General features: G+C 46.0%; 3 protein-coding genes across 3 annotated transcripts in view; 1 reads left to right on the top strand and 2 right to left on the bottom strand.

Moving 5' to 3' along the window:
* Positions 1-54,174: 54,174 nt before the first annotated feature.
* Positions 54,175-56,178, bottom strand: LOC125554037 (peroxidase A2-like). Its single transcript, XM_048717661.1, has 4 exons — positions 55,820-56,178; positions 55,515-55,706; positions 54,815-54,980; positions 54,175-54,728 (listed from the first exon to the last, which is right to left on the bottom strand). Exons 1-4 carry the CDS (start codon positions 56,048-56,050, stop codon positions 54,307-54,309), a joined length of 1,011 nt encoding a protein of 336 aa, XP_048573618.1. The 5' UTR covers positions 56,051-56,178; the 3' UTR covers positions 54,175-54,306.
* A 1,934-nt stretch (positions 56,179-58,112) lies between these two features.
* Positions 58,113-59,992, bottom strand: LOC125554035 (peroxidase N-like). Its single transcript, XM_048717660.1, has 4 exons — positions 59,665-59,992; positions 59,382-59,564; positions 59,037-59,202; positions 58,113-58,937 (listed from the first exon to the last, which is right to left on the bottom strand). Exons 1-4 carry the CDS (start codon positions 59,887-59,889, stop codon positions 58,522-58,524), a joined length of 990 nt encoding a protein of 329 aa, XP_048573617.1. The 5' UTR covers positions 59,890-59,992; the 3' UTR covers positions 58,113-58,521.
* An 11,183-nt stretch (positions 59,993-71,175) lies between these two features.
* The window catches only part of LOC125552384 (F-box/LRR-repeat protein At2g43260-like), a 1,739-nt gene continuing 825 nt past the window's right edge, over positions 71,176-72,089 (top strand). Inside the window, exons 1-2 of the mRNA XM_048715916.1 lie at positions 71,176-71,336; positions 71,447-72,089. The exon at positions 71,447-72,089 is cut by the window's right edge and continues 825 nt beyond it. Coding sequence (XP_048571873.1) covers positions 71,489-72,089 — 601 coding nt within the window. The 5' untranslated portion in view covers positions 71,176-71,336; positions 71,447-71,488. The remainder of the gene's footprint in view (positions 71,337-71,446) is intronic.

The raw sequence follows: 72,089 nt of genomic DNA, 5'->3' as shown, positions 1-72,089 counted from the left end.
ACGGTTTTCGCTCGTTAGTTACACACAACGAACGCTCGTTCGTTAGCCTATTTGTCTGCTTTCTTTTATCAGATTTTTCTGCGATTATTTGTGATCGCGATTTCTGATCCGATTTTCGTTCTAGTTTTTCTTTTCGCTCGTTTGTCTGAATCAGGCGATTCAAGCGCCTAGACCTTCGTCTCGAGACCCTCTTTCTGTTTAATCAACTTGAACAAGATTTTGCTACTGTAAAATTTGACCTAGGTCAATATTAGTAAACGGATCTTCTTTCTTTCGCCGTTTGAGTTTCGTTGCTCCGTTCGATTTGATTCTTTTTTGCAAACCGGAGTTCTTAAGTTGAACTTTCTGGTTAGATCTTCTTATTTGAGTTTTACCCGTGCTTCTTTGCTTGATTGCTTATGTATGCTATTGTTTGTTTGCGATAGAATTCCTGGAGTGCGAAGCGTGTTATTTGGAGTCCCTAGGTTCCGCGGATCATCAGCAAGGCAAGTAACACTTTGATCATATTCCTTTATCACCCAGTTTTTATGCATTAGTTCCAATCCTCAAACATTGCATGGTTAGGATGTGATTAACATGTGGGTTGGGAAGTAGTTGATGAGGTAGAACCTATTGCCCTGTTATATTCAAACCTTGGGAGTTACTTCTACGTATTGCTTATATTGCTATGCTATGCTCGTAGACGTGGTTTGGGTGAGTGAAATCCATGGCAGATGTGAGATGGTTAAATAATGGTTTAACTTAAGGTGGCAACTTGAATACACATCTGGGTGGATTGAGGCACCTGGAGTATGCCTGTATTTTTTGGAAATCCCGAGGTTCCGTGTGATTTTCCTATGGACCGCCATCCAGGCTCAAAGGGAACTGAGATGATTCATGCTAGAAACTTCCGTGTGCAGCCACAAGCTATTATGGGCTCTAGCATAGTTGAGTATGTTACGTGAAGATCTTGAAGAGGTGGATCAGAAGGTAGTGGGTTGTAGGTTTGGTATGGTCTGCCCGGAGTAGAGAGTTAATGTTTCTGAAAGACTGTGTCTCGGTCATCCGTTTCTCAAACATGATGTAGTGCGAGAAATTCAACGGAGGCGATCGAGTCTTGTGGGGAAAAGTGCGCAAACCTCTGCAGAGTGTACAATCTAATCATGGTTAGCCGTGTCCCCGGTTGTGGACATCTTGAGTATCTAGTACTTGGAGTATCTTAAGTATCTCATCACTTTTAACTTAATATTGTTGGGTTGTTAATTACTTTAATTGGGATTGAGTTGGAGGAACCTTCTCAATGATGTTTCAACTACCATGATAGTTAAATTAAAATATATTACTTTGTTGTAGGGAAAAATTGGCTTTTCGCAAAAACTGTAACCAATAGAGCTTTCCACCAGCCAAATATGCATGTAGTGATAGCATATGTTCTTGCTCTACTGTGTTACTTTGCCAGCATATTCCATGTGCTGACCCGTTTTCGGGCTGCAACGTATTATGTTGCAGACTTTTCAGAAGAGGAGTAAGGTTCGTTAGGTCGTTGTCGTGCAGCTCAGCTATGTCGTTGATGTTGATGGACTCACTTTATCTTCCAAGCCTTCAGTTGTTATCATATTAGATGGCCTTAAGCCATATTTATTGTAATAAGTTCTCTTTGGAGACATTCGATGTAATAAGTGTGTGATTGCTACTCTGTTATAAATCCTCGAGTATTGTGTGTGTCAGCATTACCGATCCAGGGATGACACAGAAGCACAGAGACTTGACCGTTTGAGGTCGGGTCACTACAATATCTTTTATGTAATCTGAAACGTGCTCCCGTGAAATTTTAGGACTTTTGGAGATGTGCAGAATAGGTCTCTAATATTTGCTCCTCTTCCAGCCCAAAATTCCAGCTATCGGCATTCTCCCTCTTCATGTAAACCTTGTAAAATAAGAGAGAATAGGCATAAGTATTATGATATAAGGTGTAATAACAGTCCATAATGCAATAAATATCAATATAAAAGCATGATGCAAAATGGACGTATCAGTTCCCACATGTTCCACGATGATCTCATCGGATGAACCACGATGTCGGATGAACCACGATGTCCATCAGTATGTTACTTGTCTGAGATTCGATCATCGGTATCCCCATACCTCGTTCAATATCGTTACCAGCAAGTCTCTTTACTCGTTCCATAATGCATGATCCCGTGACCAACTCTTTAGTCACATTGAGCTCGTTATGATGATGCATTACCGAGTGGGCCCAGAGATACCTCTGCGTCATACGGAGTGACAAATCCCAGTCTCGATTCGTGTCAACCCAACAGACACTTTCGGAACCTGTAGTGCACCTTTATAGTCACCCAGTTATGTTGTGATGTTTGATCCACCCAAAGCACTCCTACGGTATACGGGAGTTGCACAATCTCATGGTCTAAGGAAACGATACTTGACATTAGAAAAGCTCTAGCAAACAAACTACACGATCTTGTGCTATGCTTAGGATTGGGTCTTGTCCATCACATCATTCTCCTAATGATGTGATCCCATTATCAACGACATCCAATGTCCATGGTTAAGAAACCACAACCATCTATTGATCAGCGAGCTAGTCAACTAGAGGCTCACTCGGGACATGTTGTGATCTATGTATTCACACATGTATTACGGTTTCCAGTTAGTACAATTATAGCATGAACAATAGACAATTATCATGAATAAAGAAATATAATAATAACCATTTTATTATTTCCTCTAGGGCATATTTCCAACAATCTCCCACTTGCACTAGAGTCAATAATCTAGTTACATTGTGATGAATCGAACACCCATAGAGTTCTGGTGTTGATCATGTTTTGCTCGTGGAAGAGGTTTAGTCAACGGATCTGCAACATTCAGATCCATGTGCACTTTACAAATATCTATGTCTCCATCTTGAATAAATTCACGAATGGAGTTGAAGCAACGCTTGATGTGTCTGGTCTTCTTGTGAAACCTGGGCTCCTTGGCAAGGGCAATAGCTCCAGTGTTGTCACAAATGAGAGTCATCGGGCCCGACGCATTGGGAATGACTCCTAGGTCGATGATGAACTCCTTCATCCAAACTGCTTCCTGCGCTGCTTCCGAGGCAGCTATGTACTCTGCTTGTCATGTAGATCGCGCCATGACGCTTTGCTTGCAACTACACCAGCTGACTGCCCCACCATTCAAAATGTACATGTATCCGGTTTGTGACTTGGAGTCATCCAGATCTGTGTCAAAGCTAGCATCGACATAACCCTTTACAATGAGCTCTTCGTCACCTCCATAAACGAGAAACATATCCTTAGTCATTTTTAGGTACTTCAGGATATTATTGACCGCTCTCCAGTGTTCCATACCGGGATCACTTTGGTACCTCCCTACCAAACTTAAGGCAAGGTTCACATCAGGTCTGGTACACAGCATGGCATACATAATAGAGCCTATGGTTGAGGCATAGGGGATGACACTCATCTTTTCTCTATCTTCTGCCGAGGTCGGGCATTGAGCCATGCTCAATCTCACACCTTGCAACACAGGCAAGAACCCCTTCTTGGACTCATCCATATTGAACTTCTTCAATATCTTGTCAAGGTATGTGCTTTGTGAAAGACCAATGAGGCGTCTCGATCTGTCTCTATAGATTTTGATGCCTAATATGTAAGCAGCTTCTCCAAGGTCCTTCATTGAAAAACACTTATCCAAGTAGGCCTTTATGCTTTCCAAAAGTTCTATATCATTTCCCATCAATAGTATGTCATCCACATATAATATGAGAAATGCTACAGAGCTCCCACTCACTTTCTTGTAAACACATGCTTCTCCATAAGTCTGCATAAACCCAAACGCTTTGATCATTTCATGAAAGCGAATGTTCCAACTCCGAGATGCTTGCACCAGCCCATAGACGGAGCGCTGGAGCTTGCACACCTTGTCAGCATTCTTAGGATTGACAAAACCTTCCGGCTGCATCATATACAATTCTTCCTTAAGGAAACCATTAAGGAATGTCGTTTTGACGTCATTTATCATATCTCATAATCATAGAATGCGGCAATTGCTAACACGATTCAGATGGACTTCTGCTTCGCTATGGGTGAGAAGGTCTCATCATAGTCAACCCCTTGAACTTGTCGATAACCCTTAGCAACAAGCTGAGCCTTATAGATGGTCACATTAATATCCGCGTCGGTCTTCTCCTTAAAGATCCATTTTTTCTGTATGGATTGCCGATCATCGGAAAGTCTGTCAAAGTCCATACTTCATTTTCATACATGGATCCTATCTCGGATTTCATGGCCTCAAGACATTTGTTGGAATCCGGGTATGCCATCGCTTCTTCATAGTTCGAAGGTTCACCGTTGTCTAACAACATGATTTCCAGGATAGGGTTGCCGTACCACTCTGGTGCGGAATGTGTCCTTGTGGACCTACGAAATTCAGTAGCAACTTGATCCGAAGTTTCATGATTATCATCATTAACTTCCTCCCACTTACTTCGTTTGAGAGAAACTCTTTCTCCAGAAAGGATCCATTCTTGGCAACAAAGATCTTGCCTTCGGATCTTAGGTAGAAAGTATACCCAATAGTTTCCTTAGGGTATCCATGAAGATGCATTTTTTCGACTTGGGTTCGAGCTTTTTAGGTTGAAGTTTCTTCACATAAGCATCGCATCCCCAAACTTTCAGAAACGGGAGCTTAGGTTTCTTCCCAAACCACAATTCATATGGTGTCGTCTCAACAGATTTCGACGGAGCCCTATTTAAAGTGAATGTGGCGGTCTCTAAAGCATGACCCAAAAATGATAGCAGTAGATCGGTAAGAGACATCATAGATCGCACCATATCCAATAGAGTGCGATTGCGACATTCAGACACACCATTATGCTGAGGTGTTCTAGGCGGCGTGAGCTGTGAAACAATTCCACATTTCCTTAAGTGCATGCCAAACTCGTGACTCAAGTATTCCCCTCCACGATCTGATTGTAAGAACTTTATTTTCCTATCACGTTGATTCTCCACCTCACTCTGAAATTCCTTGAATTTTTCAAAGGTCTCAGACTTGTGTTTCATTAAGTAGACATACCCATATCTGCTTAAGTCATCAGTGAGGATGAGAACATAACGATAGCCAACGCGAGCCTCAACGCTCATTGGACCACATACATCAGTATGTATGATTTCCAATAAGTTGGTTGCTTGCTCCATTGTTCCAGAGAATCGAGTCTTGGTCATTTTGCCCATGAGGCATGGTTCGCATGTGTCAAATGATTCATAATCAAGAGACTCCAAAAGTCCATCTGCATGGAGTTTCTTCATGCGTTTGTCACCAATGTGACCAAGGCGGCAGTGCCACAAGTATGTGGGACTGTCATTACCAACCTTACATCTTTTGGCATTCACACTATGAATATGTGTAACATCACGTTTGAGATTCAATAAAAATAAACCATTGACCAGCGGGGCATGACCATAAAACATATCTCTCATATAAATAGAACAACCATTATTCTCGGATTTAAATGAGTAGCCATCTCGCATTAAACGAGATCTAGATACAATGTTCATGCTCAAAGCTAGCACTAAATAACAATTATTGAGGTTTAAAACTAACCCCGAAGGTAGATGTAGAGGCAGCGTGCCGACGGTGATCACATCGACCTTGGAACCATTCCCGATGCGCATCGTCACCTCATCATTCGCCAGTCTCATCAATAACATGTATATCACATATACCTTTGGCGTTGCTGCCCTTCTTATCCGCTAAGTACTTGGGGAAGTTCCGTTTCCAGTGACCATTTCCCTTGCAATAAAAGCACTGAGTCTCGGGCTTGGGTCCATTCTTTGGCTTCTTCCCGACAACTGATTTACCGGGCATGGCAACTCCCTTGCTGTCCTTCTTGAAGTTCTTTTTACCCTTGCCTTTCTTGAAACTAGTGGTCTTATTCACCATCAACACTTGATGTTCCTTTTTGATTTCCACCTCCGCTGATTTCAGCATTGAATATAACTCAGGAATGGACTCCTCCATCCCTTGCATATTGTAGTTCATCACAAAGCTCTTGTAGCTAGGTGGAAGCGACTAGAGGATCTTGGTAATGACCGAGTCATCTGGAAGATTAACTCCCAGCTGAGACAAGCAGTAGTGCAACCCAGACATTTCGAGTATATGCTCGCTGACAGAACTGTTTTCCTCCATCTTACAACTGTAGAACTTGTTGGAGACTTCATATCTCTCGACCCGGGCATGAGCTTGGAAAACCATTTTCAGCTGTTGGAACATCTCATATGCTCTGTGCTGCTCAAAACGCTTTTGGAGCCCCGGTTCTAAGCTGTAAAGCATGCTGCCTTGAACCAAGGAGTAATCATCACTACACGACCGCCAGGCGTTCATAATATCTTGAGTTGCTGGGAAAATGGGTGCGTCACCTAGCGGTGCTTCAAGGACATATGCTTTCTTGGCAGCTATGAGAATGATCCTCAAGTTACGGACACAATCCATATAGTTGCTACCATCGTCTCTCAGCTTGGTTCTCTCTAGGAACGCGTTGAAGTTGAGGGCAACATTAGCATGGGCCATATGATCTACAAGACATATTGTAAAGATATTTTAGACTAAGTTCATGATAATTAAGTTCATCTAATCAAATTATTTAATGAACTCCCACTCAGACAGACATCCCTCTAGTCATCTAAGTGATACATGATCCGAATCGACTAGGCCGTGTTCGATCATCACGTGAGACGGACTAGTCATCAACGGTGAACATCTCCATGTTGATCATATCTACTATACGACTCATGTTCGACCTTTCGGTCTCTCGTGTTCCGAGGCCATGTATGTACATGCTAGGCTCGTCAAGTCAACCTAAGTGTTTCACTTGTGTAAATCAGGCTTACACCCGTTGTATGCGAATGTTAGAATATATCACACCCGATCATCACGTGGTGCTTCAAAACAATGAACCTTCGCAATGGTGCACAGTTAGGGGGAACACTTTTCTTGAAATGTTAGTGAGGGATCATCTTATTTATGCTACCGTCGTTCTAAGCAAATAAGATGTGAACATGTCAAACATCACATGCAAATCATGAAGTGACATGATATGGCCAATATCATCTTGCGCCTTTGATCTCCATCTTTGAGGCGCGGCATGATCACCTTCATCACCGGCATGACACCATGATCTCCATCATCATGATCTCCATCATCGTGTCTTCATGAAGTTGTCTCGCCAACTATTACTTCTACTACTATGGCTAACGGTTAGCAATAAAGTAAAGTAATTACATGGCGTTTTCGTTGACACGCAGGTCATACAAGAAATTAAGACAACTCCTATGGCTCCTGCCGGTTGTCATACTCATCGACATGCAAGGCGTGATTCCTATTACAAGAACATGATCAATCTCATACATCACATATATCATTCATCACATCCTTTTGGCCATATCACATCACATAGCATACCCTACAAAAACAAGTTAGACGTCATCTAATTGTTGTTGCATGTTTTACGTGGCTGCTAAGGGTTTCTAGCAAGAACGTTTCTTACCTACGCAAAAGCCACAACGGTGATATGCCAATTTCTATTTACCCTTCATAAGGACCCTCTTCATGCATCCGATCCGACTAAACTGGGAGAGACAGACACCCGCTAGCCACCTTATGCATCAAGTGCATGTCAGTCGATGGAACCAGTCTCACATAAGCATACGTGTAAGGTCGGTCCGGGCCGCTTCACCCCACAATGCCGCCGAATCAAGATAAGACTAGTAACGGTAAGCAAATTGAACAAATCATCGCCCACAACTACTTTGTGTTCTACTCGTGCATAGAATCTACGCATAGACCTAGCTCATGATGCCACTGTTGGGGAACGCAGTAATAATTTAAAATTTTCCTACGTGTCATCAAGATCAATCTAGGAGATGCTAGCAATGAGAGAGAAGGAGTGCATCTTCATACCCTTGAAGATCGCTAAGCGGAAGCGTTACAAGAACGCGATTGATGGAGTCGTACTCGCGGTGATTCAAATCACGGAAGATCCGATCAAGCACCGAACGGACGGCGCCTCCGCGTTCAACACACGTACAGCTCGGGGACGTATCCTCCTTCTTGATCCATCAAGGGGAGAGGAGAAGTTGAGGGAGAACTCCGGCAGCACAACGGTGTGGTGGTAGTGGAGCTCGTGGTTCTCCGGCAAAGCTTCGCTAAGCACTACGGAGGAGGATGAGGTGTTGGGGGAGGGAGGGGTTGCGCCAGGGAAGGGGTGCGGCTGCCCTCCCACCCACCCCCCTCTATTTATAGGGTGAAGGGGAGAGGGGTCAGCCTCCCTAGATGCATCTAGAGGGGGGCGGCGGCCAGGGGGGAAGACTTGCCCCCCAAGCAAGGTGGGAGGCGCCCCCTCCCCTTAGGGTTTCCAACCCTAGGCGCCTTGGGCCCTTGGGGGCGCACCAGCCCACCAGGGACTGATTCCCTCCCATATTCAGCCCATTAAGTCCCCCGGGGCAGATGGCCCCACCCGATGGACCCCCGGACACCTTTCGATGGTCCCAGTACAATACTGATAACCCCCAAAACTATTCCGCTGACTGAAACTGGACTTCCCATATATAAATCTTCACCTCCGGACCATTCCGGAACTCCTCGTGACATTCGAGATCTCATCCGGGACTCTGCAAAACCTTTGGTAACCACATACAATTTCCCGTAACAACTCTAGCGTCACCGAACCTTAAGTGTGTAGACCCTATGGGTTCGGGAACCATGTAGACATGACCGAGACATCTCTCCGGCCAATAACCAACAGCGGGATCTAGATACCCATGTTGGTTCCCACATGTTCCACGATGATCTCATCAGATGAACCACGATGTCGGGGATTCAATCAATCCCGTATACAATTCCCTTTGTCCAACGGTATGTTACTTGCCCGAGATTCGATCGTCGGTATCCCCATACCTCGTTCAATATCATTGCCAGCAAGTCTCTTTACTCGTCCCGTAACGATGATCCCGTGGCCAACTCTTTAGTCACATTGAGCTCGCTATGATGATGCATTACCGAGTGGTCCCAGAGATACCTCTTCGTCATACGGAGTGACAAATCCCAGTCTTGATTCGTGCCAACCCAACAGACACTTTCGGAGATACATGTAGTGCACCTTTATAGTCACTTGGTTACGTTGTGACATTTGATACACCCAAAGCACTCCTACGGTAACCGAGAGTTGCACAATCTCATGGTCTAAGGAAACGATACTTGACATTAGAAAAGCTCTAGCAAATGAACTACACTATCTTGTGCTAGCTTAGGATTGGGTCTTGTCCACCACATCATTCTCCTAATGATGTGATCCCGTTATCAACGACATCCAATGTCCATGGTTAAGAAACCACAACCATCTATTAATCAACAAGCTACTCAACTGGAGGCTCAGTGGGGACATGTTGTGATCTGTGTATTCACACATGTATTATGGTTTCCGATTAATCCAATTATAGCATGAACAATAGAAAATTATCATGAACAAGGAAATATAATAATAACCATTTTATTATTACCTCTAGGGCATATTTCCAACATTAGTACCATCCTATAGTTGACTGATGTCTTCTTCATTGTGCAAATAAAGATCTTGCTGTTATTCGTCGCAAGTTTCTTTATCCTAACAATCTTTCTAAGTTTCTTGACTTGACTGATATTCATGGACATCTCATTTCCCCATATTCAAAATGGGATGAACGGTGGGTCTAAGCCTATTACAGCAGGACCTACATGTGCAAGACCAAATTGTATGAAACCTAAATATTATAATGATTCCTGCAACTGCACAATAATGTGCTATTAGTGAAAGGACCATGCATGTGCAAACCTCGATGGTAAACCATAGTGTCTCCCATTGTTTCCCTGCAACACATATAAGGAAGATCTTGATCACGTTAACTAAGAGTTGCCATACTATCAGTAGAATATGCATTCAATACAGCCAAATTTAATTATTTCTCACATGCATAACAATACAAAATTGTACCCACAACAAATGAAAATCAAATTGCAGAATTAAACCAAACAGTTAACTGGACAGCAGACCGAATGAATCAAAATAGTTAACTGAGCACGACATTGCAGAATAGAACATATACTAGAAGATAAGACAGTTAATGAAACCAAGAATGCTTGAGAATAGTACAAAATGTAGCAATTGTTGGACCAAACTATTAACTGGACATTACATTCTAGAATATCAGATTGCATATTAACATTACAGATGACAAATCACTAGAAGTCATTGATGGTGGATTCGAGAAAACAACATGAACTATATTTTAAAGTAGACAACCGTGTGGCGGTGTCAAGGGTGGCCTCGAAAGTGAGGTGCTCCTCCAAGATCTGACGGTTGGCACGCATGGCAGCCATAGCGACCTCGTCCGCGCATGCGACCGGGATTTGTTTCTCCGCTGCCAAATGCTATTGAGCTCCACATTATACCGTGCGCAAAATGGTTGTGGGCGGCGCTTAATCTGAGGATGGGGCCAGTGATTTCGGCGGAAGGTGTCGTGCTGTCGGTCGGGGCATGTGGGATGGGGGAGGAGGAGGATGGTGTGGGTGGGTGTGGTTTACCTGACCATATCAATGAGGCCGCATAGCAAGAAGAAGGGTTCCGGCGAGGAGGCGGCGCTGCAAGAAGAAGGGTCACCGGCGAAGAGGCGGCGCTGCCAGTAAGCAGGAACGTAAGTTTGAACTTGGAAAGCAAGGAAGAACAATGGAAATGTGGCTTTTGGTGGGGGGAGATAGATCTTTCCATGGTGGCAGAAATTTTTTCACTCGGTGCCGTGAGAAACTGGCGCACGAGTGTGGTTCAAGCGCGGGCGATGGGCTGTAGACAACAAAGCTTCCTACGTAAGCCAGACAAGACGGTGCACCAAGATATCTTATATCGCATCCCACACAATTTTTGCTAGTAATCTATTTGTGGTATACCTGATTTTTTCATTCTGTTTTGGAAGACAAAATAGTGTTACAGAGGGAAAGGATGGTGTTTGAATTGCTAGAACATTTATCTACAGTGAACATGCAACTATATGAGTGTCGTCTTAAATTTGGAATTATTCTAGGTTTGTTTAGCATTTTTATACATTAATTCAGTTTCTAGGCATTTAATGAGCATAATTCAAATTTGCACTACAAGCACATGCTCCAGTGCACCAAAGTTTGTTGAAAAATCACATGTGTGTCTTTGGGTGAATTTATAGGTCCCATGCAAGAATTGGAATGAAATTCAAACATCTAGGCATGATGGCTCGCCCAAAAACATTGAGAAATTTGGTTTTTAAATTCGTGTAAATCTCAAACTCGCCTGAAAATCATGAAACTTGGCATGGTGTCATTTCATGGCACCAACATACCGTAGTAAAAAGATTGGCCGAATTGGGACAAGTTTTGGTATAAGCTTCTTGTAAAGTGGAGCTTCTCTCAAGAAGGCGTGTGGTTTCGAGAGGGAACGTGTCACCTTTGTGTGCGAAACGACATATGCTACCCCCCCTTTGATTTTTTACAGAGCAAACATAGAATTATATGGGTGTCGTGTTAAAATTTGGAATTATTCTAGGTTCGTTTGGCCCCTTTTATGCATTAATTGAGTTTCTGGGCATTTAATGTGAATAATTCAAATTTGAACTACAAGCACATACTCCAGTGCACTAAGGTTGGTTGAAAAATCACATGTGTGTCCTTGGGTGAATTTCTAGGTCCCATGCAAGAAATGGCAACGAAATTCAAACATCTAGGCGTCGTGGCTCGGCCGGTAACATTGAGAAACTTAGTTTTTTAAATTCCTATAAATTCAAAACTTGCCTAAAAATCATGAAACTTGGCATGGTGTCATTTCATGGCACCAACATACCGTGGTAAAAAAATTGGCCAAATTGGGACAAGTTTTGGTATAAGCTTCTTGCAAATCTGAGCTTCGCCCAACAAGACTCGTGGTTTCGAGAGGGAACGTGTCACCTTTGTGTGCGAAACGACATAGCTGCCTCCCGCCCCCTTGATTTTTTATAGAGGCAACATAGAACTATATGAGTACCATGTAAAAATTTGGAATTATTCTGGGTTCGTTTGGCCCTTTTATACAATAATTGAGTTTCTGAGCATTTAATGTGCATATTTCAAATTTGACCTACAAGCACATGCTCGAGTGCACCAAAGTTGGTTGAAAAATCACATGTGTGTCTTGGGTGAATTTCTAGGTCCCATGCAAGAAACGGGAATGAAATTCAAACATCTGGGCATCGTGGCTCGGCCGGAAATATGTAGAAACTTGGTTTTTTAATTCCTGTAAATCCAAAACATGCATGAAAATCATGAAACTTGGTATGGTGTCATGACGTGGCACCAACATGCTATGGTAATTTTTTTGGCTGAATTGGGACAAGCTTTGGTATAAGCTTCTTGCAAAACGGAGCTTCTCTCAAGAAGGTTTGTGGTTCTGAGAGGGAACGTGTCACCTCCATGTGTGAAAAACGACATACACTGCCTTCTCCCACCTAAATTTTTTTACACAAGCAGCTTAGACCAAATAGGAGTTCCGTGCTAAATTTTGGAATTATTCCGGGTTCATTTGGCCTTTTTTATACATTAATTGAATTTCCAGGCATTTAATGCACATAATTCAAATTTGAATGACAAGCACGCTCCAGTGCATCAAAGTTAGTTGAAAATCATTTATGTGTACTTGGGAAAATTTCAAGGTCTCATGCAAGAAATGGGAATGTAATTTAAACATCTGGGGGTCTTGGCTTGGCTAGAAACATCGAGAAAATTGGTTTTAAAATTCTCGTAAATCCAAAACTCGCATGAAAATCATGAAAGTTGGAATGGTGTCATGACATGGCACTGCTACCTCTTGAGCATGTGTTGGTTTTCCCTTGAAGAGGAAAGGGTGATGCAGCAAAGTAGCATAAGTATTTCCCTCAATTTTGAGAACCAAGGTATCAATCCAGTAGGAGACAACGCACAAGTCACCTAGTACCTGCACAAACAATCAAGAACCTTGCAACCAACGCGATAAAGGGGTTGTCAATCCCTTCACGGTCACTCGTAAAAGTGAGATCTAATAAAGATAGTAAAGTAAATATTTTTGGTATTTTGTTATATAGATTGGAAAGTAAAGATTGCAAAATAGTAAACAAGATGCGATGTAAATAAAAGAGATGCAATATAATAAGAAAGAGACACAGGGGGCATAGGTTTCACTAGTGGCTTCTCTCAAGATAGCATGTATTACGGTGGGTGAACAAATTATTGCCGAGCAATTGATAGAAAAGCGCATAGTTATGAAGATATCTAAGGCAATGATCATGAATATAGGCATCACGTCTGTGTCAAGTAGATCGAAACGATTCTGCATCTACTACTATTACTCCACACATCAACCGCTATCCAGCATGCATCTAGAGTATTAAGTTCATAAGAACAGAGTAACACATTAAGTAAGATGACATTATGTATAGAGATAAACTCAAGCAATATGATATAAACCCCATCTTTTTATCCTTGATGGCAACAATACAATACGTGTCTTGCTACCCCTACTTTCACTGGGAAAGGACACCGCAAGATTGAACCCAAAGCTAAGCACTTCTCCCATTGCAAGAAAGATCAATCTAGTAGGCCAAAATAAACCGATAATTCAAAGAGACTTGCAAATATATCAAATCATGCATATAAGAATTCAGAGAAGAACCAAATAATATGCATAGATAATCTTGTTCATAAACCCACAATTCAACGAATCTCGGGAAACACACCGCAAAAGAGTAATACATCGAATAGATCTCCAAGAACATCGAGGATAACTTTGTATTGATAATCAAAGGGAGAGAAGAAGCCATCTAGCTTATAACTATGGACCCGAAGGTCTGTGGTAAACTACTCACGCTTCATCGGAGAGGCAATGGTGTTGATGTAGAAGCCCTCCATGATCGATTCCCCCTCCAGCAGATCGCCGAAAAAGTCCCCAAGATGGGATCTCACGGGTACAGTAGGTTGTGGCGGTGGAAAAGTGGTTTCATGGCTCTCCGCGATGTTTCTAGGGTATAAGAGTATATATAGGAGAAATAAGTACGTCGGTGGAGCTACGAGGGGCCCACGAGGGTGGGGGCGCGCCTACCCCCCTGGGCGCGCGCTCCTACCTCGTGGCCGCCTTGTGGAGTTCCAGACTTCGATTCCAAATCTTATGGATTGCTTTCGGTCCAAGAAAGATCAACGCGAAGGTTTCATTCTGTTTGGTATTCCTTTTCTGCGAAACTCTAAAATAGGCAAAAAAACAGAAATTGGCACTGGGCCTCCGGTTAATAGGTTAGCCCCAAAAATAATATAAGCCCATTAAACATCCAAAACAGATAATATAATAGCATGGAACAATCAAAAATTATAGATACGTTGGATACGTATCAAGCATCCCCAAGCTTAATTCATGCTCGTCCTCGAGTAGGTAAATAATAAAAACAGAATTTTTGATGTGGAATGCTACCTATCATAATTATCAATGTAAATTTCTTTATTGTGGCATTAATGTTCAGATTCGAAAGATTCAAAACAAAATTTTAATATTGACATAAAAATAATAATACTTCAAGCATACTAATAAAGCAATCATGTCTTCTCAAAATAACATGGCCAAAGAAATCTAACCCTACAAAATCATATAGTCTGGCTATGCTCTATCTTCATCACACAAAATATTTAAATCATGCACAACCCCAATGACAAGCCAAGCAATTGTTTCATACTTTTGATGTTCTCAAACTTTTTCAATCTTCACGCAATACATGAGTGTGAGCCATGGACATAACACTATAGGTGGAATAGAACGGTGGTTGTGGAGAAGACAAAAAGGAGAAGATAGTCTCACATCAACTAGGTGTATCGATGGCTATGGAGATTCCCATCAATAGATATCAATGTGAGTGAGTAGGCATTACCATGCAACGGATGCACTAGAGCTATAAGATTATGAAAGCTCAAAAAGAAACTAAGAGGTGTGCATCCAACTCGCTTGCTCACGAAGACCTAGGGCATTTTGAGGAAGCCCATCATTGGAATATACAAGCCAAGTCCTATAATGAGATATTCCCACTAATATATGAAAGTGACAATATAGGAGACTCTCTATCATGAAGATCATGGTGCTACTTCGAAGCACGAGTGTGGAAAAAGGATAGTAGCATTGCCCCTTCTCTCTTTTTCTCTCATTTTTTTATTTGGGCCTTTCTCTTTTTTATGGCCTCTTTTTTATCCCCTTTTTTATTTTTCATCCGGAGTCTCATCCCAACTTGTGGAGGAATCATAGTCTCCATCATCCTTTCCTCACATGGGACAATGCTCTAATAATGATGACCATCACACTTTTATTTACTTACAACTCAAGAATTACAACTCGATACTTAGAAAAGATATGACTCTATGTGAATGCCTCCGGCGGTGTACCAAGATGTGAATGAATCAAGAGTGACATGTATGAAAGAATTACAAAGGTGGCTTTGCCACAAATACGATGTCAACTACATGATCATGCAAAGCAATATGACAATGATGAAGTGTGTCATAATAAATGGAACGGTGGAAAGTTGCATGGCAATATATCTTGGAACGGCTATGGAAATGCCATAATAGGTAGGTATGGTGGCTGTTTTGAGGAAGGTAAATGGTGGATTTATGGTACCGGCGAAAGTTGCGCGGTACTAGAGAGGCTAGCAACGGTGGAAGGGTGAGAGTGCGTATAATCCATGGACTCAACATTAGTCATAAAGAACTCACATACTTATTGAAAAAATCTATTAGTTATCGAAACGAAGTACTACACGCATGCTCCTAGGGGGATAGATTGGTAGGAAAAGACCATCGCTCTTTCCCGACCGCCACTCATAAGGAAGACAATCAAAAAATAAATCATGCTCCGACTTCATCACATAACGGTTCACCATACGTGCATGCTACGGGAATCACAAACTTTAACACAAGTATCTCTCAAATTCACAACTACTCAACTAGCATGACTCTAATATCACCATCTTCATATCTCAAAACAATCATAAGGGATCAAACTTCTCGTAGTATTCAATGCACTTTATATGAAAGTTTTTATTATACCCATCTTGGATGCCCATCATATTAGGACTAATTTTATAGCCAAAGCAAATTACCATGTCGTTCTAAAAGACTCTCAAAATAATATAAGTGAAGCATGAGAGTTCAATAATTTCTATAAAACCACCACCGTGCTCTAAAAAGATATAAGTGAAGCACTAGAGCAAAATTATCTAGCTCAAAAGATATAAGTGAAGCACAGAGAGTACTCTAATAAATTTCGATTCATGCGTGTCTCTCCCAAAAGGTGTGTACAGCAAGGATGATTGTGGTAAACTAAAAAGCAAAGACTCAAATCATACAAGACGCTCCAAGCAAAACACATCTCATGCGGTGAATAAAAATATAGCCTCAAGTAAAGATACCGATAGACGAAGACGAAACAGGGGATGCCTTCCGGGGCATCCCCAACCTTAGGATTTTAGTTGTCCTTGAATTTTACCTTGGGGTGCCTTGGGCATCCCCAAGCTTAGGCTCTTTCCACTCATTATTCCAAAATCCATCAAATCTTTACCCAAAAACTTGAAAACTTCACAACACAAAACTTCAACAAAAATCTCATGAGCTCCAAATAAACCACCACTTTAAGGTACTGTAATGAACTCATTCTTTATTTATATTGGTGTTAAACCTACTGTATTCCAACTTCTCTATGGTTCATACCCCCCGATACTACTCATAGATTCATCAAAATAAGCAAACAACACACGAAAAACAGAATCTGTCAAAAACAGAACAGTTTGTAGCAATCTGTAACTTTAGAATACTTCTATAACTCCAAAAATTCTGAAAAATTAGGACGGCCTGGGAAATTTGTATATTGATCTACTGCAAGTGGATTAGGTATTTTATCGCTCTCTGGTAAAAAAATGAAAATTAATTTTGTGAGTGTAAAAGTTTCTGTTTTTTACAGCAAGATCAAACAACTATCACCCAAGAAGATCCTAAAGGCTTTACTTGGCACAAACACTAATTAAAACATAAAAAACACAATCATAACAGAAGCTAGATGAATTATTCAAAGCAAAACATGACCTAAAAAGCAAGAGCAAAAATAAAATTGGGTTGCCTCCTAACAAGCGCTATTCTTTAAAGCCATTAAGCTAGGCATCTATAATTTTAATGATGCTCACATGAAAGATAGAAATTGAAACACGAAGGGAGCATCATGAAGCATATGAAAATCAAATCTAACTCTAACATACTTCCTATGCATCAGAATTATATAAGCAAACAAATTATCAAGACAAGCAAAAAACTAGCATATGCAAGGAAGGAGAAAGAAACAATAGCAATCTCAACATAACGAGAGGTAATTTAGTGACACGAAAATTTCTACAACCATATTTTCCTCTCTCATAATAATTACATGTAGGATCATAATAAAATTCAACAATATAGCTATCACATAAAATTTTCTCTTCATGATCCACATGCATGCAAAGTTGACACTCTTCCAAAATAGTGGGATTATCATAAAATAAAGTCATGACCTCTCCGTACCCACTTTTATCAAAAACTTCATAAGATTGAAAATTATCCAAATATGTGGGATCTAAAGTTAACACTCTTCCAAACCCACATTCAGTATTATTGCAAGCATTATTATCAATCTCATATTCATCATGGGGCTTAAATAAATTTTCGAGATCATAAGAAGAATCACCCCAATCATGACCATTGCAACAAGTAGTAGACATAGCAAAATTAGCATCCCCAAGCTTAGGGTTTTGCATATTATTAGCACAATTGACATTAATAGAATTTATAGTAACATCATTGCAATCATGCTTTTTATTCAAAGATCTATCATGAATCACTTTATAAAGCACTTCATTGCAATTTTCAGATTCACGAATTTCAAGCAAAACTCCATAAAGATAATCTAGTGCACTCAACTCACTAGCAATAGGTTCATCATAATTGGATCCTTTAAAAAGGTTAGCAAGTGGATGGGGATCCACAAACTCTTAGCAAGCGAAGATGCAAGCAAAAAGAAGGCACATGGTAACACAAGATCGAACGGAAGAAGGGAAAGAAAAGGGCAAATCTTTTTGAAATCCATTTTAGAAGTGGGGGAGAGGAAAATGAGAGGCGAATGGTAAATAATGTAATGCGGGGGATGAGAGTTTATGGTGGGTACTTGGTATGTCTCGGCCTGGCGTAGATCTCCCCGGCAACGGCGCCAGAAATCCTTCTTGCTACCTCTTGAGCATGCGTTGGTTTTCCCTTGAAGAGGAAAGGGTGATGCAGCAAAGTAGCGTAAGTATTTCCCTTAGTTTTGAGAACCAAGGTATCAATCCATTAGGAGACAACGCACAAGTCACCTAGTACCTGCACAAACAATCAAGAACCTTGCAACCAACGCGATAAAGGGGTTGTCAATCCCTTCACGGTCACTCGCAAAAGTGAGATCTAATAAAGATAGTAAAGTAAATATTTTTGGTATTTTTGTTATATAGATTGGAAAGTAAAGATTTCAAAATAGTAACAAGATGCGATGTAAATAAAAGAGATGCAGTATAATAAGAAAGAGACCCGGGGGTCATAGGTTTCACTAGTGGCTTCTCTCAAGATAGCATGTATTACGGTGGGTGAACAAATTACTGCCAAGCAATTGATAGAAAAGCACATAGTTATGAACATATCTAAGGCAATGATCATGAATATAGGCATCACGTCCGTGTCAAGTAGATCGAAACGATTCTGCATCTACTACTATTACTCCACACATCGACCGCTATCCAGCATGCATCTAGAGTATTAAGTTCATAAGAACAGAGTAACGCATTAAGCAAGATGACATGATGTAGAGGGATAAACTCAAACAATATGATATAAAACCCATCTTTTTATCCTCGATGGCAACAATACAATAAGTGCCTTGCTGCCCCTACTGTCACTGGGAAAGGACACCGCAAGATTGAACCCAAAGCTAAGCACTTCTCCCATTGCAAGAAAGATCAATCTAGTAGGCCAAACTAAACCGACAATTCGAAGAGACTTGCAAAGATATCAAATCATGCATATAAGAATTCAGAGAAGAACCAATTAATATGCATAGATAATCTTGTTCATAAACCCACAATTCATCGGATCTCGGCAAACACACCGCAAAAGAGTATTACATCGAATAGATCTCCAAGAACATCGAGGAGAACTTCGTATTGAGAATCAAAGAGAGAGAAGAAGCCATCTAGCTAATAACTATGGACCCGAAGGTCTGTGGTAAACCACTCACACTTCATCGGAGAGGCAATGGTGTTGATGTAGAAGCCCTCCGTGATTGATTCCCCCTCTGGCAGATCGCCGGAAAAGGCCCCAAGATGGGATTTCACGGGTATAGAAGGTTGCGGCGGTGGAAAAGTGGTTTTGTGGCTCTCTGCGATGTTTCTAGGGTATAAGAGTATATATAGGCGAAAGAAGTACGTCGGTGGAGCTACGAGGGGCCCACGAGGGTGGGGGTGCACCTACTCCCCTGGGCACGCCCTCCTGCCTCATGGTCATCTTGTGGAGTTCCAGACTTCGACTCTAAGTCTTCTGGATTGCTTTCGGTCCAAGAAAGATCATCGCGAAGGTTTCATTCCGTTTGGAGTCCATTTGGTATTCCTTTTCTGCGAAACTCTAAAATAGGCAAAAAAACAGAAATTGGCACTGGGCCTCCGGTTAATAGACTATTCCCAAAAATAATATAAAAGAGCATATTAAAGCCCATTAAACATCCAAAATAGATAATATAATAGCATAGAACAATCAAAAATTATAGATACGTTGGAGATGTATCAGGCACCAACATGCTGTAGTAAACTTTTTGTCCGATTTGCGAAGGCGCACACATTAACAATCAACAAAGTCATTTTGGAACAAGTGATGTCACGTTAAAATCGAAAACACAAGTATTATTGAAACCGTGGGCGTTCTACTTACCATTTACGTGCCGCCACACGTCCCCTTTTTTTATTGGATAGGAGGTACCGTGCGGGGTAGCTATTTGAGTATGAGAGGTGTGCGATCACACCCCTGTGCATGCTCATCGGGAGAAGAGCCCTTTGACCTTTATCCGCCGCCCACCTCTCTCCCAACGTCTCCATTAATGGCGCCCGAGCCCCTGTTTAATGTTGTGGCTATTTCTCACTCCACTGAGATTTAAGAGAGAAAAAGGAAAATCTAAAAATAAAGTTTTGCACGGATCTTGATTTAAGATCCGACGGACCTATATTGCACCGACTGCGACTTATAGCAAGACTAATGAATATAAGGATGATGACAGTGGATAATAATTGTCTTACATATTTAGGAAGATAATTAAAAAAGCCACATGTGGCAATTCCTGAAATACACAAGGGCAAAAGAAGAAGGAAGACACAGACAACGATTTGGCTCGCTAATTTCTACTTCCATGATGCGTTGCTGCAGGCCTCAGAGACTAGTTCCCGCGGCGAGCGGCGATGAGCTCTTTCGTGTCCTCAAGACGCTGCTTGAGAGCATCCACGGATTCCTTCATCAGCCTTTGGCGCTCGATGCAGAGCATGACATTCTCGTCCATAAGTTTCTTGACGATGACACCGGACCTTTTCAACAAGGCAGTGGTCTCCTCATGCTGCTTCGTCGTTCTAGCGATCTTAGCCCTCAGCAGGTCGCACTCGGTGCAGAGCTTCGCTTTGTCCTCCCCTAGTCCCCGGATGACGCTGGTAGCATTTTCAAACGAGGCATTCATCTCGTCCTGTAGCTTCATCCATTCGGAGATCCGACCCATCAGGTCATCGAGCATAGCGCACATGCGCCTATGAGAGTCCTCGCCTACCCACGAGACATTTTCCTAGGCCGCGCGGCGCGGGAGGACATCTCTGCTGCATTCGCGGCATGGCAGGACATCTCTGCTGCTTCCGCTGCGTGGCCGGACCAGTCTGCTGCATCGACAGTGCAGTGGGACCTCTCTACTGCTTTGGCGGCATGGCAGAACCTCTGTGCTGCTAGGCGGCGCGGCGGGACATGTCGACTGCTTTCGCGGTGAGGTGGGACATCTCTCGTGCTTCCGCTTCCATGCTCGCCTCTCTCTGGTAGTAATCTCTCGACCCAAACTCATGCGGACCATGGCAGACGCAAGGGGACAATGATGAATGACTTGTTTGTTTTGTGGATGAGGAGTTGAGGAGGAATGTGCAGTCATCTTTGAGTAGGTAGTATTTATAACCGAGTACTAATACGCTCCTAAGTGGGAAATCGTTTAGGTTTAACCGGTGTGAACAGGTTTGTAATTAAATATAGTGTGGTAGTAGTTTGGAATGTGACGGGACGCATGCTCAAAATTTATTGACGGTTCTATAATTTCTAAGTGCGGCACTATTCCCGGACAGCCTAACGTGGGATGCGTTCTCGGACGCATATGTGGCATTTGCACCATAGGGTGCACCGCAATCGGCAATGTCAGCACACGTCTTGTTCCATCAACCATGTGCGCTCATTATTACCATCGTGCATGCTTCTTTTAATTAGAACGTGTGTTTGTCTAGCACACACACACGTTGATCTGTCTAACTGTTTCTGTTTGTTGTGGCTAATCGCAATCAGTCTATCCATGTGAAGTGTATGTCGTCAATCGCAGATACCTTGATCTGGCTGACTGTTTCTGTTGTGTTGCCTAACCACAAACAGTTCATCCGTTTGAAGTGTATGCCCTCAATCGCACACACCTTCATCCGGCTGCCCATTTCTGTTGTTCCGCTTCATCACAAATAGTTCATTGGGGTGAACTATATGTCGTATATCGCACACATCTTGATCTGGCTACTCATTTCTGTTGTTCTATCTCATCGCAAACAGTTCGTATGGATCAACCATATGCCCCGCGTCGCACACACAACTAAAATTTAAACCGTGTTTGATTTATTCTTCATCACAAACATTTTGCATCTTTTTTGATGGTTTTTTTACATGACCGTTTGCAATTAATGCATCACACACAGTTTCGCCAAAGGGTTTCTGATCATAGTGTCGCGTTAGCAGCATCCTGCAGTAGTGCAAAAACAGGCAAAAAAACAGCAACTGGCACTTGGCACTAAGTTAATAGGTTAGTCCAAAAAATGATATAATATTGCATATAATTGCATATAAAACATCCAAGATTGACATTATAATAGCATGGAAAAATTAAAAATTATAGATACGTTGGAGATGTATCACGTAGTAGTACTTTGCTTCGAGGGCTAATAAACTTTCGCAATAAGTATGTGAGTTTTTATGACTAATGTGAGTCCATGGATTACACGCACGGTCACCTTTCCACAATTTTCTAGCCTCTTCGGTACCGTGCATTGTCCTCTCTCACCTTCAGAGTCGGTGCAAACTTCGCCGACACATCCAAACCCCATGATATGATACGCTCTATCACACATAAGCCTTCTTATATCTTCCTCAAAACAGTCACCGTACCTACCTATCATGGCATTTCCATAGCCATTTCGAGATATATTGTCATGCAACTTCCACCGTTTTGTTATTATGATATACACCTTCATTGTCATATTGATTTGCATGATCATATAGCTGACGAAGTATTTGTGGCTCAGCCACCGTTGATCATTATCGTACATGTTATGCTAGCATCATTGCACATCCTGGTACAATGCCAGAGGCATTCATATAGAGTCATATATTTTAGTTTTATCGAGTTGTAAGTAAATAGAAGTGTGATGATCATCATTATTAGAGCATTGTCCGAGTGAGGAAAAAAGAGAGGCCAAAAAGATCCCCAAAAAATGAAAAAAATAAGGGGCAATGTTACTATCTTTTTCCACACTTGTCCTTCAAAGTAGCACCATATTTTTTCATATAGAGAGTCTCCTATGTTGTCACTTTCATATACTAGTGGAATTTTTCATTATAGAACTTGGGTTGTATATTCCGATGTTGGGATCCGATGAATTGTGGGTTTGTGGTTGATAACCCACAAGTATAGGGGATCGCAATAGCTTTCGAGGGTAGAGTATTCAACCCAAATTTATTGATTCGACACAAGGGGAGCCAAAGAATATTCTCAAGTATTAGCAGCTGAGTTGTCAATTCAACCACACCTGGAAACTTAGTATCTGCAGCAAAGTGTTTAGTAGCAAAGTAATATGATAGTAGCGGTAGCGGCAACAAAAGTAAAGATAGCAAAAGTAATGTTTTTGGTATTTTGTAGTGATTGTAACAGTAGCAGCGGGAAAGTAAATAAGCGTAAACCAGTATATGGAAAACTCGTAGGCACCGGATCAGTGATGGATAATTATGTCGGATGCGGTTCATCATGTAACAGTCATAACATAGGGTGCACAGAACTAGCTCCAATTCATCAATGTAATGTAGGCATGTATTCTGTATATAGTCATACATGCTTATGGAAAAGAACTTGCATGACATCTTTTGTCCTACCCTCCCGTGGCAGCGGGGTCCTATTGGAAACTAAGGGATATTAAGGCCTCCTTTTAATAGAGAACCAGAACAAAGCATTAGCACATAGTGAATACATGAACTCCTCGAACTATGGTCATCACCGGGAGTGGTCCCAATTATTGTCACTTCGGGGTTGCCGGATCATAACACATAGTAGGTGACTATAGACTTGCAAGATAGGATCAAGAACTCACATATATTCATGAAAACATAATAGGTTCAGATCTGAAATCATGGCACTCGGGCCCTAGTGACAAGCATTAAGCATAGCAAAGTCATAGCAACATCAATCTCAGAACATAGTGGATACTAGGGATCAAACCCTAACAAAACTAACTCGATTAGATGATAAATCTCATCCAACCCATCACCGTCCAGCAAGCCTATGATGGAATTACTCACGCACGGCGGTGAGCATCATGAAATTGGTGATGGAGGATGGTTGATGATGACGACGGTGACGAATCCCCCTCTCCGGAGCCCCGAACGGACTCCAGATCAGCCCTCCCGAGAGGTTTTAGGGCTTGGCGGCGGCTCTGTATCGTAAAACGTGATGATTTCTTCTCTCTGATTTTTTTCTCTCTGAGGGAGTCCTGGATTAGGGGGTGTTCAGGTAGCCGGACTATACCTTCAGCCGGACTCCAGGACTATGAAGATACAAGATTGAAGACTTCGTCCCGTGTCCGGATGGGACTTTCCTTGGCGTGGAAGGCAAGCTTGGCGATGCGGATATTCAAGATCTCCTACCATTGTAACCGACTCTGTGTAACCCTAACCCTATCCGGTGTCTATATAAACCGGAGGGTTGTAGTCCGTAGGACATCAACTCCATATACAACAATCATACCATAGGCTAGCTTCGAGGGTTTAGCCTCCTTGATCTCGTGGTAGATCTACTCTTGTACTACCCATATCATCAATATTAATCAAGCAGGAGTAGGGTATTACCTCCATCGAGAGGGCCTGAACCAGGGTAAAAACATCGTGTCCCTTGTCTCATGTTACCATCCGGCCTTGACGCATAGTTCGGGACCCCCTACCCGAGATCCGCTGGTTTTGACACCGACATTGGTGCTTTCATTGAGAGTTCCTCTGTGTCGTCGCCTTTAGGCCCGATGGCTCCTTTGATCATCAACAACGATGCGGTCCAGGGTGAGACTTTTCTCCCCGGACAGATCTTCGTCTTCGGCGGCTTCGCACTGTGGGACAATTCGCTTGGCCACCTGGAGCAGATCGAAAGCTACGCCCCTGGCCATCAAGTCAGGTTTGTAAGCCTAAACTACATGGCAGACATCCGCGGAGATTTGATCTTCGACGGATTCGAGCCACAACCAAGCGTGCCGCACTGTCTCACGCAGCATGATCTAGCTCTGTCACCAAACAGTATCCCGGAGGCCGCAAACGCACCAGCTCTGACCCTTAATTCGGAGCCAGTTGTGTCAATCGAGGATGAGCGGTTGCACGTCACCTCGGGGGCTGCGATCTCAAAGGCGATCGAGCTGAACGCCGGCCCCACACTCCGCGTGACTCACGACTCCGAGGATCCGGACTCCTCTCCGGACTCCGAACCCCCCGCGCCCCTGCCGATCGAATCCGATTGGGCGCCAATAATGGAGTTCACCGCCGCGGACATCTTTCAGCACTCGCCTTTTTGCGATATCCTGAATTCTCTCAAGTCTCTCTCTTTATCAGGAGAGCCCTGGCCGAACTGCGGTCAGCGGGGATGGGATATGGACGATGAAGAAATTCAAAGCCCACCCACCACCCAGTTGGTAGCCACTGTCGACAATTTAAACGACGTGCTCAACTTCGACTCCGGAGACATCGACAGCATGGATGACGATGCAGGAGATACCGATGAACCAACGCCCATAGGGCATTGGACAGCCACCTCATCTCACGATGTATACATGGTGGATACCCCTAAAGGAAGCGACAACGAGGAAAAAGGGGATGGAACGGGAGATCGACCCCCCGAAAAGCAATCAAAGCGTCGGCGTAAACGCCGACCCAAGCCCCGCCTCGATAAAAATCCAGCCATAGAGCAGGACCAGCCGGTAGACGACGAGCAGGCCTTAGAGCAACCATCCGAACAGGGCAACACGGATAGAGAAACCGAACATCCCTCCTCCGGCGAAAACGGCATTCCGGACGACCTCACGCCGGATAAACCCATGGAGCAGAAGAATCTCCATGAGAGGCTCGTTGCAACTGCACGCAGCCTGAAAAAGCAGAAGCGGAAGCTAAAAACAGCGGAAGATGCACTCCGGATTAGATGGAGCAAAGTAATCAATACTGCAGATAAATACGGCGACGGTCGCCGCACTAAAAGCTATCCGAAAAGAAAGCTACTGCCTGAATTCGACGAAGAGGCCCTAGAGCCCTCGCATTCAAAAAATAAGAAAGCCACACGGTCGGATAGACGACCCCATAAAGCGGCAAGCGGTGCCGCACTTAAATCGGCATGCGACCCACCTAAGGATTCGCATCATGGCCCAGTTAGGTCCATTTATGGGCCAAGAAAGCAAGCTCTCGTAAGCAACGCAATAAAGCCATCATCAGAATCCGGCACACCCAAATACAGGGGCGCCGCACACCCCCTATGTTTCACCAATGAGGTCCTGGACTATGAATTTCCAGAGGGATTCAAACCCGTAAACATAGAGGCATATGATGGAACAACAGACCCTGGAGTCTGGATCGAGGATTATATCCTCCACATACACATGGCTAGAGGAGATGATCTCCACGCCATAAAATATTTACCCCTTAAGCTTAAAGGGCCAGCCTGGCATTGGCTTAAAAGCCTTCCTGAAAACACAATTGGAAGTTGGGAAGAGCTCGAGGATGGTTTCTGAGCAAATTTTCAAGGGACCTATGTCCGCCCCCGGATGCAGACGATCTCAGTCACATAACTCAACAGCCCGGAGAATCAGCTCGGCAGTTCTGGAATAGATTCCTCTCTAAAAAGAATCAGATAGTCGAATGTCCGGACGCCGAAGCCTTAGCAGCTTTCAGGCATAACGTTCGAGACGAATGGCTCGCCAGACACCTCGGCCAAGAAAAGCCAAGAACAATGGCTGCACTAACAAGCCTCATGACCCGCTTTTGTGCAAGAGAGGACAGCTGGTTGGCAAGGTGCAGCCCCAGCGACCCAAGTACATCCGAAACTAGGGACGGAAACGGAAAACCGCGACGCAACAAGGACCGTCGCCGGACTAAGGAAAAAAGTCCGAAGAGCAAGGCAGTCAATGCCGGATTGAAAGGTTCACGACAAAATCAGACAAAACCACCCCTCCAGGATAACAGGGATGATCCATCCAACTTAAATAAAATCATGGACAGGATATGTCAGATACACAGTACTCCCGGGAAGCCTGCTAACCATAACCACAGAGATTGTTGGGTTTTCAAACAATCCGGCAGACTCAATGACGAACACAAGGGGCTCGACACACCAAGCGAAGACGAGGACGAACCCCAAAAGCAGAGCACCAGGAAACAAAAGAACTTCCCACAAGAAGTAAAAACAATGAACTTACTTCACATAACAAAACATGCGGCGCCCATAAAGGTACGCACCACACGACCTATCCCCAAAGGGTCCCGCCACTGGTTGTCAAAACCAATCATCTCGATCAGCTAGATTCTTCTAGAAATATCAAGAGTGCAGGCTGGACTGCCTTGATACTCGATCCAATAATTGGCGGACTCCGGTTTTCAAATGTCCTTATGGACGGCGGCAGTGGACTAAACCTGATATATCAGGATACAATCCATCACATGGGGATAAACCCAGCAAGAATCCGCCGCAGCAAAACCTCCTTTCAAGGGGTAACACCTGGTCCGAACACCCATTGTATGGGTTTTCTCCGGCTCGAAGTTATATTCGGCTCTGCCGATAACTTCCGCCGCGAAAAGCTGACCTTCCATATCGTCCCGTTCTCAAGTCGCTATCAAGCACTACTGGGACGCGAAGCTTTCGCCCGCTTTAACGCAATACCGCATTAGGCATCTCTCACACTTAAGATGCCCGGTCCACGAGGAATCATCTCTTTGAAGGGGACGCACTAAAGTGCGCCTCCCCAAGCGGAGGACTGTGCGGCCGCTTTGACAGCCCCACAGTAAAATGGCCTCACCGGCCAAAAAACTTCGAAATAGGTCATTAAAGACCACGAACGCGGATAGACGAGTTCGGGACAAAATCATCATTGATGCAGGTTTAGTGGCCATATACCCCCACTAGGGGCTCCATGCATATACAATAAGAGACAATAAAGCTCAACTTTATATATTTTACTTTATACTTTGTTTATTTTAAACTTTTGTTCGGCACGACCCGTTTTCAACTCAGTTCCTCTCTTTTACAGATGAACGTCGTGCGGCGCCCGTCCAGGATACAGCACAACGGAGACACAGGCGCAGACGTGCAGTAGGGACCCGTCCTAAAGGATTCTTTTTAGATTAAGACCCTGCGTAAACCTTTTTTATTGTCTCTTGTTGCTACACATCCCCTGGTTCTTTCTGACATAACCAAGGAGGAGGCTGGCGTCTTGGCATGTGGCCACGTCAGAATTTTTTGCACGTACCTGAACACTAGGGGCTTTTTTAATAAAGAGTGTTGTTTCGCCCGCACTCATAAAGACCGAACACCTTAGGGAGTGTTCGGCGTCGCGAGTTTTGGCATTATATGCATCAGCTCCGAATCATGTCTTTGGTCAAATGTTGGGTTGCCCGGCTCCTGAGTTCGGCTACCTTATGTTCCGCTCTATCGCCTAAGGTAGCACCAGGAGAACTACTGCGATTGTGCCCCGGTTCGGCCGGGCAAGCACCTCAGTAGAGAAAGCCGAAAACCGACTGTCATGATGTAGCGTGAGACTGGTCAGCCACTCGATGACCTATCGGAATCTATCGGATTCCTCCGCCTTAACGAAGGGCTGCTTCCCGGTCAGGCACATACGCACCCCAAACTCGGGCGAGCGCAGACACCACCAAGGGGCTACCTAAATAGTCTCACTGTCAAGCTCCTATGGCTAAGTGAAAGTGTTAAAGCATTATAGTCCGGTTGCCTGGCCTGCTGCGCTATCACCTCCTTTGTAGGACCAAGACGTTGGGTTAAGTGTGAAAATGTGTCTTCTGCGAGCACCCCCGCACTATGTGCGTGGGGGCTGAAGCCAACGACTGCCATCTTTCAGATTTTGTATATATATATCGTAAAACGGCCGCACAGGAGGTGTTCCCAATACTTGAAGGCACAAGTATAAAAAGGCCACTAGTATTTATCAAAATATTACTTTATAATTACATATGCTATCATAACATAGCATCTTTCGAGCACTGCGTCTCTATTACACAGGCGCCTTCAAGGACTTCTTGAAAATAATGCTCGGAGGATACTCGACTTTTGTCCGAATCTCGGGACGCAACAACGGTGGTCTCCATCTCTGCCCAGTATGTCTTGCCACGGGCAAGAGCCATCCTTGCGCCCTCTATGCATGCTGACCTCTTCACTGCATTAATACGCGGCACCGCGTCAAGGAATTGCTGCACCAAGCTGAAATAACTCTTCGGCTCCGATCTCCCCAGCCACAGATGACCCATGACGTACTTCATGGCGAGTCCGGGCAACCTATTCAGTTCGGCCCATTGAGACAAACGATCGTCCACTACCAGTGGACGCTCTGGATTGTGAAACTGCGACCAGAAAAGCTTTTCCACTTTGCGATCTTTCTGATCCCAAAAGTGTTCAGTCGCATCAGCAGCACTCGCTGCCAAATCCAGATAGGTATCCTCCACACTCCACATCCGGTCCAATGGAGCAAACTTCGGATCGCAAAATTTCCTTCGCAGCATAAAGGGCTTCCCAGCCGCAATTTGTTCGGCCTGACGCAGCTCCTCCTTTGTAGCTCTCATCGCAGAGCGCGCGTCCTTGGCATTGGCAACGGCCTTCTCTAAGTCTGTCTGTTTCGCCTGGTCTTCTTTCTCAAGAAGTCTGCAACGGTCTGCAGCGCTCTTTAACTTTTCGGCCATCTTGGCCATCTCTTCCTTGCTTCGGCAATGAGCAGCCTGTTCGGCTCTCAGCTCTTCAAGGGCTTTCTTGGCAGCCGCATCACTTTCTCTGGCTTGTTCTTTAGCTCGGGCAAGTTCTGCCCTAAGACTCTCCACGGCGGCCGCACCATCTGTGTCAAGCACACACATCGTAAGACACTGGCATAAAACTCTTCTTACCTGATGCCGCCCGAGGAATTGCATACCTTGAGCCTCATCAAGCCGCTTGTTGACAAGTGCGATGTCGGCATCTGCCACGTCCAGTTGCCGCTTTAGTTCGGCAAAATCACCAGTTCGGCTCGATTCCGGACACCCTGCCGCCTACATTCAAAGGCGGCATCTTAGACCTGGGATTATGATCCTCCGCGTGCCGTCATTTCTTGACGACACGCAGAGTCTCAGGGGCTACTATCTACACAGGGCGCATCTTATTCATGCGCAACTGACAAAAGTGTACATTATCTAATGTACCTCAAAACCCGTTAGTAAACTTTTGATGGCCTCATGCAATCCGCTCTCTGCGGATGAGACCCTTTCAATCACCGTGCCCATCAATGCACGGTGCTCCTCCGAGATAGAAGCTCACCCCAGCAGAATCTTTAGCTCCTCCGGCCGAGCACCAGACGGTGCCAGACTTGTCCCATGACCTCTTTCGAAGGCCAGACGCGGAGAACCTCGGGGGGCCACATAGCTATCTTCCGCCCCTGCCGAATTCGTAGAAACCCTCCGCGACGACACCTCAGGGTCGCCCGCCTCGCTAGGCGGCACGGCAGGGGGAGGCGTCCCGCTCTCCATCATCTCCGAAAGGAGATCCCCCGAAGACGAGCTCTGCTGAGAAGGGCTGAGGTCCGAGCTACAAGGTAAAAATTCGGTTAATCTTCTCAGATATAAATCAAGGATTTCCCTCATCCCTCAAAAGGAAAATCTTTCTCTACTTACGGCTCGCTGGAGGGCTGATCCCCTTCAGGGCGTAGTCCGGCCGAGGAACTCCCCGGCGTCGGACCCTCTGACGAGGATTTTCCCCCCTGCTTCGAGGCCATGGTTTCCGGGTCATCAGAGGCAGCTCTCTTCTTCCCCTTAGGAGAGGAATTGTCGGTTCCTCCCTTCGGAGCAGCCTCCTTCGAGGAGGCCATAGTTTCCTTGTCCTCCCCCTTGCTTCCCTCCAAAGGCATTATCTCCAGCATCCTGACCAGCACGGGATCCGGCCTGGTTTCGGGAAGGGGAGTCGGACACATGATCAGCTTTGCCTTCGCTATCCACTCATGTTTAAAAGGACGGCTCTTTTAGGGGCAAGTTTATGACAATTATACGGATAGAAGGTCCGGGCACAAGTTTGCTTACTTGAGTATCCGGGCGATTGCAGCTTAGGCCTGCGTCCTCGGTTAAATCCGGACACATCTCTTGTGATCCGAAGAACAGTTTATACATCTCCGCGGGCGTTGCGCCCATGAAATTCTGGAGAGCTCGCGGTCCCTCTGGATTAAACTCCCACAGGCGAAGGGAGCGACGTTTGCCGGGCAATATTCGGCGAATCAGCATGACCTGCGTCACCTTGACCAGGCTGAGGTCTCCTTCCAAGAGATCCTTAATGTGGCCCTGTAACAAGGGCACGTCTTTGGGCAAACCCCAATCTAACCCTCTGTTGACCCATGACGCTAGCCGTGGTGGGGGACCCGAGCGAAAGGTAGGAGGCGCCACCCACTTGGTGCTCCGGGGAGCGGTGATATAAAACCACTCTCGTTGCCACAAGCCTAGCTCCTCTTGAAAAGAGCCCTCGGGCCATGGAGCGTCAGCATTTTTGCTTATAACAGCACCTCCGCACTCTGCGTGCCGTCCCTTGATCATCTTCGGCTCCACTTTGAAGGTCTTGATCCATAATCCGAAGTGAGGGGTAACACGGAGGAACGCTTCACACACGACAATAAACAAGGAGATATGGAGGATGGACTCTGGAGCTAAGTCATGGAATTCCAGCCCGTAATAAAACAGCAGTCCCCTCACAAAGGAATCCATTGGGAAGCCCAACCCCCGAAGGAAGTGAGACATGAACACCACGCTCTCACCGGGCTGGGGACTGGGAATGACCTGCCCTTGAGCAGGCAACCTATGCGAAATTTCGCTGGTCAGAAACTTAGCCTCCCTCAACTTTAGTACGTCCTCCTCCGTGACGGAAGAGGGCGTCCGTCGGCCTTGAAGGTCAGAATCGGACATCGTCGAAGGTCCGAAGCGCCTGGAATCTGGAGCCTAGGGTGTTGGAACTCGAGGCGACGGGCGAACTCGCTTGAGATCGAAAAAAGGAGTAAGGCCTTGGTCTCCTTATAAGAGGTTGAATACCAAGAGCCCTCCCCGTAACTGTTCGGGACTCGTCTTTAATCGAGGAAACGTGCTAATGGGCACGGTTGGGTTACCCACGTCCGTATTGATGAGAATCCCGTAAAAGGGGTACACGATCTCTGCTTTGACAAGACGTGCCAAGGAAACCGCCTCGCAAAACGTGCTGAGGTGGAAAAGTAAAAACGATTCGAGTAAAGGACTTGGCCGTAGTGTGATGACGCACTGCGGAATACGTCAGCAGATTTGATTTGTGTTAATATTATTCTCTCTATGGCAATATGTGGAAAACTTCTTTTGCAGAGCCGGACACTACTCTTGGTGTTTACAATCTTCTATGAAGGACTTGGAGGAGGAACCCGCCTTGCAATGCCGAAGACAATCTATGTGCCGGACTCATCATCATTGAAGCCTGGTTCAGGGGCTACTGAGGGAGTCCTGGATTAGGGGGTGTTCGGGTAGCCGGACTATACCTTCAGCCGGACTCCAGGACTATGAAGATACAAGATTGAAGACTTCGTCCCGTGTCCGGATGGGACTTTCCTTGGTGTGGAAGGCAAGCTTGGCGATGCGGATATTCAAGATCTCCTACCATTGTAACCGACTCTGTGTAACCCTAACCCTATCCGGTGTCTATACAAACCGGAGGGTTGTAGTCCGTAGGACATCAACTCCATATACAACAATCATACCATAGGCTAGCTTCGAGGGTTTAGCCTCCTTGATCTCGTGGTAGATCTACTCTTGTACTACCCATATCATCAATATTAATCAAGCAGGAGTAGGGTATTACCTCCATCGAGAGGGCCCGAACCTGGGTAAAAACATTGTGTCCCTTGTCTCCTGTTACCATCCGGCCTTGATGCACAGTTCGGGACCCCCTACCCGAGATCCGCCGGTTTTGACACCGACACTCTCCGAAAGCAAATATATAGAGTTGGAGTTGGCATCGGAGACGCAACAGGGGGCCCACGAGGTAGGGGGCGCGCCCTAGGGGGGCGCCCCCCACCCTTGTGAGAAGGGTGTGGGCCCCTGGTCTTCATCTTTGGCGAGGATTTTTTATTGTTTTTTCTAAGATGTTCCGTGGAGTTTCAGGTCATTCCGAGAATATTTGTTTTCTGCACATAAAACAACACCATGGTAATTCTGCTGAAAATAGCGCCAGTCCGGGTTAGTTCCATTCAAATCATACAAGTTAGAGTCCAAAACAAGGGCAAAAGTGTTTGGAAAAGTAGATACGACGGAGACGTATCAACTCCCCCAAGCTTAAACCCTTGCTTGTCCTCAAGCAATTCAGTTGACAAACTGAAAGAAAGAAAGAAAAACTTTTACAAACTCTGTTTGCTCTTGTTGTTGTAACTATGTCAAGCCAGCATTCAAGTTTTCAGCATAGATCATAACTAACCACATTTGCAATAATTCTCAGGTCTCATCATTACTCATATCAATAGCATAATCAACTAGCAAGTCATAATAATAAATCCCGGATGACAACACTTTCTCAAAACAATCATAATATGATATAACAAGATGGTATCTCGCTAGCCCTTTCTAAGACCGCAAAACATAAATGCAGAGCACCTTTAAAGATCAAGGACTGACTAGACATTGTAATTCATGGTAAAAGAGATCCAATCATAGTCATACCCAATATAAATTAACAGTGATGAATGCAAATGACGGTTGTGCTCTCCAGCTAGTGCTTTTTAATAAGAGGGTGATGACTCAACATAAAAGTAAATGGATAGGCCCTTCACAGAGGGAAGCAGGGATTTGTAGAGGTGCCAGAGCTCGGTTTTGAAATAGAGATAAATTTTATTTTGAGCGGTATACTTTCATTGTCAACATAACAACTAAGAGATGGCGATATCTTCCATGCTAAACACATTATAGGCGGTTCCCAAACAGAATGGTAAAGTTTATACTCCCCCTCCACCAACAGGCATCAATCCATGGCTTGCTCGAAACAACGAGTGCCTCCGACATACATCAGGTCCCAGGGGGAGTTTTGTTTGCAATTAATTTTGATTTAGTTTGCATAAAGCATGGGACTGGGCATCCCGGTGACCAGCCATTTTCTCGTGAGTGAGGAGCGGAGTCCACTCCTCTTGAGAATAACCCGCCTAACATGGAAGATAAGGACAACCTTTGTTGATACATGAGCTATTCGAGCATACAAAATAGAATGTTTATTTGAAGGTTTAGACTTTGGCACATACAAATTTACTTGGAACGGCAGGTAGATACCGCATATAGGAAGGTATAGTGGACTCATCTGGAATAACTTTGGGGTTTAAGGGATTGGATCCATAAGCAGTATTCCCGCTTAGTACAGGTGAAGGCTAGCAAAAGACTAGGAAGCGACCAACTGGAGAGCGACAACAGCCATGTACATGCATTAAAATTAATAAACATTGGATGCAAGCATGAGTAGGATATAATCCACCATGAACATAAATATCGTGAAGGCTATGTTGATTTTGTTTCAACTACATGCGTGAACATGTGCCAAGTCAAGTCACTTAAATCATTCAAAAGAGGATACCACCCCATCATACCACATCATAATCATCTCAGTAGCATGTTGGCATACAAGGTAAATCATTATAACTCATAGCTAATCAAGCATGGCACAAGCAACTATGATCTCTAATTGTCATTGCAAACATGTTTATTCATAATAAGCTGAATCAAGAACGAGGGACTCATCATATTTACAAAAACAAAAGAGGTCGAGTTCATACCAGCTTTTCTCATCTCAGTCAGTCCATCATATATCATCATAATTGCCTTTCACTTGCACGACCGAACGGTGTGAATAATAATAAGAGTGCACGTGCATTGGACTAAGCTGGAATCTGCGAGCATTCAATAAGCAGGAGAAGACAAGGCAATATGGGCTCTTGGTTAAATCAACGATAATGCATATAGGAGCCACTTCAATAATTTAATTATGGTCTTCTCCTACTAACCCCCAAAGAAAAGAAAAGAAATAAAACTATTTACACGGGAAAACTCCCAACAAGCAAAAGAAGAACGGGAAATATTTTTGGGTTTTCTTTTTTTATTATTACTACTACAGCAGAAAAATAAACTACTACTAATTTTTTGGTTTTTCTTAAGGTTTAACAAACACACAAGAAGAAAGCAGGAAAAGGAAAATAAACTAGCATGGATATTACAGTGAAAAAGTATGAGCACCGACATCTAGCAATGAGTGTGTGTGAACATAAATGTAATGTCAGTGAGAAATACGTACTCCCCCAAGCTTAGGCTTTTCGCCTAAGTTGGTCGATGGCCATGACTGGCCTGGCGGATATCCATAATAATAATTGTTGGGGTCGTACTGTGATGAGGAGGAATAGTTGGGATCATACTGTGATGAAGAAGAAGACTCTGACTGCCACTGGCTGACAGTCATATCTGGATCCCAAGAATAAACAGATTGTCGTGGAGGCTCATCTTGTGGTTCCTGTTCTGGCTCCTCGACTGGTGCAGGGTTCCGGTAGGCGTGAATAGCCGTCAATGGAACAAGGTACGTGCCTGCAGTCAAATCAAACAAAGAAGGAGCAGGCAAGGTAATAGTCTCAGGATGATATTTAAGCTCCCCTGCCCTATTTTTAACAATAAAATCATGTGCCACCATACTTTTATGATCTAGATAAACACGGGGCAGCACATTTTCTTCCTTCTCAGCATGCCTAATAGGTATGTTAAAATGTGCGGCTAGGCGTGTGGCATAGATGCCTCCAAAGATGGGGCCCTTAGTACGGTTCTTATTTAACCATCTAGCAATAATACCGCCCAAACTAAAAGTGTTATCACTGTATAAACCTTGGAGCAGAATAATTAAATCAGGGATACTAAGGTTTCCAGAATTTCCGCGTCCAATTAAACAACGACTAGCAAATAATACAAAGTAACGCTAAACAGGAAAATGTATGCAAGTGATTTGTGCGTCGGAAACCTTCCTGGTTTCTCCTACAGTGATATTATCAATAAACCCAGCCACATCATCATGATGTGGTTCTTCTGTCTTGCCCTCAAAAGGGACTAAACAAATCCGACAGAAATCATAAAGTGACATCTCCTTATGCTCATCATATAAATGAAACTCCACCATAGGTGGTGAGTTCCTAGAATGAAAATGAAAGTTTTGCACAAAGGTATTTGTGAGTAAGAGATACTGATCGCATTGGTCGTGGAGGAAAGCGGTGAGGCCTACATTGTGAGCCAGTTCATGAAAATCTTCATAGATACCGGCTGCTCTCAAGAAATCTTCAGAAGGCCATTCACATGCCTGAATCTCCGCGGTACGCGGCAAATTATACTTAGGCTTCGGTGCCTTTTCCTTCGAGCTTTGGCTCGATGAGCCCCTCAGTAATCTCCTCATCATTTTCTGAAAAATTCTGAATTTTTAGTAACTTCAAAATAAAAGTGAACCAACTTCAATAAAACTGATAGCAACTACTCCTACACGTACCTAGAGCCTATATCAAGCATTAGAACTACTTAGAACCAAATAAATTTGACATGCAAGCTCAAGAACATGGTCACCTATGCAGCACAAATTTGCAAAGAATAAAGCACTAGAACAAAAACTAATTGGACCAATGGAGGAGTCACATACCAAGGAACAATCTCCCCAAGCAGTTTTGCGAGAGGTGCTTTGAGCAAGGAGATCGAAAATCACAGCAAAAGTGGCTGGAACTCGTGCTTGAGTTGGTTTTTCGAGTTTGTGTGAGATAGAGGAAGAAGACGGGTGCTGGGATAAGTGGAGGAGGGCCACCATGGGCCCACGAGGCAAGGGGGCGCGCCCTATAGGGGGGCGCCCACCACCCTCGTGGCCAGGTGGCAGCTCCTCCCGCGGTAATTTTTGCACATTAAATCCTCAAATATTCCCGAAAAAATCATATTAAATTGGCATGGCATTCTGAGGACTTTTATTTTTGGGATATTTTTATATTGCACGGATAAGTCAGGAAACAGACAGAAAAATACTATTTTTAGTTTATTTAATATAAAAAACAGAAAGTAAAAGTGGGGTACAGAAGTTTGTGCTTCTAGTTTCATCCATCTCATGATCATCAAAAAGAATCCACTAACAAGGTTGATCAAATCTTGTTAACAAACTCATTCTGATAATCATGGAACCAGAGAAATTTCCAATAACACTAATTTATCTCAACGGGGATATGCACACCCCCAATAATAAGAACATCATATTTCTTCTTGACAGTAGGAAGAGGGAATTCAAAACCTCCAAATATAATCGATGGAATTTTTCCAATAGAATTGATACTATGAACTTGAGGTTGTTTCCTCGGAAAGTGTACCGTATGCTCATTACCATTAACACGAAAAGTGACATTGCCTTTGTTGCAATCAATAACAGCCCCTGCAGTATTAAGAAAAGGTCTTCCAAGAATAATAGACATACTATCATCCTCGGGAATATCAAGAATAACAAAGTCCGTTAAAATAGTAACATTTGCAACCACAACAGGCAAATCCTCACAGATACCAACAGGTATAGCAGTTGATTTATCAGCCATTTGCAAAGATATTTCAGTAGGTGTCAACTTATTCAAGTCAAGTCTACGATATAAAGAGAGAGGCATAACACTAACACCGGCTCCAAGATCACATAAAGAAGTTTTAATATAATTTCTTTTAATGGAGCAAGGTATAGTAGGTACTCTGGGGTCTCCAAGTTTCTTTGGTATTCCACCCTTAAAAGTATAATTAGCAAGCATGGTGGAAATTTCAGCTTCCGATATCTTTCTTTTATTAGTAATGATATCCTTCATATATTTAGCATAAGGATTTGTTTTGAGCACATCAGTTAATCTCATACGCAAAAAGATAGGCCTAATCATTTCAGCAAAGCGCTCAAAATCCTCATCATCCTTTTTCTTGGATGGTTTCGGAGGAAAAGGCATGGGTTTCTGAACCCAGGGTTCCCTTTCTTTACCATGTTTCCTAGCAACAAAGTATCTTTTATCATAACGTTGATTCTTTGATTGTGGGTTATCAAGATCAACAGCAAGTTCAATTTCTACATCATTATCATTACTAGGTTGTGCATCATCATGAACATCATTATTAATATTTTTACTAGGTTCATGTTCATTACCAGATTGTGTTTCAGCATCAGACATAGAAATGTCATTTGGATTATCAGGTGGTTCAGCAATAGGTGCACTAGAAGTTTGCACAGTTCTATCATTTTTTCTTCTTTTTCTTTTTAGAAGAACTAGGAACATCAATGTTATTTCTTTGAGAATCTTGCTCGATTCTCTTCGGGTGGCCTTCAGGATACAAAGGTTCCTGAGTCATTCTACCAGTTCTAGTAGCCACTCTAACAACATAATCATTTTTCTTACTATTTATTTCATCAAGCACTTCTTTTTGAGCCTTAAGTACTTGTTCTACTTGAGTGGTAACCATAGAAGCATGTTTGCTAACAAGTTTAAGTTCACCTTTAATATTAGCCATATAATCACCCAAGCGTCTAATCATATAAGCATTTTCTTTTAATTGTCTACCAAAATAAGCATTGAAGTCATCTTGCTTATACATAAAGTTATCAAACTCATCCAAGCACTGACTAGCAATTTTAGTAGGAGGAATTTCAGCTTTATCATATCTATAGAGAGAATTTACCTTTACTACCTGTGTTGGGATATCGGGATCAGGAGGTTCTTCAGTAAATAAATAATTAAGATCATATGTTTCTTCAACAGGCGGTATATTAAGACCATGTATTTCTTCAATAGGAGGTAAATTCTTAACGTCTTTAGCTTTAATACCTTTTTCTTTCATAGATTTCTTTGCCTCTTGCATATCTTCGGGACCGAGAAATAGAATACCTCTCTTCTTCGGAGTTGGTTTAGGAATCGGCTCAGTAATTGGAGTGGGAGCTGGCTCAGGAGGTGCCCAATTATTTTCATTTGTCAATATATTATTCAATAGAATTTCAGCTTCATCCGGTGTTCTTTCCCTGAAAAGAGAACCAGCACAACTATCCAGGTAATCTCTGGAAGCATCGGTTAGTCCATTATAAAAGATATCAAGTATTTCAGGTTTCTTAAGAGGATGATCAGGCAAAGCATTAAGTAACTTGAGAAGCCTCCCCCAAGCTTGTGGGAGACTCTCTTCTTTAATTTGCACAAAGTTGTATATTTCCCTCAAAGCAGCTTGTTTCTTATGAGCAGGGAAATATTTAGCAGAGAAGTAATAAATCATATCCTGGGGACTACGCACACAACCAGGATCAAGAGAATTAAACCATATCTTAGCATCCCCCTTTAATGAGAACGGAAATATTTTGAGTATATAAAAGTAATGCGATCTCTCATCATTAGTAAACAGGGCAGCTATATCATTTAACTTAGTAAGATGTGCCACAACAGTTTCAGATTGATAGCCATAAAACAGATCAGATTCAACCAAAGTAATTATATCAGGATCAACAGAGAATTCATAATCTTTATCAAGAACACATATAAGTGAAGTAGCAAAAGCAGGGTCGGGTTTCATTCTATCTCTAAGTGATTCTTTGTTCCATTTAATTAATAACCTCTTAAGCTCATATCTATCTTTGCAAGCAAAAATAGCGGCAGAAGATTCCATATCAAAAAGATAGCCCTCAGGAATAACAGGCATATTTTCATCATCACTATCATCATCGTATTCAGATTCAATAATTTCTTTTTCTCTAGCCCTATCAATTTGTTCATCAAGAAATTCACTAAGGGGCACAGTAGTATCAGGCATAGAAGTAGTTTCATCATAAGTATCATGCATAGCAGAAGTGGCATCATCAATAACATGCGACATATCAGAACGAATAGCAGAGGCAGATGTAGGTGTCGCAAACTTACTCATAACAGAAGGTGAATCAAGCGCAGAGCTAGATGGCAGTTCCTTACCTCCCATCATAGTTGAGGGATAGATCTTGGTTTTTGGATCTCTCAAGTTCTTCATAGTGTCCAGCAGATATAAATCCCAAGTGACTCAAAGAATAGAGCTATGCTCCCCGGCAACGGCGCCAGAAATTTGTCTTGATAACCCACAAGTACAGGGGATCGCAACAGCTTTCGAGGGTAGAGTATTCAACCCAAATTTATTGATTCGACACAAGGCGAGCCAAAGAATATTCTCAAGTATTAGCAGCTGAGTTGTCAATTCAACCACACCTGGAAACTTAGTATCTGCAGCAAAGTGTTTAGTAGCAAAGTAATATGATAGTAGCGGTAGCGGCAACAAAAGTAAAGATAGCAAAAGTAATGTTTTTGGTATTTTGTAGTGATTGTAACAGTAGCAGCGGGAAAGTAAATAAGCGTAAACCAGAATATGGAAAACTCGTAGGCACCGGATCAGTGATGGACAATTATGCTGGATGCGGTTCATCATGTAACAGTCATTACATAGGGTGACACAGAACTAGCTCTAATTCATCAATGTAATGTAGGCATGTATTCCGTATATAGTCATATGTGCTTATGGAAAAGAACTTGCATGACATCTTTTGTCCTACCCTCCCGTGGCAGCGGGGTCCTATTGGAAACTAAGGGATATTAAGGCCTCCTTTTAATAGAGAACCGGAACAAAGCATTAGCACATAGTGAATACATGAACTCCTCAAACTATGGTCATCACCGGGAGTGGTCCCGATTATTGTCACTTCGGGGTTGCCGGATCATAACACATAGTAGGTGACTATAGACTTGCAAGATAGGATCAAGAACTCACATATATTCATGAAAACATAATAGGTTCAGACCTGAAATCATGGCACTCGGGCCCTAGTGACAAGCATTAAGCATAGCGAAGTCATAGCAACATCAATCTCAGAACATAGTGGATACTAGGGATCAAACCCTAACAAAACTAACTCGATTACATGATAAATCTCATCCAACCCATCACCGTCCAACAAGCCTATGATGGAATTACTCATGCACGTCGGTGAGCATCATGAAATTGGTGATGGAGGATGGTTGACAATGACGACGGCGACGAATCCCCCTCTCTGGAGCCCCGAACGGACTCCAGATCAGCCCTCCCGAGAGGTTTTAGGGCTTGGTGGCGGCTCCGTATCGTAAAACGCAATGATTTCTTCTCTCTGATTTTTTTCTCTCCGAAAGCAAATATATAGAGTTGGAGTTGGAGTCGGAGACGCAACAGGGGGCCCACGAGGTAGGGGGCGCGCCCCCACCCTCGTGAGAAGGGTGTGGGCCCCCTGGTCTTCATCTTTGGCGAGGATTTTTTATTGTTTTTTCTAAGATGTTTTGTGGAGTTTCAGGTCATTCTGAGAATATTTGTTTTCTGCACATAAAACAACACCATGGTAATTCTGCTGAAAACAGCGTCAGTCCGGGTTAGTTCCATTCAAATCATACAAGTTAGAGTCCAAAACAAGGGCAAAAGCGTTTGGAAAAGTAGATACGACGAGACGTATCAGTGGTCTGAATATTTATGAGAAGTAACGGAGTCTTTTCTGAACTTTATTATGCATAATTGTTATAGCTTTGTATTTCTCTCTGATCTATCCGTTTGATTTGGCCAACTAGATTGATTTATCTTCAGTGAGAGAGGTGATTTGTGATGGTTCAATCTTGTGGTGCTCTATCCCAACGACAGAAAGGTACAAGACACATATTTGTATTGTTGCCATTAAGGGTAATATGACGGGGTTTATTTATATTGATTGGGTTTACTTTGTCTACATCATGTCATCTTGCTTAAGGCGTTACTCTGTTTTATACTTAATACCCTAGATGCATGCTGGATAGGGGTCGATGGGTGGAGTAATAGTAGTAGATGCAGGCAGAAGTCGGTCTACTTGTCACAGATGTGATGCCTATATACATAATCATTGCCTTTGAATATCGTCATAACTATGCGCTTCTCTATCAATTGCCCAACAGTAATTTGTTCACCCATCGGGAGAAGCCTCTAGTGAAAAATATGGCCCCTGGTCTACTTTTATCATATAAAAACACAAAATTTTATTTCCTTTCTTTTGTTTTGTAATTTACTTTACTATCTACCACTACGAGATTTAATCCTTGCAAGTAACCGCCAAGGGGATTGACAACCCTCCTGTTTGCGTTGGGTACAAGTATTTGCTTTTGTGTATGCATGTGTTGTTCACGAGGCTTTGCGTGATTCTCCTACTGAATTGAAAATCTTGGTTCTTAACTGAGGGGAATACTTATCTCTACTGTACTGCATCTCCTCTCCTCTTCGAGAAAAAACCAACTCACAAGTAGTAGTAGTACACCAGCGTTGCCTAGGCGGTGGCCTTCATGGGACCTGTCGTGGAATTGTCACGGCATATGTCCTTAGTGTCAGGACTTAGTCGTGAGGCCAACGCATCTATGTGGTAGCTTGAGAGGGGTTGAGCGGAATCGAGAGACGCAACACAAGACAGGGATTTAGACAGCTTCGAGCCCCGGGAAACATCATCCGGTAACAACCCTACATGCTGTTTGAGGCTAGGTCTCATTATCATCATGAGGGAGTCGCCGTAAACCGGCTCTCCTCTTTGTATCTAGCCCTAAGATTGTTTCTCTTGCTTGTAGCTTGTCCCTCTTGGGGTGCCCTGCCCCTCCTTATATATCTTGAAGGGGCGGTTTACATGACTAGTCCTATTAGGATTAGGTTTACTCTATTACAAGTGGAGTCCTAGTCTTGCTTCCTTTGTAAGGGAATATTCTTTGTGCTTTCCTCATAAACCGGCCCACCATTAAACATGAACCGGCCTTCTGGGCCATGGGCCTTGTCATCCATCTGACCCGCCCGCCGGGTTACTAATGAACCGCCAAGACCGGACGGGTAGCCCGTGAATCGCCAAGCTCCGGGCGGGTTACCAGTGAGTCATCCAGTCCGGCCGGTTTATACTTCCGGCCGGTTTACGCCACGGGGTATATCCCCGACATTAGCCCCCAGTTTAATTTGGATTTATCCATGTTAAACTGATCTGCAACATAAACTCAAGAGCAAATTTGATAGGTTATGCTCCGGGTTAAGAATTTTTGTAAACCGGTACCTGATCATCCTTAAGTCCTTGTTATTTCCTACTTCTGGGAAATCCGGGTCAACAGACCAGCTTCATAATCAATTTTGCCGACATTGGTTTGTCACCGAGAAATATTGTGAAAAATAACTCTTTTGACTCAGCTCCCAAAGCGCCAGTTTAAAAAATATGGGTCTTGAAATACTTATCTGATATTCAGCCGGTTTGAAGATGTAAAACTTGCCGGTTTAACATTACCAAAATGGCCGGGTTATAAAAACTGATGATCTCGGATTATGACCGTTGATAGACGCCGGGTTATGATTGCTGTAGCCCCCAAATCTTGAGCAGAACAAAGTGATGGCTTAAGACTTGCTTCAATATAAATGTTACCAATTTTGAAGAAATCCATGTTGTTCATCCCAGTCACTAGTCAGAATTGAGTATTCCACATATGTAGCCCCCAAGTGCCGGGTTGTCATGCTTGCAGCAACCTGGGACTTGTAATTGCTTGATGCTCATAAAAACTTCAATCAGTGTAGCCCCCAAGGGTCGGGTCATTATGCCATAATGAGCAGGGACTTTGTAAATATAATCTTGTAAACTTTGAATAGCAACGTGTAGCCCCCAAGGGTCGGCTTAGTAAGATAATACTGAACCGGGACTTGATATATACTTCAATGAAAATAACATATTATAATGTAGCTTCCATCGCAGGGCTTGAACCCACGTCCACAAGGTTAAGAGCTTTGTGCTTTACCACTGAGCAATGGATCCCTCAATATTATGGACGAAAACTTGTGTACCTTGAATTGTTGACAGGAGCAATTGGTAGCCCCCAAGGGCCGGCTCATTATAATATGATGAGTCGGGTCTTCAATAAGACTAGTAAAAAAATGACTTTGCATTAGCCCCCAAGTGTCATGGTGCATGCTTGCAGCGCCATGAGACTTGTGTATTTGATGTAATTTCAACTGAAATAATGTAGCCCCCAAGTGCCGGGTCGTAAGCCTGCAACAACTCGGGACTATTCCTTCAATTGTAGAATAAATCATATCTATTGATAATATGATAGCCATTGCGCTAAAGCGACTTTGAAAACCTTAATCATAATACTGGTTATTGATAACCATAATAAAAACCCAGCCATGTTGGCTATTTGAATAATATACCCAATGATTTATAAGCGCATAATTCCAATGGCGCAATCCAAATATATACTGGCGACTTATAGTCCAAAGCCAGGCCGGTTTAACAAACCTGTTTCTGCATACAACAAGTGTAAAGTGTCCTGGCGGTTTACCGCCGGACGGGTCATAATGCCCAACATATAACCCAGGTTTATAACCAAGGCTGCACTTAAGAATAATCAAATATGAAATAGATCATAACTGTGGCATTGAATCACATTGTTGGTTTTACCAACTTTTTGTAGTAAGGGTGACAATCCCAATCTTGAGTACTGATAACTCCTTCCATATTGTGCCGGTTTATGATAAAACCGTGCCGGGTTGTGAAATACACCGGATTAACCATATATAATACTGGCGACTTGTAGTCAAACCAGACCGGGCTGATAGTCTCCGGATTATAACTTGATCGTGTACTGACAACTTGTAGTTTGAAAGCCGAGCCGGGTTGATAAACACCGGTTTACTCCATAATAGGATGGTAACAGAAAATCAAACCGGGCAGATAGTCTCCGGATTAAGATTTGACCGTGTCCCGTCCATTTGTAATTGACAGTCGAACCGGTTTAAGAAATGTTGGTTTAAAAACGCAACAAAAAGAAAGAAATATCTATCAAAGAAAATTGTGAAGCAAAGGCAATGATAAAACCGTTTGCCAAAAAGAAGCTTATTTGAGCTGATCAGATGGCGTTACCATGGTCGGACACGACCAAGCTCCCGATAGGTGTAGCTATGGTTCAAGTCAGCCAGGTCCCCAAATGAAACCGTGGCATTTATGCCGATCAAGTGGCATGGCGATGGTTCGGGTTCGACCAAGCCCCCAAGTGATTCTGTGGCCTTAGGCCGATCAAGAGGCATGACTGGTTCAGACGTGACCAAGTCCCCAAGTGATCTGGTGGCTCTCGCCGATCAAGAGGCGTGGCAATGGTTCGGGTTCGACCAATCCCCCAAGTGATTTTGTGGCCTTAGGCCGATCAAGAGGCATGACTGGTTCAGACTTGACCATGTCCCCAAGTGATCTGGTGGCTTTCACCTATCAAAAGGTATTGCATTGGTTCGGACACGACCAAGCCCCCAAGTGATGTTTATAAAATTTTCAAGGGGTAAACCGGAGGCCGCTTTAAGACAGAATAGCTCCGTGTAACCACGCATGATGTAAAAGAACAGAGATCCCGCTTTATGAAGCAGAAGCCCCCATGTGATCAATAATATGTCAGGCCAGTAAGGCGGGATATCCATGTTTGAACCGCGCATCATGGCAGCAGGTCCTCTTCGGCAATTTTTAACTTTTTGCAAGAGATAAATTCTTCTTTGAACCGGGATCTTGAACCGGATATGGAGACCTTCAAAGCTTTGTGGGGGACATCTTTCCCTTGAACCGGATTTTAAACCAGAATCTTCATTTTTAGCCGGAATTTTTTTGACGGCCTTTAAACTCGAACTTGCGAGAAGTTAATTCCTTTTTGAACCAGAAATTCTTAAACCGGATTTGAGAGCTTCAGATATTTATTGGAGAACAAATTTCCCTTGTACCGGATTGTAAACCGGAATCCTTTTCTGATGACCCAAAACTTCTTCATTGAGCCGGGATTCATATCATTGTAGCCCCCAAGTCTCAAGGTGACTCGAGGAGTTGGCTTGAGATTCTCCATGTTTGATCGTGATATAAACCGGCATAACTTGTATATCATTGGCGTTGATAGCACGATGTGAATCCATAGAAGGTTGAGGTGACTGCGGCGGGTTGTAAATGATCCCATATGAGCCGTGTCAGCAACTCGGCCAATGGTTCCTTCCAACTGGCGACTTGAAGTTAACCAAACTGTAGTGGCGGCGACTTGTGCGCCCACCCGTTGAACCATCCAGTGCAGACGACGGCTGATAATATATGATAATTTACCTCCAATTTGTTGGAAAGAAACCGGGCTTCCCAAGTAGTGACTTGCTCATAGTCAATAAACAGTTCATCCAGACAAGTGCGGCCCGGTATGTTGATGTAGACCAAGCCGCGGGGGCGGACGACAAAGACGACCGCAGCATCACAGGCGGCACAGACAGATGAGTCGGCCGCAGCGTTGTAAGCCGGTGCAGACGAGGAGAGTCGGCACTGGTGTTCTAAACCGGTGCGGACGCATGAACCGGCCGCGGGCATTGTAAACCGGCGCGGACGGAGAGTTGGCCGCGGGCATTTGTAAACCGGCGCGAACGGAGAGTTGGCCGCGGGCATTGTAAACCGGCGTGATTGATCGTCGGTGTAGACAGATGCCAGCAGTGTGCTCTCCGTATCTGTGGCACGGTAGCCACTCTTATAATGAGTAATTTTCCTGCATATGAAAATATACGGTCCAAAGTAATTGTTCCCTTGATAAAAACAATATATACCAAGAAACTAAATTTAGATAGATATCACCTGATTTATCCGGAGGTCGGAAGATCCAGATGTAATATCTGTCAATAAGCTAACAATAGTATAGCCCATCGGGTGTATACATAATACTCTGATGATCGGCGATTGCAGAAGTTTGCCGTAGCTCCTTTTTGAACACCATTTCCATTTAAAAATCTTGATATCCCCACAATAGCAATTAGCTGGACACTTTGAACGTGAGGTTGGGAGACTCAGAGCTGAGTCGCGGGTGGTCGGTTTGAACCACAACAGCTTGACGTGACGGCGGAGGCAGCGCCTTGCATGATCCAGATGCTGATAGTGGATAAATACATCTCCTCATCAGGAAAAACCCATAGCAAGTATGTTCTCTGTATCCACCGAAACTTAGCAGCAATTTAACTTGAGCACTAGAGACTTCCTGGCATCTTTAGACTGATGGTATGTACATCCTTCCATTTGAAAAATATCAGATTCTGAAAAAGAGCATAGGCGCAAAATGACTCAGCAAGGGCAGGTGTACTCGGGAAAAATCCCAAAGCGGATGGCGAGTCAATTATGACTCTTAGCTTATCCGGCCACTTGAACCGGAATCGATACGAGTCCCGGTGGTGACTTGAACCGGAGACAAGACGGAGGCAGCACAAGGGCGCGGTCTCGGCTAATGAACCGGATATTGAGAGCTGGAATTTTTCAATCAGGATGACTCGGTAGTAGCTCGCATCATTTCAATCCATCTATCCATCAAATCTCTATGATCATGTATGTACTAGTATTCCAGGGAGACACCTTTCTGATCGGTTTTGACGTTGACCCGGAATACTAGTATTTGACTGACCAATCAATTGGCTGGTACCCGTACAGACCAAGTCCAACTCATATTCAAGTCAACCTATGCATCACGTCACTGATAAGGAAAATAAAAATCCATTGACCCGGCAGGTGACGGACAGACAACATTAGCAGAGGCCGGAGGAGGGCCGTGGCAGAAGTGGGGCTGCCGCGAGGGGGAAACGACGCGAAGTCATGACAGGCAGCATTGATTCCTCCGGATCTTGTTTGACTCTCGCGAAAACATCTTGAACCACCGACAAAATAAACCGATGCAAATCCTTTCAAACCAGCTCTTTATCCGAAAAATTGTGAACTCCTCGATCTTCAGGAGAGATCCCTCCAAAAACTCAAGACCACCGTGCGCTAGCCCCACGGTGGACGCCAACTGTCGTGAAATTGTCACGGCAGATGTCCTTAGTGTCAGGACTTAGTCGTGAGGCCAACGCATCTATGTGGTAGCTTGAGAGGAGTTGAGCGGAATCGAGAGACGCAACACAAGACAGGGATTTAGACAGCTTCGGGCCCCGGGAAACATCATACGGTAACAACCCTACATGCTGTTTGAGGCTAGGTCTCATTATCATCACGAGGGAGTCGCCGTAAACCGGCTCTCCTCTTTGTATCTAGCCCTAAGATTGTTTCTCTTGCTTGTAGCTTGTCCCTCTTGGGGTGCCCTGCCCCTCCTTATATATCTTGAAGGGGCGGTTTACATGACTAGTCCTATTAGGATTAGGTTTACTCTATTACAAGTGGAGTCCTAGTCTTGCTTCCTTTGTAAGGGAATATTCTTTGTGCTTTCCTCATAAACCGGCCCACCATTAAACGTGAACCGGCCTTCTGGGCCATGGGCCTTGTCATTCATCTGACCCGCCCGCCGGGTTACTAATGAACCGCCAAGACCGGACGGGTAGCCCGTGAATCGCCAAGCTCCGGGCGGGTTACCAGTGAGTCATCCAGTCCGGCCGGTTTATACTTCCGGCCGGTTTACGCCACGGGGTATATCCCCGACAGGACCCAAGCGGCGGTGGACCCCGTGTTGTCGGTGTACAAAACAGGGGTACGCTTTTTGTACCCCTATAACTGTGCATGGGCAGTCTGAGCCACGGGCACCACCACACTGAGCAAGGCAAGGGAGGTGAGCCAAGGTAAGGCCAAAGCTCAGGAGAAGCAGAACGACGCCAAGACCAAGACCACAAAGAGCAAAGGGGACGAAGCGGACCCCCCCCCCCCGGCAAGATCCTTGCTGGGAGGCGGTTTTAGCAAACCCGACAAGACCCTTGCCGTGGCAGCTCGCCCCACACCTACGGAGTGAGTCACCCTTGAGTCCACTGCCCCCATGGGGCAAGGATTTGGGAGACATCCCCGTGGTGGCATGCAGATCTTTGTGAAGACATTCAAGATCAGATACACCCTTTAGAAGATGATGATCCTTGGCGGGATCCCAACCAAGGAGGACCACAAGGCCCCCGGCAAGAGCCTTGCTGGGGATGACAGCAGGCGCCACGGCAAGACCCTTGCCGGGGCCCCGGCAAGGCCCTTGCCAAGAACACCCGTAGGGCCAGCATCAGGCCCACGCCAGTCAAACCTCCACCGCCGTTCGCATGCAGCTGCCGACCCAACCAGCTGGGCAGGCACCTGCGTGGCGGCATGCGAATATTCGTGGAGACCCACCACTGCGCCACCTCAGCTGCCTGCCTGCCTACATGGCACCGCGGGCACCGCTGGCCAGGGCGCGTGTCGACACGAGAGGAAGCGGCGACGGACGAGACAGGGCTCTCCCCCGTCCCCGATAAAGCAAGGACACCTGGGCAAGACGCATTAAATGCGCCTTGTCATCTAATGCGAGGGATAACCTCACATCACTGTACCCTTTCCACCTCTTGTGTGCCACTGTGGCAACCCCTTTTCTATAAAAGGAGGCCCGAGGCGACCAGGAGGGGGATTCGACTTTTTGGAGCTCCTCACGCCCCATAGCTAGCTCAAGAACACAGATATACAATCCACCAAAGTAGGAGTAGGGTTTTACGCATCCTCGTGGCCCGAACCTGGATAAACGAACCGTGTGCTATCTGTTTGATCCGCTCTTCTCACGACCCCGCGCCCCGCAACCATAGTAGGGATTCTTGTGATCCCATAGGTGTCGTTCCCACCGACATCTTTGGCGCGCCAGGTAGGGGGCGCAGTTATGAGAATCAACTCTAGCAGTTAGCCTGGCACTCCTTCATCTTTGTGACCCTTGAAGAAGAAAGGAGGCCAGAAGATCGACACTCGAGCGATCGCAAACAGAAGCTAAGTTGCACTAAACCCTTATTTGCGCTACCCTTCTTATTTGAGGTTATCCCCCCGGAGATATTTGCTTTGTATGAGAAACCTGCATGCCAGGGGGCTCTACCACGATCGGCAACGCCCTTACCCTGTTTCGAGTCCGCTCAACAGCTCAAGCGGCTGCGTCGAGAATGGCAGAGTAGCCTTCCGCGATCAGCAATGCCCCCGATTCTGACTCGAGTCAAGCTCGACAGTTCGAGCGGCCGCGTTCAGAACGGAAAGGTGGCTTGTCCAGCAGCACGCGTACCCGGCCGGCCATGGGGATCCGTCCCCAAAACACCGCTAGGGGCTTCCGCGCCGGCAAGCCTTCCCGATCGACGTAGGGCACGCATACAAAGAGGAATTGAACGGGGAAATAACATGCATGAAAATTAAGAGTACTTCAAAGTTATATTACATCACATCATAGCTGCGGTTCTAACTAAAGATAAAATTTGTCTTGGTCGGGAACCCACAGCGGCGAAGAAGAACGGGATGCCTAATCCCGGCGCTGGCCTTCCACCCTCTTGATTTCGTCGATGCAGTCGGTGATGGGCTTGATGCGCTCCTTGAGCACCGTGAGGTCAGCACCATCCGGCAAGCTCTTCATCGCGGCCGCGAAGTCAAGATCGGGATTCCAGTACGTCATCTTGGTGAGGACCTTGGTCACGACCCTCCGGCAAAGTCGCCGGGCCTCCTCGGCCAGCGTGGCCGTCCTGTTGGAGTGAAGATAGGCCAAGGCTCCGAGGACGCCCTCGAAGAACTGGGTCAGCTTGGTGTTGACGGTCCCGCTGCGCTCGGGGGCGTACCTCACGTTTGGCAACCCCATGGTGGCCAATTGCGAGGTAACCCTGCCGGCGACGACCTCCAGATGGCTGATCCACCTATTCTCACCCGCAACATATTCCTAGCGGGAGGCGGCTTCGTTCGCCCACAGCTGCTTCTCCTCCTCGAGGCTCCTGGTCAAGGTCTCCTCGAGCCCTACTCTCCGACAACATCTTCTCGAGATCCTCCAGCTTCAGCTTGAGGTCTCTGATGGAGTTCTGCGCGTCGGAGAGCTCCCCAGTCCTACTGATGACTGCTCCTTGCGCCTCCACCAAGGCGCGGTTGAGCGTGCTCTTCTCGCCGGACAGCTTGAAGGCCTGCTCCTTCAGCTCGTCCCGCTCTGCTTCTAGCTCCTCCACCTTGCCGTCATGGGCCAGAGCTTGGACATTGAGTGCCTCTTTGTGCCTCTGCTCCAGCTCGCGAGTCCGCTACGCGACAAGGGCCTTGAGCTCCTCATCCTTGCCGCGAAGCGTTGCGGCAAGCTTCGCTTCACGCGCAGAGAGGTCCTCTTCCTGGAAATCCAAGGTGGCTTGATGCTGGTTCCGGGCGGCCTCGGCCGCGGCAGCCAAGTTCGCCGCCTTTTCCTGGGCCTTCTCGATGTTGGCCATCTTCATGGTGAGCTCCACATCGCGCTCGGCCAATTTCTCCTGAAAGGCCCTCTGCTCCTCGCGAGTCTGGTGGAACCAGGTCTGCGTCTCGGCAACGCGCGCCTTGAAGTCCTCCGCGTTGTCCACCGTTGCCATCATGGACTTGACCTTGTCCAGGCGAGAATGGTAGAGCACTTGGAGCTTTCGGAAATTGGCCCCCATGGCACGAAAAAGCTGCTCTTCTGGAGAACCGTCGCCACCAACGCCCGGCTCATCAACCACCTCGAGCCCGGTGGCGGCAAGCACCTCGCCGTCAAAAACTTCCCCTTCGGCGGGCGCCTGGCTTGACGCCCCTGGGAGGTGGACGAAGAGATCGTCGCCCACCTTCAGATATCTGTCGGGGCCCGAGGTTGAGGAGGAGGGAGGCTGGTCACCCACCACCTCTTCCTCAGCGAAGGCCTTGCCGGCCTCAACGGCAGGTCCACCGCTGGCGCCCTCGGCAAAAGCCTCGCCGGTCGCCTTGGCGGCCCCCGCAGCGGCGGCCCCGGCGGCACCCTTGGCGGCTTCGTCGGCGGCGGCCTCGTCAGCGTCTTTGGCGGCCTCCTCGGCGGCAATCCTGCTGGCCTCCGCCACGGCCTCCTCAGCAATATCCCCAACAACAGTGTCCACGTCCTCCATGTCTGTTGAAGGAGGGCCTGGGCAGCAACGGGAAGCAACCCCACGCATGCCGCCCACGTCACACACGCCTCCCCACGCCGCGCCACGCGCGGGAAGCATGGGAAGCGCAACGCGCGAAGAGACTTACCGCGGTAAAAACCGCCCCGCCTGCCCGCGCACCGTTTTTGGGCCTAGCCCAACGACGCGATTGCGCTTACGTGTGGCCCAGGCCTGGGGGTTCCTGCCGGTGTACAAAAAGAGGGGTACGCTTTTTGTACCCCTATAACTGTGCACGGGCAGTCTGAGCCACGGGCACCACCACACTGAGCAAGGCAAGGGAGGTGAGCCAAGGTAAGGCCGAAGCTCAGGAGAAGCAGAACGACGCCAAGACCAAGACCACAAAGAGCAAAGGGGACGAAGCGGACCCCCCCGGCAAGGATCCTTGCCGTGGCAGCTTGCCCCACACCTACGGAGTGAGTCACCCTTGAGTCCACTGCCCCCATGGGGCAAGGATTCGGGAGACATCCCTGTGGTGGCATGCAGATCTTTGTGAAGACATTCAAGATCAGATACACCCTTTAGAAGATGATGATCCTTGTCGGGATCCCAGCCAAGGAGGACCACAAGGCCCCCGGCAAGAGCCTTGCCGGGGATGACAGCAGGCGCCACGGCAAGACCCTTGCCGGGGCCCCGGCAAGGCCCTTGCCAAGAACACCCGTAGGGCCACCATCAGGCCCACGCTAGTCAAACCTCCACCGCCGTTCGCATGCAGCTGCCGACCCAACCAGCTGGGCAGGCACCTGCGTGGCGGCATGCGGATATTCGTGGAGACCCACCACTGCGCCACCTCAGCTGCCTGCCTGCCTACATGGCACCGCGGGCACCGCTGGCCAGGGCACGTGTCGACACGAGAGGAAGCGGCGACGGACGAGACAGGGCTCTCCCCCGTCCCCGATAAAGCAAGGACACTTGGGCAAGACGCATTAAATGCGCCTTGTCATGTAATGCGAGGGATAACTTCACATCACTGTACCCTTTCCACCTCTTGTGTGCCACTGTGGCAACCCCTTTCCTATAAAAGGAGGCCCGAGGCGACCAGGAGGGGGATTCGGCTTTTTGGAGCTCCTCACGCCCCATAGCTACTCAAGAACACAGATATACAATCCACTAAAGCAGGAGTAGGGTTTTACGCATCCTCGCGACCCGAACCTGAATAAACGAACCGTGTGCTATCTGTTTGATCCGCTCTTCTCACGACCCCGCGCCCCGCAACCGTAGTAGGGATTCTTGTGGTCCCGTAGGTGTCGTTCCCACTGACACGTGTTCTACTTCTCCTCGATGATGGTGGCGGACGCGGAGGCACCACCATCGACTCGTCGCTCTTCGCGCACCCGACTTCTGTCTCTGCCTGCATGGCGCGGTCACAGGCGCGGGCGGGGCGGTATGGCGTGACGTTGTCGAAGGCAGCGATGACGCCTGCGCTGCCGTCCTCCCCGCCATGTCAGCATGGAGCAATTCGCCACTACTAATCGTGTGGGTCTGGAGCGACGAGTTGCTGAACCACGCGTCGGCTTGGAGGGCCGACTTGCTCCGGCGGGTCGGGCATGGGAGGTGGAGCAGCGAGCTGCCTCGCACATATCCGGCCGGCTCGGCGGGCCACCCAGCCGACTTGTATGCTGGAGAACTACTCTTCGGAATCCATTAGAAGAGTGGTGAAGGAGGAGATGGGGGGAGCGGCGAAGGGGTGTGGTTTTTGCCCGACGTCTGGCCTCGTTTAAATAGAGGGCGAGCGAGAGGAGCTCGGCCGATGTTGCGTTTAATGTCGGCCCGCTTATGAACGGACATGTGGACAGAGTAGGTTTCTCGGCTTCCACGCGGGGTTAATGGAGGTGTATGAATCCGGCGAGGAGGCCTCTTCAGCCAGACATGCAGCGGGCGGCGCCCTTGACCGGTGAGCCGCTTCGATGGCGGAGGCAGTGAGACGTCGCGTCCGCCCTGAGCTGCCTTCAGTGCGGAGCGGCGCGCTCTATAGCAGCATGAATGCGGGCAGCTGGCAGCCTGGCACTGGGCGGGATGCGCGCATGGGAGGTGGAGGTGTTTTTGGTGGGCTAGGACGGTCAGAAACGGGCTTGGGATCGGTCCGGACTCCCGTAAACTTTCCCCACTTTTGTCTCAGGTTTGCGAGAAAAATCACGTCCGGACCACTGCGCCGACCGATACAGGTCGGTGTTGGATGGCTTCCATGGTACAGACAGCGCGGTCTAGACCGTTGCGAGAGGTTTACGGGTTGGCGTCGTAGATGCCCTTAGCTTGCATAGCAGTTAGCTATAAATATGCAATACTTGTTAATACATGACTCATGTTAGTATCTCGGGCGTAAATCACATACAAATTCATAAATTGAAGTATTGTTTAAAATAGACTTTTCGAATAAATTAAAGAGGTTCAACAATGTAGTACGTACGTACATGCTTGCATGCATGACACAGATATGGTACACATGGTACAAGCCTAACCACGCTTCCTCACTCGGTCACTCTAGCTTCCATTGACTCTCCTGCAGTTCCTCCGAACCTCCCCCTGCCCACCCGTGAGCGGCTTGATATTCCCCATGTTGATCATGGCCGCGGCAAAGCTCCTGAAGAAAGCCTTCTCGTCGCTCGCGAACTGGCCGACGATCGCCGCCGTTGTCGCGCCGGGCGCCGCGAGCAGCTCCTGGTCGGACTGGAGGAACCCGCGGTTGCCCTGGAGGTTGGTGAAGTAGTTCTTGTCGAAGGCGTCGGGCGTGGTCGGGTCGAGGTCGTTGAGCGCCGACCTGTTCCCGTGCCGCCGCGGGCAGCTCCCGGCGAGCAGCGCCCGGTAGCCCCCGTCCAGCGTCGGGTCCGGCATGCCCGTCTTGCTGAAGTTGTAGAGCCGGTCCGTCACGAACTGGCACTGCGCGCGCCCGAACGTGTGCGCGCCTGCAATCCACGACCCAAGAAGATCGTCAGAATCAATCACGGCGCCATGGAGAGCAGATGATGAGTCTGGGTGTTTGACTACGTACCTGAGAGGGCGACGAGGTCGGTGTCGCCGAGGCCGACGGCGGCGAACTTGCGCTGGAGCATGGTGAGGTTGTTGCGGGGGCTCGGGAGGAGGCTGTTGGCGGCGGTGAGGTTGGCCGTGGTGCCGTCGCGCCGGCCGAGCGGGACGCGCCACCGGGGGCCTCCGGACTGCATGCATGCGCATGGGAACAAACGCTCGTGAGCAACGAGGGGAACGTTCGTCGTGCATGTGACCATGCTTGTTGGATTAAAGAGAGGCACGAAGTGAAGGGCTGGTGTGATCGATCGACAGCCGGTGCGACGTGGACTTTGCTGTATCCCCACCTCGTACTAGCTAGGCTCTGTCTTTTACGGGTTTTGATTGACATGGAACCACGTGCCAGCCCGCTTTACAACTAGCAGCATACTTCAGGCAATGATGCTGTCGATCTCTCCAGTCTACGTAACCCATCGTTTGCATGCAGCTCAATTATTTTGCACCGACGGTTTCTGAATTATTGCCACAGGCTCGGGCATATATGAGCTAGGCTACACCTACTGCACCTTTTAGCCAGTACCTTCACATTGCCACATTGGCAGCTCCTGGCCCGTGAACCACGATGTTGCCTTTTTTCAATGATGAAGCTGATGAATGTGAGCAGTGAAAAGAACACATGCATGCACACGTACATCGCCGGCAGATTAGCACATGTATTCACGTACCAGTTCGACGGAGACCTCGGCGGCGATGGTGAGGAGGTCGGCGCAGGAGACGACGCCGGGGCAGGCCTTCTCGAGCGCCGCCTTGACGTCGTCCACCACCGTGAACCCGCGCACCGAGTTGTTGTTCGGCTTGGCGTACTTCTCCGACACGATGCTCGTGCTGTTGTCCAGCAGAATCGACCCGTCGCACCCCTGAAAACACGCGCGCGCGGCAAGACGTACGTGTCAAAACTCAAAACCTTGGACGGGGCACGACCCAGACGAACGCCGAAAGGTTTGCATGGAGCATGCAGCTGGTGGCGTACCTGGACGAAGCAGTCGTGAAAGTGAAGGCGCGTGAGGCTGGCGTAGATGCGGACGTCGGCCTTGTGCGCCTCCCTCAGGACCCGCCGCACGATCTTGTGCACGCCGGGGCACGACCGATCGTAGAACTTGTCGTCCAGCTGCGCCGCGCCGCCGCGGGCGCCGAGGCCGAGCGCGACGGCGGCGGCCAGGAGGACGGCGCACGCGCCGCCGTAATGGACGCCACGGACCATCTTTGCCTGCCTTGGTAGACTCTGTCTGCGAGCACGTCGTACGTGTTTGCTCTTTGCAGGTGCAGTGCAGGGGCTCACTTTGTGTGCAAGTGCCGACTAGGTGGTTCACGGCCGGTCTGAGGAGTCCCACGAGCTGAAGAGCACGGGCTTTATAGCCAGGCCTGGTGCTCGCGGACACGGAGAGGCCCTTTGCTTGGATCCGAAGGATGGCTCAACTCAATCATTTGCTGTTCATGGGAGTCCGTCAGGGCGTCGTTTTCAGAGGCCAACAAAAGCACTTTGCATGCATGCATGCATGCAGCAAGCCCGGTTTACTATCGACGCGCCTGAATTTTAACCGGCCAATGATACGGTGCCAGCAAAGGGAATGGCTACTGAATTTGGTTTTTGGGTCAGTCAAATTGATCCCATCCGTTGGATGAAAAAGTGTAACGGTGAGATCTCCTTCTTCTACTTCCCTCCCGAAGAAAACTGTTCATCATCTTCCTCCCCATGATGTGAACATATTCCTCCTTTGGCCGCCCTCCACCCCAGGCCGAACCGCCTGCCTCCTCCGCCTGCGGCCGGCGGCGGTCCCGCGATCGTCTCGCCGCCCCGTCCTCCCCACGAGCTCCCTCAACCAGGCTTGCGGTCGCCCGGGGCCATCCCTCTAAAGCCGACAAACTACCCGATTTCTCCGGCGAACCTACACCCCATGCATCCTAAGATAGACCAACTTTGCTACAGCTACTGGCAGTTTTCACGGAAAGTTGTTACGGAGATGAGGTGGAGACTTAGGATTTACCACGATTTGGGTCCCACAGCTTAATTCACGGGTTGAGCATCAATGAGATTACGACACCCCATCCCGTAACTACCATCCGTAGGCTGGTTTCCATAAGTCTAGCATTTTTGTAAGACAGACAAGGAGCCTTCTTGTTCCCTTGTGCCGTAAGATAGACCAGATCAATCCTGCTGCCAGCGTCCGGCTTTGGTGCTCTACAATTGCTGCTTCCTTTTCAACCGAATCGACTGATCCAAATTGTAAATTCAGGCGACTTACGTCCAGCAAAACTAGCCAACAAACTTGCCGGCCTTTGCACTTTTGAATAATACGGTGCCAACAAACCGGGCCCTGGATATAGTTTGTGGTAGGTGAATCTACAGTGCATGTGCGGACAAATAGGGAAAATCCTGGAGAAATGCTACACTTCACGGGTCGTCGCTAGCACAGCAAAGACAGTACGCAAACAAATAATTCAACGCCTACTCATCATCTCGTACGGCGTTCTTGTCAGTTACTCCTACAAGTTTAGTACTACTCTCTCCACCGGTGGTAACCACCAAAGTGACGAAGATACCGCTTTTCAATAAACACATTAGCTAAATGCCAGTCGACTGACTTCGCTTTGGGTCCGTCGATTTTGAGAGTTCACCTGTGGGAGTCCGGAACGAACGAAGGAGAAAGAAGGAGCTCATCAGAGGGCTACCCTATTATCTATCTTAGGATGGGGGATGGGGGCAGAAGAACGGCGGTGGTGGGGGCAGTGGTGGCGCGGTGGTGCAACTTCGCCACAGAAAATCTTGGCCGGCGCCGGGGCTAGAGGGATGGCCGGGGGCAGCGGCAAGACCGGCGTTGGGGGGCGGTTCCAGAGAGGACGGAGCGGCGAGGCTGTGTGGGAGCACCAGCAGCCGTGGGTGGTGGTCGCAGGCAGTTAGGCCGGCGGCAGCGGGGTGGTTCAACATGGAGAAGGGAGAAGGAAGCGGGAGGTCGAAGAAGAAAGCGGGGTCGTCGATTTCGCATCGTGCGGTTGAGAAAATCAACTAACCCCAATTTTTTTAGACGACTGGCATGTAGCCACGCCCTTGAATGAACACCGGACAACCTGAACTCTGAAGTACTCCACCTTGGCATCTGCCCGTCAAATTCAGCAGCAAGATGTTAACCGCCGCACGTACGGTCTTTTGCTCCCCAATCAGAGCGCCAGATCGCGTTCGGCACAGTACGGCAACGCTAATTGCCGCATCATGAGCCACGCGTAACCGGAAAGTTCGTTACAGTTGACGCAAGACCTGAAAGTCCTTGAAACTTAAGGAGCCGTTGGGCATTTAACTGAACTTGCTTGCTCAAGACTTCAAGTGCACATCATTCAGGGAGGTAGGGCACGATGCAGACTTCGTGCGGCTAGCTACAGATTCCATTATTCATTTTGCGCGCTACTATCACGCAGCCCTGATAGGTACTACCACTCACCCGTCAACCGACACACTGGCTGTCCCACTGCGATGCAACTGCAGGGTTCAGAGGACGAGCCAGCTTATTACTCCTAGCTGGAGAATCCTAGCTAGCTTGAACCCGAAGAAAGAAACGGTAGACAAGACGAGAGGACAACTTTCACACGAACGCACACGTACACATCCTGACCATGGTACACGTGCAAAGCACGACATGACTCTTCACCGGCTAGCTGGATGCGGTGGTGCGTGCCGGCTCAGTTGACGGCGCTGCATTTCTTGCGGATCTGGCCGGCGGAGCCGGTGAGGGGGGCGATGTTGCCCATCCGGACCATGGCGTCGCCGAAGTCGCAGAGGAAGCGCTGGCTGTTGTAGCTGTAGGCCTGCACGAGGGCCCTGGTGGCGGCGGCGCCGTCGGGGCTGGAGACGAGGCCCTGGTCGGAGGAGAGGAGGCCCTTCTTGGCCAGCAGGTTCTTGAAGTAGTGGTTGTCGAAGGCGTCGGCGGAGCCGGCGTCCAGCGCGGCCGTCTGGTTGCCGTCGCCGCCCCGGCACAGCTGCTGCAGGCTGGACGCCAGCGCCGGGTCCATGGTCGGGTCCACCGAGTTGGCCGCCGAGAAGTTGGCCAGCCGGCCGCTGAAGAGCACGCACCGCGACCGCCCGATCGTGTGGGCTCCTGCATGCGGTTCATGCATGGTTGGATTTGCTGGCTTTCGTTGCGTACAATACAACGTGTACTATAGACAGTAGTGCTCAGTCTAGTAGAGTACAGTACCTGATAAGATGACCACGTCTGTTGTGTTAAGGCCGACGTCCTTGAACCTCTGTATGATCACGGTGATGTTGTCGAACGGGCTTGGCAGATTGTTGTTGGCCAAGGTCTGGTTCGCCACCAGCCCGTCCCTTCTTCCCAGAAGAACATCGTAGTCAGGCCCTCCGCTCTGAACATGCCAACAAAATCAGTACGCGTACTACACTCGGTAAAGCAGTACTGGTAGTACGGTTCTCAAACAGTTCTTTCGGGTGCACGTTCAACTGAATTATTTGGTAGGTACTGTAGTTGGTTAGCTATGTTGGAGTGGTTGTGAATTCGATCGAGGGAAGGAAGGAAGGAACGTACGAGGAGTACGCCGTATTTGGCGGCGAGCGCGACGACGTCGGCGCAGGAGACGAGCCCCGGGCAGGCCTTCTCGAGGTCGGCCTTGATGGCGTCGATGACCTCGTACCCCCTCACCGAGTTGAGGTTCGGCGCCGCCAGCTTCTCGCTCTCCGCCCCGTCCAGCAGGATCGACCCGTCACACCCCTGCATGCATGCATGCCACAAGTACGTCCACGACGATGTTCACTTCAGAGCCTAAGAAAGCATGCGGTAATAACGATGCGTGTTACGGAGACGGACGTACGTTGACGAAGCAGTCGTGGAAGTGGAGCCGGAGCAGGGAGGCGCCCATCCGTAGCTCGGCCTTCATCGCGGCGGCCACGCGCGCCTGGACGATGCTCTCCAGCTTCGGGCAGCTGTCGTCGTAGAAGTCGTCGCTCAGCTGGCCACAAGCCGCGCCGCCCAGGCACAGCAGCACCATGATCATCATCGGCAAGCAGCTCGCGCCATGATCTCTGAGAGGCTCCATTTCTGATACGTTGATGGTACAAAATATCCCAGCACTGCCGCCGGATCAATGTCCGCACTCTGTACTACGTACGTGCCCGTTTGATCGATCTCTCCGTGCTTACCGCAAGGTTATATAGACAGCTTAAAGTGGTGAGTGATACTAGCTAGCAACAAGTTGGACTCGTATAAATATTCATATCGTTTGACTGTTCGTCGAGCAAATGGCAACGTGCCAATGTGTCGTCAGCATGCATAGTGCGTCGCCCATACAGTGGGAGTATTAGTTTACCGATGGATTACTGCGATTGTGCGTTTTTTACTGCACGCATGGCTCAACTGGCTGACTAAACGTGCACTGGCCGCACTTGCCGCTGCTAATTTTCTGTTCTGAAACCCAAGTGGTGCGTGCATAATGGAGCACCAACCAAATTAATTAGGCGCGGCCGCTGTATACGTTGCACGTTTCGGCGATGCAAGTCTACGATTAACGTGCGGTGCATGCATCTTGCTAGCTAGGTGCGGCAGCCGTACGGTGGAGCGTGACAGAGATGCGGCGTGCACGCGAGCACTGGTGTTGGTGTGTTAGGCAGAGAGGTGCACTAGTAAGTGAGTCAATTATGGGGCCTCAGCAAGATTGACATGAATGGGATCGGATTACGTTTGAGATGAGAGTTGGGGCCTGACCATCCCATTGTTAGAGTCTGAAGCAACATGAAGCCTTCTCAGGGCGTCATGATTTTGGGTCGTTGGATTGGCTGTCCAGACGTATCCTAGTCGTCAGATCTTAAGATGGAATGATCCTAGCCGTCGGATCTTCAGTGATGTGAAAACCAACGAATAGTGTCTGCCACCCCCCCCCCCCCCCCCCCGGTCCACCACCCTCATACACATTGATAGGCGGGGCCCAGGCGAGGTGGGGCGAGGTCGTCAGCGACCGCGGGGGTAAGCTGCGCACAGTGCTGGTTCTTGTGTGCACGATGGGCGTGCCACCGCCTGTGATTTTCGGTGGCCGGCGAGGGCACTTTTGGTATTTCACGTGCTTGCCCTTGCAAGGCGCTCGCCTATGGCTGGCTTTTGGGGGTAAAAGCGAGGAGCCCGGTTGACTGAGCAAGAACCCTAGCCTTCCTCTTCGTTTCGCAATTATCCCCTTCCTCTCTTGCATTCGGGCGCCGTCATCTCGATGCCTCTCCCGCCGTCGATCCTCGGGTCTGGTCCACGTCTCCGCCTGTCATCTCTTGGTTAAGACGTGTGTGCCTGTCTTCTGATGCAGTGGTGTTGTTTGCAGCTTCAACTAACAACTAGGGTTGGATTTCTGTTGTGGACGATGCCTCTCGGTTCCTCACCCGGTTGATTGTCATGGATGAGGTAATTTGTCACGTTGTGCTCTGATTTACGCTCGATTCATAATATCATGTTGATTGCTTGAATTTGATTCCGACCGATGCGCAGGATTGGGGTTAGGTTTTGCTGAAATTTGACCCTTGGTCTTGGGTTGTCGTGTCGTTCTCGTCTTTGGCTTCCAAGGGATTGGATCTGGTGTGGGTGTTTGATATGTCTCCAACGTATCTATAATTTTTGATTGCTCCATGCTATATTATCTACTGTTTTGGACATTATTGTGCTTTATTATCCACTTTTATATTATTTTTGGGACTAACCTATTAACCGGAGGCCCAGCTCAGAATTGTTGTTTTTTTGCTTGTTTTAGGGTTTCGAAGAAAAGGAATATCAAACGGAGTCCAAACGGAATGAAACCTTCGGGAACGTGATTTTCTCAACGAACAAGACCCAGGAGACTTGGACCCTACGTCAAGACACAAAAGAGGAGGCCACGAGGTAGGGGGCGCGCCTACCCTCCCCCCCCCAGGCGCGCTCTCCACCCTCGTGGGGCCCCTGTTGCTCCACCGACGTACTCCTTCCTCCTATATATACCTACGTACCCCCAAACGATCAGATACGGAGCCAAAAACCTCATTCCACCGCCGCAACTTTTTGTATCCACGAGATCCCATCTTGGAGCCTGTTCCGGAGCTCCGACGGAGGGGGCATCGATCACGGAGGGCTTCTACATCAACACCATAGCCCCTCCGATGAAGTGTGAGTAGTTTACCTCAGACCTACGGGTCCATAGTTATTAGCTAGATGGCTTCTTCTCTCTTTTTGGATCTCAATACAATGTTCTTCCCCTCTTTTGTGGAGAACTATTCGATGTAATCTTCTTTTTGCGGTGTGTTTGTTGAGACCGATGAATTGTGGGTTTATAATCAAGTCTATCTATGAACAATATTTGAATCTTCTCTGAATTCTTTTATGTATGATTGGTTATCTTTGCAAGTCTCTTCGAAATATCAGTTTGGTTTGGCCTACTAGATTGATCTTTCTTGCAATGGGAGAAGTGCTTAGCTTTGGGTTCAATCTTGCGGTGTCCTTTCTCAATGACAGTAGGGGCAGCAAGGCACGTATTGTATTGTTGCCATCGAGGATAACAAGATGGGGTTTTCATCATATTGCATGAGTCTATCCCTCTACATCATGTCATCTTGCTTAAGGCGTTACTCTGTTTTTAACTTAATACTCTAGATACATGCTGGATAGCGGTCGATGAGTGGAGTAATAGTAGTAGATGCAGGTATGAGTCGGTCTACTTGTCTCGGACGTGATGCCTATATACATGATCATACCTAGATATTCTCATAGCTATGCTCAATTCTGTCAATTGCTCAACAGTAATTTGTTCACCCACCGTAGAATACTTATGCTCTCGAGAGAAGCCATTAGTGAAACCTATGGCCCCGGGTCTACCTTTATCATATTAATCTCCTACTACTTAGTTATTTTCTTTGCTTTTTTTACTTTGCCTTTATTTTTACTTTGCATCTTTATCACAAAAATACCAAAAATATTATCTTATCATATCTATCAGATCTCACTCTCGCAAGTGGCCGTGTAGGGATTGACAACCCCTATTCGCGTTGGTTAAGAGGATTTATTTGTTTTGTGCATATACGAGGGACTCGCGCGTAGCCTCCTACTGGATTGATACCTTGGTTCTCAAAAACTGAGGGAAATACTTATGCTACTTTGCTGCATCATCCCTTCCTCTTTGGGGAAAACCAACACAGTGCTCAAGAGGTAGCAAGAAGGATTTGTGGCGCCGTTGCCAGGGAGGTCTACGCAAAAGTCAACATACCAAGTACCCATCACATACCCTTATCTCCTGCATTACATTATTTGCCATTTGCCTCTCGTTTTCCTCTCCCCTACTTCACCCTTGTCGTTTTATTCGCCCTCTGTCTCTCTCTATCCTCCCTCTCTTTCTCTTTTTGCCTCTTTTTGCCCGCTTGCTTTTTTTTTTGCTTGTGTGTTAGTTCGTTTGCTTGTCGTTATGGCTAGTCCCTTATAGGTTCTCCGTTATCTCCCGAGAGTGAAATTCTAAATTTTAAGCAAAGGGAGGGAGAAAATCTAAAAGATGCTTGGTATAGAATTTGCAATGCTCAAAATAGATCTACCAGGAAGCAATCTACTTCTGTTCTTCTTCGCAATTTTTATGTAGGCATAACTCCCTGGCACAAATATATCCTTGATACTATTACCGGAGGGAACTTCTTGGGTAGCCATACTTTTGATTCTTATAATGCTATGATAGATTTGTTTGGCTCACCCCCTCTTTTGGTTAATGAAACTGTATTAACTTTGGAGCATGTAATGCAAAGGCTTGAAATTATTGAAAATAAGGTTGCCACCGTAGAGTTAATTGAAAATTTGGATAAAAAGATTCACATCCGAATCTCTCAATATGGATCTAAAGTAGGAGTCACTTTGAAAAAAATTAAAGAGAAGGAACCCATAGTTAATGAGAAAATAAATCACGATTCCACTAGAATTGATAAACTTGAGGACATTATTACCAACTTGGGAACCGCTTTTTCTTCCGTAAAGAACACTCCAAGTCCTCCCGCTAAAATTGCCAAGCTTATGTATGTTCCTAAGAATAAGGGTGAATCCTCTAGTAAGGAAACTGCGGATCTCAAATCTATAAGTGTTCATCCCAATCTTTTTGCTATCATTAAGGAACCATTTATTACAAATGATTTTTTTGATCTTGTGTCTAAAAATTTGATAATCAATAAAAAGGAAGAAATTCCTAAAGATGGTAGATGCCTCATTGAAGGATTGCCTACCAAAGATGGCAATACCTAGATCTATCCTTGCTTGTTATGCCTAGCTAGGGGCGTTAAACGATAGCGTTTTTTGGGAGGCAACCCAATTTTATTTTTATTCCTTGCTTTTTGATCCTGTTTAGTAATAAATAATTTATCTATCCTATGTTTTGGTTGTGTTTTTTGTGTTTAATTAGTGTTTGTGCCAAGTAGAACCGTTGGGAAGACTTGGGGAAAGTCTTGTTACACTTGCTGTAAAAAACAGAAACTTTAGAGCTCACGAGAACTGCTGTCATTTTTATTTGGAAAGTGATATTTAGTTAATTATTTTTGAAGATGACTAATAGATAAATTCCTCACGTCCAGCAATTTATTTTAGAATTTTTGGGGTTCCAGATCTTGCGCTAGCTACAGATTACTACAGACTGTTCTATTTTTGACAGTTTTTGTTTTTCGTGTGTTGTTTGCTTATTTTGATGAATCTATGGCTAGTAAAATAGTTTATAAACCATAAAAAAGTTGGAATACAGTAGGTATAACACCAATATAAATAAATAATGAGTTCATTACAGTACCTTGAAGTGGTCTTTTATTTTCTTTCGCTAACGGAGCTCACGAGATTTTCTACTTTAAGTTTTGTGTTGTGAAGTTTTCAAGTTTTGGGTAAAGATTTGATGGATTATGGAACAAGGAGTGGCAAGAGCCTAAGATTGGGGATGCCCATGGCACCCCCAAGATAATCTAAGGACACCTAAAAGCCAAAGCTTGAGGATGCGCCAGAAGGCATCCCCTCTTCGTCTACTTCTATCGGTAACTTTACTTGGAGCTATATTTTTATTCGCCACATGATATGTGTTTTGCTTGGAGCGTCTTGTATGATTTGAGTCTTTCATTTTTAGTTTACCACAATCATCCTTGCTGTACACACCTTTTGAGAGAGCCATACATGATTTGGAATTTGTTAGAATACTCTATGTGCTTCGCTTATATCTTTTGAGTTATATAGTTTTGCTCTAGTACTCCACTTATATCTTTTAAAGCACGGTGGTTGATTTGTTTTATAGAAACTATTGATCTCTCATGCTTCACTTAGATTATTTTGAGAGTCTTAAGTAGAATGGTAATTGACTTAAAATCCTAATATGCTTGGTATACAAGATTAATAATAAAATTTTCTCATGAGTGTTTTGAATACTAAAAGAAGTTTGATGCTTGATGATTGTTTTGAGATATGGAAGTAATAATATCAAAGTTGTGCTAGTTGAGTAGTTGTGAAATTGAGAAATACTTGTGTTGAAGTTTGCAAGTCCCGTAGCATGCACGTATGGTAAACGTTATGTAACAAATTTGAAACATAAGGTGTTATTTGATTGTCTTCCTTATGAGTGGCGGTCGAGGATGAGCGATGGTCTTTTCCTACCAATCTATCCCCCTATGAGCATGCGCGTAGTGCCGAGGTTTTTGATGACTTGTAGATTTTTGCAATAAGTATGTGAGTTCTTTATGACTAATGTTGAGTACATGGATTATACGCACTATCACCCTTCCATCCTTGCTAGCCTCTTCGGTACCGTGCATTGCCCTTTCTCACATCGAGAGTTGACGCAAACTTCGCTGGTGCATCCAAATCCCGTGATATAATACGCTCTTTCACACATAAACCTCCTTATATCTTCCTTAAAACAGCCACCATACCTACCTATTATGGCATTTCCATAGCCATTCTGAGATATATTGCCATGCAACTTTCCACCATTCCGTTTATCATGACACATTCATCATTGTCATATTGCTTAGCATGATCATGTAGTTGACATAGTATTTGTGGCAAAGCCACCGTTCATAATTCTCTCATACATGTCACTCTTGGTCCATTGCACATCCCGGTACACCGCCGGAGGCATTCATATAGAGTCATCTTTTGTTCTAGTATCTAGTTGTAATCATTGAGTTGTAAATAAAATAGAAGTGTGATGATCATCATTTTTTAGAGCATTGTCCCAAGTGAGGAATATAAAAAAAAGGCCATTGTAACGCCCTCGATGTGGCTATATCTCCCACGTGTCGAAGCACGACTTAGAGGCATAACCGCATTGAAAGCAATGTCGCAAGTGAGGTAATCTTCACATAACCCATGTAATATATAAGGGAAGAGATCATAGTTAGCTTACAATCGCCACTTCACACAAATACATGAATAAAGCATTACATCACCTAGATACACTCAAGGTCCGAGTACGGAACCAAAATAAAAGAAGACTACCCCAAATGCTACACAGATCCCCGATCGTCCCAACTGGGCTCCACTACTGATCAACTGGAAACGGAACAACAAAATGAACACGAACTCCAACTGATCCCCGGCAAGCTGTCGCATTATGATAAGATGGATAAACTTCAGGGATCTATCAACTGTTTTGCTCGGGGCCTCAGAATTACTCCACATGTGCTCAAAGAGAGTCTCATCCTCCCTGAGTTCCTTCGGAGGCAGCAGAATTACGGTACCTGCCAATGGTTCCCCGATCTTGAGTTTCCCTGATGGTTCCAGTTCGGATACTGCAATCTCTGCTGATGAAACTCAAACTGGTTAGCCTTTTCATGATTTGCTCAGCGGCGACAGAGGTTCACAGATATTGATTCCTTCTTTCTCTTTGAATACGACAGCAGGTGTTCCTTTTAGTCTGTGCACTTATCCCCTGTTATGTTTTAGTAAGTACACTGTATGTTGGAAATTTCCATTACATGAATTGTGAACGAAATGCATGTGTTCGGAACATGATTTCGAATGGTTTGGGCATCATATCGGACGATATGCCTGCAAGTCATGATGGTTGTTATTGAACTTGTTTGTGATACGGATACCACTGCTATGTACTGTTTTCATTGTTGGATTTAGGGTATCATCATTATGCTCTGAAGTATTTTTTTAGTGGTTGCAGTTTGGTTGTAGATTTTGATCTGGAGCTGATGCTACTATGTTGTTTTTGTCCCATTGTCGAGGTGATTGTTCTATAAGCTGCTCCTAATTTTTGTCTACTGTTACTGTTACATTCAGAGAAAAGCAGAAATGCATATTCTTGATTACATGTTTGGTGATCCATCTTCTATATTTCTGAATTTATGTCTGCTGGGTTATCTTGCTGATGCTTGCATGAAAATTGTCTTGTATCAAAAGATTTTAGGCTTGTTTCCTACAATATGTAAATGAACATAATTATGGTAATATTTACTTACAGCTGAGAAGTGAGAACATAGTTTTATAGCATGTTCAATGACAGTAGCTTAGTGCTGGATTTGGAGAAAGGGCGCTATACATTTGGAAGAGATGCCCAACTATTGAACTTAAATTGTCGCTTACAAATACCATGCATCTTCACACCATTGATGAAGTTACTAGTTACTGTGGAGTGAAACTATGGCAGTGTTACTTACCATGACTAGTATTCATGCGCTGGAATATGGACTAGTATTCTGTGTTGTAGTGTTGTTAACTGTTGATTATTATTTTTGTCTTTAAATTCCCCCTCATGGATCAGTCGATCGATGAAAAAATATTTCTCAAGTGGATTTGAACCTTTTTAATGTGCTTTTCCCTCGATGAAAGATTTTAGGCATGTTGTCTGCAATAGGTAAAAAACATTAGTAGTAGTATTTACTTACAGCTGAGAACATAGTATTATATTATGTTCAATGATCAGTAGCTTAGTGCTGGATTTGGAGAAAGGTCGCTATACGCCTATACATTTGGAAGTGATGCCCGACTGTTGAACTTAAATTTGCTTACATAATGCCATGCATCTTCAGACCATTTATGTAGTTACTAGTTACAGTGGAGTGAAACTGTGGCAGTGTTACTTACCATGACTAGTATTCATACACCAGAAATATGAAGTTGTTATCTTAAACTATAACTCCTTGGACTCAAATCTGAACACATTTTTGGGAAATGATGATGATGACTTTTAGTATATTGCGCTTGTTTGTGATACCTGCAGGTTATGATGGTTGTTATTGAACTTGTTTGTGATACGGATACCATTGCTATGTACTGTTTTCACTGCTGGAATTTAGGGTATCATAATTATGCTCTGAAGTATTTTTTTAGTGGTTGCAGTTGTAGATTGTGATCTGGAGCCGATGCTACTATGTTGTTTTTGTACCATTGTTGAGGTGATTGTTCTATAAGCTGCTCCTAATTTTGTCTACTGTTAGAGTTACATTCAGAGAAAAGCAGATATGCATCTTCGTGATTACATGCTGGTGATTCATCTTCTATATTTCTGAATTTTTGTCTGGTGAGTTATCTTGCTGATGTTTGCACCAGATTCATTCATGCTTTGTTGGCATCGTAGGCGTTGTTGAAAACTGAACACTGTCATGCATGAAAATTGTGTTGTATGAAAAGATTTTAGGCATGTTGACTGCAATAGACAAAAGAACATTAGTTATGGTAGTATTTACTTACAGCTGAGAACATAGGAGTATTATATTGTGTTCAGTGATCAGCAACTTAGTGCTGGATTTCGAGAAAGATCGCTATACATTTGGAAGTGATGCCCAACTGTTGAACTTAAACTGTTGCTTACATAATGCCATGCATCTTCGCACCATTGATGTAGTTACTAGTTACAGTGGAGTGGAACTGTGGCAGTGTTACATAGTTAGTACAGTATAAAGTTGGGTCATCTATTTTGGAACGGAGGGAGTAGTACCATGAGTCCATGACTAGTATTCATGGACTGGAATATGGAGTTGTTATCTAAAACTATAACTCCTTGCACTCAAATCTGAACATGTTTTGGAAAATGATGATGGAGACTTTTAGTATAGTGTGCGTGTTTTAGAGTCGTTGAGTCGAAATACGGATTTGGCATGATTTAGAGTCGTTGAGTCGAAATATGGATTTGGCATGATTTAGAGTCGTTGAGTCGAAATACGGATTTGGCATGAGGGAAGCTAGAGGCCAACTCTGCCAGCACAGTGCCTGGATGATGTCGAGCTTGGGATTTTGATCTCATGGCTGTGAAGGAAAGCACGGTTGAATTTATATTCTTTTCAGGGGATTTGTGTCTTCAATGTGAGTTCGATTTGATGATTTGATCACATGCGGTCGCACGTCTGTGCTGCTAGTGTTTTTAACTCCTGATTATTTCTTTTGCCTTCATGTTCCCCCTCATGAATCAGTTGATCAATAATAAATATTTGTTCAATGGAGTTGAACCTTTTTACTGTGCTTTTCCCTCACAAAAAACCTTTTACTTCATGAGAATGGTGCTTTCACTTAAGAAATGAATATTCTTTTGATGATATGTATTGATAAATGGTTCTCAGGACCCATCTGTTAAAAGGATCAAATGGATGCCAATGTTAAGGTATATGTATGAAGAACTAGCGGCTGAAATTTGTTGATGGCAGATGCTAAGGTACAAGGAGATCTAGCTTACACGATGACGTAAGTCGAAACAGTGGTATATTCTCCTTCATGTGAGGTTAAGGGTTTATTTTGACCAAGGAATTTTATTCTCTTGTTTACATCCCCTTTGCCACATATGCCATGTGGTTGGAATTTCTTATCTAATTCGTGAACATGTGTGCTGGAATAGACTAGCCAACAAGGATGTGTTTCGTTCTAATAAAATATCGAGGATATATCTTTAGTTGTGACAACACGATTGAAAATGTTTTCTTGATAAATCCCTCTAGAGATCTTCTATTGTCCTGTAGTAACACATATGAAAGCATGTATTCAATTATGATATGTGACGCTGCATTAAAGTTTCACCAGTCGGAATAGAGTTTTTTGCTAGCCTTCATGCAAAGTTTTTGACCTTTGTTTCATAAATTTTGCCATTGTTTCTGAACCGCTGTTGTGTCCGACATGCTTCCACAATGCTCCAACAGGCATTCCTCTTCCGTTTCGTATCAACCAAACGACGGTAGGATGACCTAAACGAAAAAATGCCTGACCGCTCATAGTACCATGCCCACCCCAATCGCTAGATGTCATGGTACTGAGCGAAATATTCATAACAACGTCCACATCAATGGGATTCATATGCTGATAAACGGCAGCCTGGCTCCACTGTTTAGATGTATTGTCGATCTATTTCGTGACAAGAACAGGGGAGTTGTCCGAATTCCTTATTTTGATTCCAAACGTGTGTTGGTTCCCCATCTAGAGGGCCTGCATGAACAGTCCCCGTTTCAAAACTTCTAGGCCTGCATGAACAACTCACCACACTTGAGATGGTTGGGATCCAAGCTCCGATTCCAGCAAGTCAGAAGATGGGAAGTACTTTGCTTTGAGAATCCACGCACTCAACGATCTCGACTCATGAAGGATCCTCCAACCTTGCTTTTCGAACATGACAAGGTTCAAAATATCCGTATCCCGGAACCACAAACCCCCATGTGTACTTAGGCATGGTCAGATCATTCCAAGACACCCACGTCGTCTTTCTCTTTCCACCTTTACAGCCCCCAAATTTTTTCTTCCAAACCATGGTATTTAGTTGATTGCATAGCCCACGAGGTAGCAAACAACATGACATACAATAAGTCAGGATTGCCGGTGCAATAGACTCTCCTTCCAAGAAGAGGCGATACATCTTTCAATCCAACACTGAACTTTTGGCCAAAGCCTATCCAAATATCCGTTATTTACTCTTCTTCATATTTGACGGCAAGCCAATGTATCGTTTATTCAAGGATTTACTGGGGACAGTAAGAACAAATTTGATAGAATTCCTTCACGACTCCGAGCAGCCCTTATAAAAAAATTACAGAACTTTGACGGGTTAATTTTCTAGTCATAAGCATCACAACACTTTTGCACTGTGTCTCTAATGATTGTACCAGCTTCCTCATCTGCTTTGAACATAAGTAAAGCTATCATCCACAAACAAAGATATGATTAACCGGAAGTGCTGACGGAAAAAAATTGTTTTAGGATACTCTCATCGGTGTTTTTTTTTGTGACATGGATACTCTCATTGTTTTTTTAAGAGTACCCAATGGATGCTCTCATTGGGTGGAATCTGACCGTTGGTTGTAGTAGCTTTGACATGCTCTCGATCCAATTTGCAAAGTGGTCGTGGCCAGGCCCAGATGAAAAGGCCCAGAGAAAAAGAGAAAAAACCCAGAAGAGCAGGAACCCTCTAGAATCCCCAATCCGGCAATTCCCGCACGGCAGCGTTTCCATCCCCCCTTTCTTCTTCTTCCAACGGCCGAAAGGGTCGTTTCGCAAGTTCTTGAGCCGAGCGGGTCGAGTCCGCGGCCAGAGAGACCAACGGAAATCAAAGAACAGGTGAGTCCGCTCGCACCCGCCATTCCCGACTCGATTGCGGCTTCACGTACTGGGGTTCCAAGTTCCAACTATCCCTCGCTTGCTCATCCGGATCTGGGGAATTTTTGCAGGTTCGCGAACCCCTCCGACATCGCCCCCTCCCGTCCCGTCCCATGGCGACGGGGGAGACCGAGCGAGGCTCCTCCGACGGCCTCCCCGAGGACATGATCCCGGAGATCCTCGCCCGCCTGCCGCCCAAGCACCTCCTCCGCTCCCGCGCCGCCTGCAAGGCCTGGCGCGACCTCGCCACCGACCCCGCCTTCATCCGCAGGCACCACTCCTTCCAGCCACGGCAGGCCCTCGTCTTCACCTACGGCGTCGGCGGCTGCCTCCAGGCCGTCGACCTCGCCACCAACAAGCGCCGGACGGTCCTGCGGGTCATCCAGAGGGTGCCCCCGCCCCGCCCCTTCGCCGACGGCGCACTCATGGTCCACGGCTCGTGCGACGGCCTGCTCCTCCTCAGCTTCCACAGGTCCTTCTTCGTCTGCAACCCTGCCACGCGCCAAGGCGCCCGCCTGCCGCTGCTGCTTCAGGATGGCCGAGATGTCCTGGGGTTCTACCAGCACGCCGCTTCCGGGGAGTACCGGGTGCTGTACCACGAGGCTGGGGGCCTGGGCCTCCAGATGTCGCACACCTACTACGTCCTCACGGTGGGATCCCCGCAGGCCAGGAGCATCGACCTTCGCACGTCGTCGGCTGAAGTGGGCGCCGGGC

The sequence above is a fragment of the Triticum urartu genome, chromosome 4 (assembly GCF_003073215.2).
Source record: "Triticum urartu cultivar G1812 chromosome 4, Tu2.1, whole genome shotgun sequence".
NCBI classification, from domain to species: Eukaryota; Viridiplantae; Streptophyta; class Magnoliopsida; order Poales; family Poaceae; genus Triticum; species Triticum urartu.
Note: the sequence above shows the minus strand (reverse complement) of the source record. Positions and strands in the feature narration are given on the sequence as shown.

Excerpts from the sequence above, each read along its gene's own strand:
- LOC125554037 (XM_048717661.1), bottom strand. The coding sequence starts at position 56,050 with ATGGTCCGTGGCGTCCATTACGGCGGCGCGTGCGCCGTCCTCCTGGCC. Across the intron at positions 54,981-55,514 it reads CCGAGGTCTCCGTCGAACTG|TCCGGAGGCCCCCGGTGGCG; the intron begins GTACGTGAATAC and ends GCATGCATGCAG. Across the intron at positions 54,729-54,814 it reads CGACCTCGTCGCCCTCTCAG|GCGCGCACACGTTCGGGCGC; the intron begins GTACGTAGTCAA and ends CGTGGATTGCAG.
- LOC125554035 (XM_048717660.1), bottom strand. The coding sequence starts at position 59,889 with ATGGAGCCTCTCAGAGATCATGGCGCGAGCTGCTTGCCGATGATGATC. Across the intron at positions 59,565-59,664 it reads TCCACGACTGCTTCGTCAAC|GGGTGTGACGGGTCGATCCT; the intron begins GTACGTCCGTCT and ends GCATGCATGCAG. Across the intron at positions 59,203-59,381 it reads CCAAATACGGCGTACTCCTC|AGCGGAGGGCCTGACTACGA; the intron begins GTACGTTCCTTC and ends TGGCATGTTCAG.